Source organism: Anomaloglossus baeobatrachus, unplaced genomic scaffold (genome assembly GCF_048569485.1).
Source record: "Anomaloglossus baeobatrachus isolate aAnoBae1 unplaced genomic scaffold, aAnoBae1.hap1 Scaffold_3276, whole genome shotgun sequence".
Classification (NCBI taxonomy): domain Eukaryota; kingdom Metazoa; phylum Chordata; class Amphibia; order Anura; family Aromobatidae; genus Anomaloglossus; species Anomaloglossus baeobatrachus.
This window is the reverse complement of record NW_027442662.1, coordinates 1-72,089: the sequence shown is the minus strand read 5'-3', so window position 1 is coordinate 72,089 and position 72,089 is coordinate 1. Positions and strand designations below refer to the sequence as shown.

The window sequence follows — 72,089 nt, the reverse complement described above, 5'->3', positions numbered from 1 at the left end:
GCTTTAAAATAGTGAAATTGTTTCCGACAGAGTTTTCTGGAGAATTGAAGCTGGTTCTTGGGCAAACAATGTCACTGGTTTTCATCTGGGCCTTATTGTTTTTCTTTGTCCTCGTCACAGGACCAGGACACACACACATATATACATTATTATGTAGCCATCATGTGTGGTCACTGAACGTGTGTGGGGACAGAAAACAGACTCAACCCCTTCAATCTTCTAGTAGACAGCTCAGCCCTCTCCTGCTGGGATGGTGATTACTTTCACACATCCTATAAACACAAACTTCCTCCTTTTGGCTGCATTTAACCCTTTGGTTTGTTTACAGAGGATTCTCAAAGGAGAATGCACCAATACATCATCTGCTCATGAAAAAGTTTCCCTGTTATGTCTTTTTTACGCATTTTTTGGGGGTCAGTATTTATTGAACAATTTTCCTCCTAGTTACTAGTGTAAGGGGGTGGTAACATACGTCACACCCGGGTAGTAGATGCAGGAGGCACTATTAGGCTATGTGCGCACGTTGCTTTTTACCTGCTTTTTACCTGCTTTTTTGCTGCTTTTTCAACTGCAGCGTTTAATGCCAAAATGGATGTGTTCTGCTTTTCAAGCAAAGTCTATGGGAATTTGGGTTTCTTGTCCGCACTATGCAGTTTAAACTGCAGCCTTTTTGTGGCAGAAATTTGGTCAAAAAATCAGCTTTGCAGTTCAAAACCCAAATGGCAAAAACAATTGATATGTCAATTGTTTTTGCCATTTGGGTTTTGCACCCCAATTGAGCTCTTTGATTCCCTTTTCATTACACCCATAATGTATGATGCCAATAAAAGTGCCCCACAAACACTGCACAATGCCCCCACAGTGAATTCCTCCACACGCACAGTATGATGACTCTACTGTACCCGCCTTCAGCTACTTCATCAAAGTATGGTGACTGCAACACAGTATGATCCCCAACTGTGACCCCCACACAGCCCTCCATGGACCTACATACAGTATAATGTACTTACATATAGTATAATGGCCTCCAAAGCACAATGTATAATGGTCCCCATTAGCCATCCAAACAGTATAATGGCCCCCACATAGCCCTCCACATAGTATGACGGACCCCACAAATACCTTCACACTGCATAATTGCTTGCATACAGTATAATGGCCCTCAAATAGCCCTCCATAAAGTATAAAGGCTCCCTCATAGCCCTCAAAATATTATGATAGCCTCCACAAAGCCCTTCAAGTATTATAATGGCCCTGACATAGCCCACCATACAGTATAATACACTCCATAGCCCTCCATATAGTAATACAACCCCTATTGTCCTCAATATAGTAAAATGGACCCGCTATAGTCCTCCATATTGTATAATGCCCCCATAGTCCTCCATGTCATATAATGCCACCCCATAGTCCTCCATATAGTGTAATTCACCACATAGTCTTTCATATTGTATAATGCACCCCCAGTCCTCCATGTATTATAATACACACCCATAGTCCTCCATATATTATAACTCACCCCATAGACCTTCATGTATAATAATGCACACCCATTGCCCTCCATGGATTATAATGCATCCCCATACCCCTCCATATATTATAGTGCACCCCATATTCTTCTATGTATTATAATAGATCCCCCACACCCCTCCTTATATTATAGTGCATGCAACCCATAGTCCTATATGTATTATAATGCACCCCCATAGTCCTCCTTATTGGATAATGCATCCCCAATACCCCTACATATATTATAGTGCACCCCGTAGTCCTCCATGTATTCTAATGCACCCTCCATGTTCCTCCATATGATATAATGAATCCCACATACCGCTCTATGTATTATAGTTCACCCCATAGACCTCCATGTACAGGTTGGGCCATAAGTATCGATACACCCTGATAAGATGGAAGTGGTTGCTGATATCACCTTACCGTTTGTGGCATATTAGTACATGGGAGGGGCCAAGCATTTGAGGTCAGGTAACGCCCGTCTGCAAAGCCGCCATTTTGAATTCAACCTTACTTTTTTCAAAGGGCAGGGGGTCATGTGACACATCAAACACATAGAGAATTGCACAAGAAAAACAATGGTGTACTCATTTTTAACGTAACTTTATTCATTATCGAGTTATTGACACATTTGTGACATGGAACAACGACAGTAACCCACTACAGGATGTGCTCAAAGTGCTGCACATTATGTTGAGTTTTCAACGTTATTCTCTTCTCCCACTGTTGACACACCGAGAGCAAAACCGCAGAAGAAATGATACCACAGGCCTCCCATATCCGTTGTTTCAGGTCCCCACATCCTGGATCCTGGATCTGCGGTATTGCTCTCGGTGTGTCAAGAGTGGGAGAAGAGAATCGCGATGACAATTCAACACAATGGGCAGCACTTTGAGCACATCCTTTAGTGGCTTACTGTCGTTGATCCATGTCAGAAACGTGTCAATAACTCGATAATGAATAAAGCTATGTTAAAAATTAGCACACCATTGTTTTTCTTGTGCAATTCTCTATGTGTTTGATGTGTCATATGACAGACTTCCCATTGAAAAAAATTAAAGTCAAATTCAAAATGGCGGCTTTGCAGATGGCCGCCATGGGCGTCACCTGGCCTCAAATATTTGGCCCCTCCCATGTACTACTGGGAGGGTGATATCAGCAACCACTTCCATTTTATCAGGGTGTATCCATACTTATGCCCCCCTCTCTGTATTATAATGCACCCTTCATAGTCCTCTATGTATTATAATACACTCCATAGTCCTCCATGTATTACAGTACATTCCATAGTCATCCATATTGTATAATGCATCCCCTCTACAGCGTCACGTATTATAATTCACCCTATAGTCCTCGATGTATTATAATGCACCCATAGTCTTACATGTATTATAATGTACCCCATAGTCCTCCATGTATTATAATGCATCTGTTGCGGGCGGGGTGGACGCCACTGCGCTGCGCTCGCTAACGCTCGGGTCCGGCGCTGCTGCGATGGCTGCTCGGTGGCTCGAGTGGTGGGCCGGATCCGGGGACTCGAGCGGCGCTCCTCGCCCGTAAGTGAAAGGGGTGGTTGGTTTGGGGGATTTTAGTCCGTGACGCCACCCACGGGTTGTGGTGAGATTGGGCACCACCGCTGCTGGTGACGGGGATCCCGGGAGCGATGGTAGGGAGCAGCTGGGATGTTGTTTTCCCCCTCCGTGGGTAGGGTTGGTGGGCCCGGTGAGGTGACGGGGAGGCAGGGCTGGCAAGGTGCAGGGTCGCCTGGACTGCGCAGCGCGGTGCCGGATGGCACGGTTCTACTCACTCAGCCACAAATGTACGCAAAGTCTCAGGTAAACCAAACGGCTGGATGGATGGGTCCCGCAGCCGGCTGCTGTGGTTTCTCCCAGACGGTTGGTGGTGGCTACCTTTCCCTGCACCTTTGTGTATGTTCAGTCCCGATGGCTTCCCAACGGTAACCCGCTCCCCAGCGTGTATATGTGCCGGAGGAGCCCTTTTGCCCGCAGGCTCTGGCCCTTGGAACTCTAGCTGTGGCGGTAGCTGTATTTCCTTCTTCTGGTCGGACGGTTGCCTTCTATCGGGTCTTGGATGTTAGGAAACCCCTGGGGTTCTGGTCATTGATGGATTTGACCTCTTAACGGCGACTCCAAGCCTGGTCGGGGTCTGCAGGCCCTGCCGGTGTGTGCTGGCTTCACTTCGCTCCCCGGTTCGGTACCGGCGGGCCACCAACCGACCCCGGTCCTACAGTTCCGCGTTGATTCGCCTGTCCTGCAGACGGCCACAACCGTCTGCCAACCTTGCTCTTAGTGCCCGGGCCACACACCCGGACACGGTCAGTTTACTCCTCTTTACTCCTTCACCACTACTTCACTCCTCTCACTTGTACTTCCCTAACTGATCTGACTTCCTTTTCCCGCCTCCGGGACTGTGAACTCTTCAGTGGGTGGGGCCAACCGCCTGGCTTTACCGCACCTGGTGTGGACATCAGCCCCTGGAGGGAGGCAACAAGGATTTTGTGTCTGGCTGATGTGCCTGTCTCGGGGTGGGGGGGTGTGTTGTAGTACCTGTGACGACCTGGCTAGTCCAGGGCGCCACATTCCCCCTTGGTTAAATGCAGACCGTCCGCGGGCTGCCCGTCCATCACCGGTTTTATTTTTCTTTTCAACTGTAAAGATATAAAAACAACACAGTATGGATTTCAAACCTTCCCTTACGGGGGGCATGCCACTTAAACGTTGCAAAACACATATATATACATTTTTAATAATAACGGACGGACGGCTTCTGCTCTCCAACCCAAGCAACCTAGCCCTGATGCTGCCCCTAAGAAGTGGGCAGCACCCCTTGACCCCAGTCCAGATCCAGGCTGCCCGAGCGGGAACGGGTACGGTGCCTCGCACCCGGCTGTCACTTCAGGGGACCCCACGTCCATGGGGGACCCCTGACCCCCGGAGGATCGCCATCGGTTACGGTAGTGGCGGGCCTGGGCCATCACTTTCCTCCAGGCCCATCCTCCAAATCTGCCTCTCCGGAGGCGGCAATGGAAAACATGCCCCCAACTTATGTACAATCCCACCAGTTCGTGGGTGCCCTGCAAGTTCTCAGGCATGTCCATGAAGAGTTCCTCATGCCAACGGTAACAAAGGGTCCCTGCGGGGACATCTTGCCGGCAACGGCCGGGTCAATCACGGTGTCAATCAGGTTATTTGCTCGGTCTGATTCATTCATTTACTTAACAGGGTAACGGTACTGGTGGTCCCAACGGGGACAACGGGGACAACGGTGCAACGGAGGGACCGCTGCCTTACTTCAAGTCCACACCACAGGATGGAGGAGGGGGCTGGGCCGGTTCTTGGGCCTCCTGGCCTCCTCTCAGCTTGGCATCCAGGGCATACCAGCCCCTCTCTCCACAGTGCCGCGTGTATGTCACCAGATCACCTGGGAGCAAGTTACGGCCTGGGTGGCCCTCTGGTAGATGGGCATTGACATCCCGGCGGGCCACAAACACCTCGGCGTCCAGGCCCGGTTCGAAAATAAATCCATACCCCCGGCGGGGGTCGAATCTTCGTACCTGGCCCTCGTATATTGGGCCCCGTACCAGGAAGGTGGCTCTGCAGAGGTTTTCCTTCTCCTGGATCGTGCGGGCTATCATCTCAGCCTTCCGCTTCTCCCTCTCTGCGATTTCCCAGCCCAGTTGTCTCGGCTCCCTGTCCCAGTAAGGGGCGTCTGCCTGCCCCTACGCGCGGGTCGGGCCCCGCATGCCCTCCTACACACTGCCCACTACTGGCATCCTCTGTGGAAGGTCCCGCTGTGTCATGGCCTGGGGTGCTGCCTCACAGCGACGACCCGGCGCAGCCTCAGCCGAGACGTGGGGTATGGGTACAGGGGTCCTCACCTGCTGAGCCTCCTCCTGGACGGGACGGATCACCGAAGCCGGGACGGTACTGGGTGTGGTCACTTCCGATACCACCGGTGTGTCTTCGCAGACTGACGCTGCCCTCGGGAGCTTCCAAGGAAGCGGTTCGGGTCATCTGCGGACCTCTTCTGCAGGCTGGTCCGTTCGGGCGGACAGGCAGGGTTCCGCTACTGGTTGTAGGGGTAGCGGGCCTAGTGGCGGGGCGGTAGCAGCCAACACGGGTAGCGGGGGAGGCAGCAGGGTGAGCGGGCGCAGACCGGGCCCCTCAGCCGCAGCGACCGATCCTGTAGGGACACAGGGGCGTGGGTCACTTACTCGCTCCTCCAAGTTTTCCTCCACCTCGCGTCTCCGTATGGCCGCCACCACATCCGCCATGTCGGCCTCCCACTCCTTCAGGAGGAGCTGCACTTTCACCTGCAGACGGCTGCTCAGATGGACGGTCCGGATTTCTACCCACGCTGCGGTGCCGGGTGCGGGCTCGGGGACTGCGGGGCTATCGGACGGACGGTGCATGGTGGCAGCGGTATCTTCCAGGAACCAAATGGCGGCAGAGTCCTGGCGTCCTTGCTTTAATGGCCTCGGTTTATATGCGGCCGGACGCCATCCGTCCCCCCCTTGGTCTTTTCTCGGCACCTCCTCTTCAGGTGCGGGGCTTCAGCTTTCGCGCCTCCACTGCTCGAGAAGACGCTCAAGCGGGAAAATCTTTGCGCCCAAGATGGCGGATTCTGAAATTTTTCGCCTGGACACTGCCGGCGGAGCACAAGGCGCACTTCTACCAGCCGGTAGAACAGTAAGATCCTGTTCGTGACGCCAAGTTGTCGAGGGCGGGGAGGATGCCGCTGCGCTCGCTAACGCTCGGGTCCGGCGCTGCTGCGATGGCTGCTCGGTGGCTGGAGTGGTGGGCCGGATCCGGGGTCTCGAGCGGCGCTCCTCGCCCGTGAGTGAAAGGGGTGGTTGGTTTGGGGGATTTTAGTCCGTGACGCCACCCAGCCACCCACGGGTTGTGGTGAGGTTGGGCACCACCGCTGCTGCTGACGGGGATCCCGGGAGCGATGGTAGGGAGCAGCTGGGATGTTGTTTTCCCCCTCCATGTGTAGGGGTTGGTGGTCCCGGGGCCCGGTGAGGTGACGGGGAGGCAGGGCTGGCAAGGTGCAGGGTCGCCTGGACTGCGCAGCGCGGTGCCGGATGGCACGGTTGTACTCACTCAGCCACAAATGTACGCAAAGTATCTGGTAAACCAAACGGCTGGATGGACGGGTCCCGCAGCCGGCTGCTGTGGTTTCTCCCGGACGGTTGGTGGTGGCTGCCTTTCCCTGCACCTTTGTGTATGTTCGGTCCCGATGGCTTCCCAACGGTAACCCGCTCCCCAGCGTGTATATGTGCCGGAGGAGCCCTTTTGCCCGCAGGCTCTGGCCCTTGGAACTCTAGCTGTGGCGGTAGCTGTATTTCCTTCTTCTGGTAGGACGGTTGCCTTCTATCGGGTCTTGGATGTTAGGAAACCCCTGGGGTTCCGGTCACTGACATATTTGACCTCTTAACGGCGACTCCAAGCCTCATCGGGGTCCGCAGGCCCTGCCGGTGTGTGCTGGCTTCACTTCGCTCCCCGGTTCGGTACCGGCGGGCCACCGCCCGACCCCGGTCCTACGGTTCCGCGTTGATTCGCCTCTCCTGCAGACGGCCACCACCGTCTGCCAACCTTGCTCTTAGTGCCCGGGCCACACACCCGGACACGGTCAGTTTACTCCTCTTTACTCCTTCACCACTACTTCATTCCTCTCACTTGTACTTCCCTAACTGATCTGACGTCCTTTTCCCGCCTCCAGGACTGTGAACTCCTCAGTGGGTGGGGCCAACCGCCTGGCTCCACCCCACCTGGTGTGGACATCAGCCCCTGGAGGGAGGCAACAAGGATTTTGTGTCTGGCTGATGTGCCTGTCTCAGGGTGGGGGTGTGTGTTGTAGTACCTGTGACGACCTGGCTAGTCCAGGGCGCCACACATCCTCCATAGTCCACCATGTATTATTGTTGGGATGGGGCATACACCTTACTGATGGGGCATACACATTTTGAATTAAGAGTTAATCTTAATCTTAGCCAGTCCTGTAAGGGTTGAGCCTAGAATGTATGGGCTCCTTCCAGGTTAGTATGCGTTTACTCCGGTCTACTGTAATCATGTAAGAGGAGGGTTTGGCCCCCCCCAGCACCCCAGCTCTATTTGGGGGGGTGTCTTACCCCCAGACCCTCGCTTCTATTATAAACGACTCCGTGGACTTAGAAGAATAATGTTTGTTCCAGCTGGAAACATTGGGCTGCATTTAGAACATTTGAAATTATGTCATACCTGGAAGGAGCCCGTACACTTTAGCATCTACTCATGCCTCCCAACCGTCCTGAATTATGTCGGACTGTCCCAATTTGAAGGCTCTCTCCCATAGTCTCACGGCTCACAGCTGTTGTCCCGGCTCCTCCCCTCAGTGCAGTGAATAAATTAAATTAAATTCTCATCTGCTCTGGGTTTCCGGGACGGCCAGGACTCGAACTCATTGTCCATAAGCAGCAGATCTAACATTGAGCCACTGCCCGTATTGAAAGACATAGGAAGATTTGGTAATCTTGACCTCTGTATTGCAGTTGAGAAGCCAGAAGCAGATTATTCAGCTAGAAAGATAGATAGCTACATGATAGAGAGATAGCTAAATGATAGAAAGATAGATAGCTACATGATAGATAGATAGATAGATAGATAGATAGATAGAGGAATAGATAGATAGTTAGATAAATACTAGATAGATAAATAGATACATGCTAGATAATAGATAGACAGGTACATGATAGATAGATAGATGGAGGGATAGATATATACATGAAAGATACAAAGAGACATAGATACATAATTGATAGATGGATACATGATAGATAATAGATAGATACATGTTAGATGATAGATATAGAGATAGATACATGATAGATAGAAAGATAGAGAGATAGATAATAGATACATGATAAATAACAGATACATGATAGATAGATAGATAGATAGATAATAGATGGATACATGATAGATAATAGATAGATGATACATGATAGATACGTGATAGATAGATACATGATAAATATATAGATAATAGATACATGATAGAGAGATAGATAGATACATGATAGATACATGATAGACAGATAGATAGATACATGATAGATAGATATATAATAGATACATGATAGATAGAAAGATGGATAGATACATGATAGATAGATACATGATAGATATATAGAAGATACATGATAGATAGATAGATAGATACAAGATAGATAGATATATAATAGATACATGATAGAAAGATGGATAGATATATAATAGATACATGATAGATAGAAAGATGGATAGATATATAATAGATACATGATAGATAGAAAGATGGATAGATAGATATATAATAGATACATGATAGATAGAAAGATGGATAGATAGATATATAATAGATACATGATAGATAGAAAGATGGATAGATATATAATAGATACATGATAGATAGAAAGATGGATAGATATATAATAGATACATGATAGATAGAAAGATGGATAGATAGATATATAATAGATACATGATAGATAGAAAGATGGATAGATAGATATATAATAGATACATGATAGACAGAAAGATGGATAGATAGATAGATAGATAGATAGATACTGCATCTCTTTGTAGGCAAAGGAAGAAGTCAGATTCATTTGTTCCAATAAAACTACTATAAAGAAATGAGGGGCTCCTCTGTTCTCTTCCGGACAACAACAATGGCGGATACGGCGGAGCCCTCATCCCCGGTGACAGGCGGGTCCCCCCCGCTGTCCGGCAGCGATGGCTCCCAGAGGCTCCTCTTCTCACATGACCTGGTGTTCGGCATGTACAGTGGCCAGAACCGGTTCGGCCTGGTGAGGCTCATCCATGGGGAGGACTCTGAGAGCGAGGAAGAGGAGGATGTGGTGGAAGAGGGGGTATTGTATTATGTATTATAACGCATCTGTTGCGGGCGGGGTGGACGCCACTGCGCTGCGCTCGCTAACGCTCGGGTCCGGCGCTGCTGCGATGGCTGCTCGGTGGCTCGAGTGGTGGGCCGGATCCGGGGACTCGAGCGGCGCTCCTCGCCCGTAAGTGAAAGGGGTGGTTGGTTTGGGGGATTTTAGTCCGTGACGCCACCCACGGGTTGTGGTGAGATTGGGCACCACCGCTGCTGGTGACGGGGATCCCGGGAGCGATGGTAGGGAGCAGCTGGGATGTTGTTTTCCCCCTCCGTGGGTAGGGTTGGTGGGCCCGGTGAGGTGACGGGGAGGCAGGGCTGGCAAGGTGCAGGGTCGCCTGGACTGCGCAGCGCGGTGCCGGATGGCACGGTTCTACTCACTCAGCCACAAATGTACGCAAAGTCTCAGGTAAACCAAACGGCTGGATGGATGGGTCCCGCAGCCGGCTGCTGTGGTTTCTCCCGGACGGTTGGTGGTGGCTACCTTTCCCTGCACCTTTGTGTATGTTCAGTCCCGATGGCTTCCCAACGGTAACCCGCTCCCCAGCGTGTATATGTGCCGGAGGAGCCCTTTTGCCCGCAGGCTCTGGCCCTTGGAACTCTAGCTGTGGCGGTAGCTGTATTTCCTTCTTCTGGTCGGACGGTTGCCTTCTATCGGGTCTTGGATGTTAGGAAACCCCTGGGGTTCTGGTCATTGATGGATTTGACCTCTTAACGGCGACTCCAAGCCTGGTCGGGGTCTGCAGGCCCTGCCGGTGTGTGCTGGCTTCACTTCGCTCCCCGGTTCGGTACCGGCGGGCCACCAACCGACCCCGGTCCTACAGTTCCGCGTTGATTCGCCTGTCCTGCAGACGGCCACAACCGTCTGCCAACCTTGCTCTTAGTGCCCGGGCCACACACCCGGACACGGTCAGTTTACTCCTCTTTACTCCTTCACCACTACTTCACTCCTCTCACTTGTTCTTCCCTAACTGATCTGACTTCCTTTTCCCGCCTCCGGGACTGTGAACTCTTCAGTGGGTGGGGCCAACCGCCTGGCTTTACCGCACCTGGTGTGGACATCAGCCCCTGGAGGGAGGCAACAAGGATTTTGTGTCTGGCTGATGTGCCTGTCTCGGGGTGGGGGGGTGTGTTGTAGTACCTGTGACGACCTGGCTAGTCCAGGGCGCCACATTCCCCCTTGGTTAAATGCAGACCGTCCGCGGGCTGCCCGTCCATCACCGGTTTTATTTTTCTTTTCAACTGTAAAGATATAAAAACAACACAGTATGGATTTCAAACCTTCCCTTACGGGGGGCATGCCACTTAAACGTTGCAAAACACATATATATACATTTTTAATAATAACGGACGGACGGCTTCTGCTCTCCAACCCAAGCAACCTAGCCCTGATGCTGCCCCTAAGAAGTGGGCAGCACCCCTTGACCCCAGTCCAGATCCAGGCTGCCCGAGCGGGAACGGGTACGGTGCCTCGCACCCGGCTGTCACTTCAGGGGACCCCACGTCCATGGGGGACCCCTGACCCCCGGAGGATCGCCATCGGTTACGGTAGTGGCGGGCCTGGGCCATCACTTTCCTCCAGGCCCATCCTCCAAATCTGCCTCTCCGGAGGCGGCAATGGAAAACATGCCCCCAACTTATGTACAATCCCACCAGTTCGTGGGTGCCCTGCAAGTTCTCAGGCATGTCCATGAAGAGTTCCTCATGCCAACGGTAACAAAGGGTCCCTGCGGGGACATCTTGCCGGCAACGGCCGGGTCAATCACGGTGTCAATCAGGTTATTTGCTCGGTCTGATTCATTCATTTACTTAACAGGGTAACGGTACTGGTGGTCCCAACGGGGACAACGGGGACAACGGTGCAACGGAGGGACCGCTGCCTTACTTCAAGTCCACACCACAGGATGGAGGAGGGGGCTGGGCCGGTTCTTGGGCCTCCTGGCCTCCTCTCAGCTTGGCATCCAGGGCATACCAGCCCCTCTCTCCACAGTGCCGCGTGTATGTCACCAGATCACCTGGGAGCAAGTTACGGCCTGGGTGGCCCTCTGGTAGATGGGCATTGACATCCCGGCGGGCCACAAACACCTCGGCGTCCAGGCCCGGTTCGAAAATAAATCCATACCCCCGGCGGGGGTCGAATCTTCGTACCTGGCCCTCGTATATTGGGCCCCGTACCAGGAAGGTGGCTCTGCAGAGGTTTTCCTTCTCCTGGATCGTGCGGGCTATCATCTCAGCCTTCCGCTTCTCCCTCTCCGCGATTTCCCAGCCCAGTTGTCTCGGCTCCCTGTCCCAGTAAGGGGCGTCTGCCTGCCCCTACGCGCGGGTCGGGCCCCGCATGCCCTCCTACACACTGCCCACTACTGGCATCCTCTGTGGAAGGTCCCGCTGTGTCATGGCCTGGGGTGCTGCCTCACAGCGACGACCCGGCGCAGCCTCAGCCGAGACGTGGGGTATGGGTACAGGGGTCCTCACCTGCTGAGCCTCCTCCTGGACGGGACGGATCACCGAAGCCGGGACGGTACTGGGTGTGGTCACTTCCGATACCACCGGTGTGTCTTCGCAGACTGACGCTGCCCTCGGGAGCTTCCAAGGAAGCGGTTCGGGTCATCTGCGGACCTCTTCTGCAGGCTGGTCCGTTCGGGCGGACAGGCAGGGTTCCGCTACTGGTTGTAGGGGTAGCGGGCCTAGTGGCGGGGCGGTAGCAGCCAACACGGGTAGCGGGGGAGGCAGCAGGGTGAGCGGGCGCAGACCGGGCCCCTCAGCCGCAGCGACCGATCCTGTAGGGACACAGGGGCGTGGGTCACTTACTCGCTCCTCCAAGTTTTCCTCCACCTCGCGTCTCCGTATGGCCGCCACCACATCCGCCATGTCGGCCTCCCACTCCTTCAGGAGGAGCTGCACTTTCACCTGCAGACGGCTGCTCAGATGGACGGTCCGGATTTCTACCCACGCTGCGGTGCCGGGTGCGGGCTCGGGGACTGCGGGGCTATCGGACGGACGGTGCATGGTGGCAGCGGTATCTTCCAGGAACCAAATGGCGGCAGAGTCCTGGCGTCCTTGCTTTAATGGCCTCGGTTTATATGCGGCCGGACGCCATCCGTCCCCCCCTTGGTCTTTTCTCGGCACCTCCTCTTCAGGTGCGGGGCTTCAGCTTTCGCGCCTCCACTGCTCGAGAAGACGCTCAAGCGGGAAAATCTTTGCGCCCAAGATGGCGGATTCTGAAATTTTTCGCCTGGACACTGCCGGCGGAGCACAAGGCGCACTTCTACCAGCCGGTAGAACAGTAAGATCCTGTTTGTGACGCCAAGTTGTCGAGGGCGGGGAGGATGCCGCTGCGCTCGCTAACGCTCGGGTCCGGCGCTGCTGCGATGGCTGCTCGGTGGCTGGAGTGGTGGGCCGGATCCGGGGTCTCGAGCGGCGCTCCTCGCCCGTGAGTGAAAGGGGTGGTTGGTTTGGGGGATTTTAGTCCGTGACGCCACCCAGCCACCCACGGGTTGTGGTGAGGTTGGGCACCACCGCTGCTGCTGACGGGGATCCCGGGAGCGATGGTAGGGAGCAGCTGGGATGTTGTTTTCCCCCTCCATGTGTAGGGGTTGGTGGTCCCGGGGCCCGGTGAGGTGACGGGGAGGCAGGGCTGGCAAGGTGCAGGGTCGCCTGGACTGCGCAGCGCGGTGCCGGATGGCACGGTTGTACTCACTCAGCCACAAATGTACGCAAAGTATCTGGTAAACCAAACGGCTGGATGGACGGGTCCCGCAGCCGGCTGCTGTGGTTTCTCCCGGACGGTTGGTGGTGGCTGCCTTTCCCTGCACCTTTGTGTATGTTCGGTCCCGATGGCTTCCCAACGGTAACCCGCTCCCCAGCGTGTATATGTGCCGGAGGAGCCCTTTTGCCCGCAGGCTCTGGCCCTTGGAACTCTAGCTGTGGCGGTAGCTGTATTTCCTTCTTCTGGTAGGACGGTTGCCTTCTATCGGGTCTTGGATGTTAGGAAACCCCTGGGGTTCCGGTCACTGACATATTTGACCTCTTAACGGCGACTCCAAGCCTCATCGGGGTCCGCAGGCCCTGCCGGTGTGTGCTGGCTTCACTTCGCTCCCCGGTTCGGTACCGGCGGGCCACCGCCCGACCCCGGTCCTACGGTTCCGCGTTGATTCGCCTCTCCTGCAGACGGCCACCACCGTCTGCCAACCTTGCTCTTAGTGCCCGGGCCACACACCCGGACACGGTCAGTTTACTCCTCTTTACTCCTTCACCACTACTTCATTCCTCTCACTTGTACTTCCCTAACTGATCTGACGTCCTTTTCCCGCCTCCAGGACTGTGAACTCCTCAGTGGGTGGGGCCAACCGCCTGGCTCCACCCCACCTGGTGTGGACATCAGCCCCTGGAGGGAGGCAACAAGGATTTTGTGTCTGGCTGATGTGCCTGTCTCAGGGTGGGGGTGTGTGTTGTAGTACCTGTGACGACCTGGCTAGTCCAGGGCGCCACACATCCTCCATAGTCCACCATGTATTATTGTTGGGATGGGGCATACACCTTACTGATGGGGCATACACATTTTGAATTAAGAGTTAATCTTAATCTTAGCCAGTCCTGTAAGGGTTGAGCCTAGAATGTATGGGCTCCTTCCAGGTTAGTATGCGTTTACTCCGGTCTACTGTAATCATGTAAGAGGAGGGTTTGGCCCCCCCCAGCACCCCAGCTCTATTTGGGGGGGTGTCTTACCCCCAGACCCTCGCTTCTATTATAAACGACTCCGTGGACTTAGAAGAATAATGTTTGTTCCAGCTGGAAACATTGGGCTGCATTTAGAACATTTGAAATTATGTCATACCTGGAAGGAGCCCGTACACTTTAGCATCTACTCATGCCTCCCAACCGTCCTGAATTATGTCGGACTGTCCCAATTTGAAGGCTCTCTCCCATAGTCTCACGGCTCACAGCTGTTGTCCCGGCTCCTCCCCTCAGTGCAGTGAATAAATTAAATTAAATTCTCATCTGCTCTGGGTTTCCGGGACGGCCAGGACTCGAACTCATTGTCCATAAGCAGCAGATCTAACATTGAGCCACTGCCCGTATTGAAAGACATAGGAAGATTTGGTAATCTTGACCTGTGTATTGCAGTTGAGAAGCCAGAAGCAGATTATTCAGCTAGAAAGATAGATAGCTACATGATAGAGAGATAGCTAAATGATAGAAAGATAGATAGCTACATGATAGATAGATAGATAGATAGATAGATAGATAGATAGATAGAGGAATAGATAGATAGTTAGATAAATACTAGATAGATAAATAGATACATGCTAGATAATAGATAGACAGGTACATGATAGATAGATAGATGGAGGGATAGATATATACATGAAAGATACAAAGAGACATAGATACATAATTGATAGATGGATACATGATAGATAATAGATAGATACATGTTAGATGATAGATATAGAGATAGATACATGATAGATAGAAAGATAGAGAGATAGATAATAGATACATGATAAATAACAGATACATGATAGATAGATAGATAGATAGATAATAGATGGATACATGATAGATAATAGATAGATGATACATGATAGATACGTGATAGATAGATACATGATAAATATATAGATAATAGATACATGATAGAGAGATAGATAGATACATGATAGATACATGATAGACAGATAGATAGATACATGATAGATAGATATATAATAGATACATGATAGATAGAAAGATGGATAGATACATGATAGATAGATAGATACATGATAGATATATAGAAGATACATGATAGATAGATAGATACATGATAGATAGATATATAATAGATACATGATAGAAAGATGGATAGATATATAATAGATACATGATAGATAGAAAGATGGATAGATATATAATAGATACATGATAGATAGAAAGATGGATAGATAGATATATAATAGATACATGATAGATAGAAAGATGGATAGATAGATATATAATAGATACATGATAGATAGAAAGATGGATAGATATATAATAGATACATGATAGATAGAAAGATGGATAGATATATAATAGATACATGATAGATAGAAAGATGGATAGATAGATATATAATAGATACATGATAGATAGAAAGATGGATAGATAGATATATAATAGATACATGATAGATAGAAAGATGGATAGATAGATAGATAGATAGATACTGCATCTCTTTGTAGGCAAAGGAAGAAGTCAGATTCATTTGTTCCAATAAAACTACTATAAAGAAATGAGGGGCTCCTCTGTTCTCTTCCGGACAACAACAATGGCGGATACGGCGGAGCCCTCATCCCCGGTGACAGGCGGGTCCCCCCCGCTGTCCGGCAGCGATGGCTCCCAGAGGCTCCTCTTCTCACATGACCTGGTGTTCGGCACGTACAGTGGCCAGAACCGGTTCGGCCTGGTGAGGCTCATCCATGGGGAGGACTCTGAGAGCGAGGAAGAGGAGGATGTGGTGGAAGAGGGGGCCAGCGGGGGCCGAAGGAAGGGCGGCGTCGCCGGCGGGGGAGAGCAGGGGAGCCCGGCATCCGACCCTGTGGGGGAGGCCAGCAGGTTCGGGCCTCTGAAGAGGGGCTATGTGCGGGTGCAGTGGTACCCGGAGGGCATCAGGCAGGACGTGAAGGAGACCAAGCTAAAACTGGAGGACCGGTCTTTAGTGCCCAGGGATGCCGTGCGTCGCATGAGTTCAAAGGACGGTCAGTGCGGCACTGTCATTGATGTAAACATAGACTGTATGGTAAAAGTGGTGGGGACCAGCTGCTTCCTATATCCAGTCAACAGCAGGGACCTGCAGCACATATGGCCCATCATGTATGGAGATTACATTGTATATGACTGCTGGTTGGGAAAAGTCTATGACCTTAAAAACCAAGTTATTCTAAAGTTGTCTAATGGAGCGAGGTGCTCTATGAGTACAGAAGATGCCTCTAAACTGTATGATGTCTGTCCACACGCCAATGACACGGGCCTGTTTTTTGATGACTCCTATGGCTTCTACCCAGGCCAAGTGCTTATCGGTCCATCCAAAGTTTTCACAAACGTTCAGTGGCTTTCTGGCATGAAGCCAGTCCTGAGCGCCAAGAGCAAGTTCCGAGTTGGCGTTGAAGAGGTGCAAGTAACAGAGCTGAGAATAACCTGGATTACAAAAAGCTTTTGTCTTGGGGGTTCAGATTCTATGGACCCTCCATCGTCTGTTATAACGCAAGAAAACTTGCACAAGGTGAAGAGGCTCGGCTCCTTTGACCACACACAGCGGCAGCTGGGAGAGCGCTGTTTGTACATCTTCCCAACCATGGTAGAACCCACTAAACTCTTATGTGAGAGTCTGGAGAAGAATTGCCTGCTTGGAGAGATGACTAGCACTCGAAAGCAAGGAGAAAAGTTGCGGGAGAGGCAAATTGTGAAGATTATCTCATGCACGCAAGAGCATACCAACCCAGCAGAGCTACTGAAAAGACACGCTTTTAGCACTGAGATAATGGAGGAAGGCAGCCTACAAGATGACCCTGCCCCCGATAAGGAAATGAGGGAAGCCCCAAGGTGTGAGGAATGTTCTGTGCGGACTCAGGTACTGGGCAACGTCCAGGAGATGTTTCAGGACTTGCCTATACAGCCCAGTGAGCAGGATGCAGATGACGAGGCGGCAGAAGACACGGATGACACCAGTTCTGTAACTTCATCGGCGAGTTCTACAGCCTCCTCAAAAAGTGGCAGTGGGCCTGGGCGGAAGAAGAGTATCCCTCTGTCCATCCGAAATCTGAAGAGAAAGCACAAAAAGAAAAAGAAGAGCAAGGTGTACAGAGAGTTTAAAACGGGGGACAGGGTGGCTGTAGAAATAATCACCACGGTGTCAACAGCGGACGTCATGTGGCAAGATGGAAGTGTGGAAACCAGCATTCGGTCCAATGAGCTGATCCCTATTCATCACATGGACAACAATGAGTTCTGTCCAGGCGATTTTGTGGTGGATAAGAGAGGGCACACGTTGCAGGATCCTTGCATCTACGGTGTGGTGCAGTCCGGAGATCACACAGGGCGGACATGTGTTGTCAAATGGATCATGTTGAATTCTGGAGCCACTGATGTCGAGGTCGTTGGCGAAGAAGATGATGTCAGTGTCTATGACATTGCTGACCATCCAGACTTCCATTTCCGAGCCACAGATATTGTGATATATATCGGCAGCTCACATGCTGATGGCAGCCAGCCTTCAGTGGGACAAGTTGCCCGTGTAGATGTTAGTAGTAAAGTAGAAGTCATTTGGGCTGACCACTCCAGGACCATCACCCTTCCTCAGTGTCTGTATAATGTGGAGTCTGAGCTGGATGAGTCTTTCTATGACTCTGTGGAAAGTAGCACCAGTGGTGCCTCCTCTGATGAGTGGGAAGACGACAGTGACAGCTGGGAGACAGACAATGGCTTAACGGAGGACGAACACTCGCGTGTTGCTGCCGAAGCAGCAGAGGAAGCACCGAATCCAAGTGCTTCTGCAGAACAAGCTCCACAGACAGAGAATGATGACCCAGGGCAAGGAACGTCTGTGGCTACCGTAGTGGTCCCTGGGCTTGTAGGCAAAGTGAATGAGAAGGAGGGCATAGTAAAGAGCTTCAAGGAGCTGAAGGAGGCTATTAAGATCCTGGAAAGTTTGAAAAATATGACTGTAGAACAGTTGCTCACTGGTTCTCCAACCTCCCCCATTGCCGAGCCTGAGAAATTTACTAGGGAAAAAAAATTCCTGGATGATATCAAAAAGTTACAGGAAAATCTGAAGAAGACACTTGATAATGTGGCCATTGCAGAAGAGGAGAAGATGGAATCTGCACCAGAGGCGGAAAAAGACGATAAAGCAGAAGCGCAGACACCCGTCCGCTCTGAATGGCCTAGCGACACACCTGTCCTGTGCCAGCAGTGTGGGGGCAAACCTGGCGTCATATTCACAAGTGCTAAAGGAGAGGTGTTCTCCGTGCTGGAGACTGCGCCAGAGAGCCATGTCTTCAAGAAGCTGGAGTTCCAGGCGCCAGAAGCAAAGAAATTCTTCAGCACCGTACGCAAGGAAATGGCTCTGCTTGCCACATCCCTCCCCGATGGCATCATGGTGAAGACCTTTGAAGACAGGATGGACCTGTTTTCTGCCTTTATTAAAGGTCCCACCCGAACCCCATATGAGGATGGCCTGTTTTTATTTGACATTCAGCTGCCCAGCATCTATCCAGCCGTGCCGCCCCTCTTCCGCTATCTGTCCCAATGCAGTGGAAGGCTGAATCCAAACCTCTATGACAATGGGAAAGTGTGTGTTAGTCTGCTGGGCACCTGGATAGGAAAGGGTACGGAGAGATGGACGAGCAAGTCTAGTCTTCTTCAGGTCCTCATATCGATTCAAGGTCTGATTTTAGTAAATGAGCCGTACTATAATGAGGCTGGCTTTGACAGTGACCGTGGGCTACAAGAAGGCTATGAGAATAGTCGCTGCTACAATGAGATGGCTCTCATCAGAGTGGTGCAGTCGATGACATTGATGTTGAGGAGACCTGTAGAAGTCTTCCAGCAGGAGATCCTGGAGCACTTTCAAAGCAGCGGCTGGCGTTTGGCTCATAGGATAGAAACTTGGCTTGAAACCAATTCTGTAGTAGAAAAGAATGGTGAGATGTCGAATGGTCAGGAACACCCCTGTATAGTACCCTACAGCCCCACTGAACCTGAAAGCACGCCCGAGTCTACGTTAACTTCCAAGGACCTGGATGATTCTGGATGTGGAGCCTCTGTTTCTCCTGGAGAAGCCCCACGTTATTCTGACTTAGATAATTTTGGAAAGGGGGTTGTGGTGAGTAACACCAGCCCTGCAGAAGAGCCACGAGGAGCAACTGGAGGGGCACAGCCAAACGTGAAACCAAAGAAACGCAGAAAGAGCTACCGCAGTTTTCTGCCTGACAAGCGAGGCTACCCCGACATTGGCTTCCCATTGTTTCCTCTGTCCAAGGGCTTTATCAAAAGTATCCAGGGTGTTGTAGGGCAATACAAGGCGGCACTCTTGGAAGCTGGCATCCTGGAGCCCCGTGCAGGCCGACTGACAATACCATTGTAGAAGAGAGGGACTCGGTGGGCAGGATTTTTCCCCTGCCCCTCCACACACCTTCATCTTATACATTCTATCTTCCCCATCCTTTACACTGCCAAGTGAGGCCCAAGTAAAAGGTCTGGGGTAATGTAAGACTCCAAAACTTTAGGGTCTCCTATTGAGACCAAATAAATAAGATTGTAACCCTAATAATAATAATGGCTGAAATGTTGCTGTTTGCTCTGCTGTTCTGTTCATTTTCCTCTGTCCAGTTTATCTGCTCCTGGCGTAATGCCTTGGGCTGCCTTGCTGCTATGGGGCAGAGAATTGTACCATTATTGCTCATGGAAGAAGATCGTTCTCCACTGTATCACCCTCCTCGTCCGTCACCACCCTCCTTAAGGGTATTTCTTCTTGATAGTCCTATATGCTACTGAATGTGAGCCGTGAGGCATTGTTCTGGGATTCGGGGACCTTATCAGGAGTGGTGTCTGATCTAAAGGTGTAGATTAAGCCCTTCATTCTGCATCGCAGTATATAAAGGTAGTGGGCCTAGAAACAAGCACTATATAGAGAACAGGTAAAGATGGCTGGTCTTGTAAATTATAATTTGCATCCATAAAGGTAAATGCATATTTTTTTTTTCTCTATTGCTGCTTATTATTGTCCTGGAATGATGCCTCCGGCCACTTATGTATCCTAATGTGGTGGTCATGTGCCACATGGACCACCCAGCACTGAGATGACTGCCCTAAGCCGCAGAGGTTTCGGACTCCCATCTAATGCTAGTAAATGGTCTCCAGAAGTCCTTTGTGGTCTGTCATCCTTGTTCTTCTTGCTGGAAGCTAATTGATGGGGACAGGGCTGTTTAATATTTCAGGGGACGGAGCGTGTGCTTTATCACAGCGGGTCAGCGGGATCCATTGCCATGTCCTGATGACCGTTAATCAGTGTGAAGGATATACCGGGAGAATGGGGGGGGTTCGGACCGTAGCAACGATTGCTATAATAAACCACTGCCATGAAGATGAGACCATGCAGGCCAAATCGAGTCTCCTTAACCCTTGCCTGCCTTTAGGATGATCTGCCTTACATCTTGGCATGTTTACATTAACCCACCTTTCCCCAATGTAATATTTGGTTCTAGGGCCACCATCCTTCTAATTCTGGATTATACTCTGTGTGTATGTACTATATAAGAGTCTGAACGCAAAATAAAGCACTACTATCATGCATCGAGGAGAGCATGAGTGATATCTGGGCCTTGTAGACATACGCTGTGTGATATTATATAAAACATGTATAGACTGCTTTGTATTATGTTTTTCGGGGGTCTTTTTTTAGACATTTTATCCCCCTAAACCTCTGAGATCCTAATGAGACTTCTAATTTAACCCATTTAGCTTTCCGGTCTATGGTAATGTACACAAATGAATGTGGTGGGGGAGATATTATCTCTTACGCTATGAACCCACATGTTCTCATTTAGCTCCATAGAAATGGTGGAGTCTGATCTTGGAGCCGCAGGGGGTAAAAATGTAAGGAAGGAACATATATCCACCCTGCTTCTGACAGATGTACAGTATTTAATTACTGGCGGCGGATAATTCTGAACCAAATGCTGTAAAATTCTGAGTGCTGGTGCTTCTGACGTGTGTATAGTGCTGTGAGACGTTATCATTTCACTTTCTTTTTTTTTTTTTTTTTCTTTTTTTACAATTGTTTTGCTATTTAATGTTACGAAGTTTGAACAATTAAAGATGCCTCTGCTTAAAAAAAAAAAAAAAAAAAAAAAAAAAAAAAGAAATGAGGGAAAAAAATGCAAACTTATATATAATTTTTTTTTCTTATTTTCACCACCTTGGATTCAAAGCAGCAACTTTCAAACATGTGTCCAGCAGCCCTCCTAGCTTTTCTAGCTGTTCTAGCTGGTGAGTCACTAGGAACAATGATGTTAGAGGGAGGATTTTACATAGATGAAACTACAATGCAGCAGATTACACAGGACATAGAGCCCCATTGTACAGAGCAGCATCTCTATGTCCTGTGTTCTAAAGGGAAAAGAAAATAGTTTTTTTTTTCTTCTAATAAAATTACTAAAAATAATAAAAAAATAGAATGTAATCTTATTACACTTTTTTTTTATAAAATAATAAACATCACAAATCCGCAAATAATATGGACATATTTGGTGTCCCTGTATTTGTAACGACCCGAGCAATCAGATTATTTATGGGGATCGGTAAATGGCGTAAAAATGGCGCAATTTATTATTTCTCCTTATTAAAACCCATAAAAAATGTAATAAAAATGTATCGCTGAGGCCATGTTCACACGTAGTGTAAATGCTGTGGGTTTTTTTTTGCAGGTGTCCACACCACGAGCGCAATAACAATCTTCTCTGATTATTGCGTGTTTGCGGTATTTTTTATGCATTGTCCTCCTTATTTGATACATGTTTGGTGCAGATGTGAATCTTGAAGCTTATAAAGAAAAAAACCCTCAAATCCGCAGAGATCAGCAGCGTCTTTAGATGCAAAAGGGGCGGAAATTTCATGACGTCTCATCCACTTTGCTTGGACATTTAGTCCATGTTCACATGTAGTGTAAATGCTGCATTTTTTTCTGCATTTGTTTGCACATATATTCTGCTGTGTTTAATTTTCCAAGCAAAGTGGATGAAATTCCATGAAAAGATGCCGCTGAACTCTGCGGTTTTGGTGCTTTTTTTATCTCTAGAGGTTTCTATGTGGAGCTTAAAAAAACGTAATTACTTACCGGTGATGTGTTTTTTTCTGAACCCATGACGGCACCACGAGAGAGGGGATCCGCCCTTCAAGGACAGGAAACCTCCAGAATAAAAAGGGGCGGCACCTCTCCCCGCATCAGTTGATTACCGAGCATGACAGGACCTCCGAAAAAAGGATCATCGTTAAGACATACCCTGCCACCGTAACTGCCCAGTGGAGAGGAGCGAAAAGGAAGTAAACTATCATCACCTAAGTGCAGGGAGGGAATGTAAGGGTGCCGTCATGGGTTCAGAAAAAACACATTACCGGTAAGTAATTACGTATTTTTCCAGCACCCATGACGGCACCACGAGAGAATTACATAGAGGAAGACCTAGGGAGGGACAACAGTCTGCAGAACCCGTCTCCCAAAGGTGATGTCGGTGAATGACAAATCAAGGCGATAGTGATTAAAAAAGGTGGACAGAGAAGACCAGGTTGCCGCCTTACATATTTGCTCGATGGAGACCACTGATCACTTCACCCAGGAAGATGCCATCGCTCGTGTGGAGTGCGCCTTCAGACCAGGAGGTACGGCTTCACCCCTGGCTGTGTAAGCAAAAGAGATGGCATCCCTGATCCACCTGGCCAAGGTGGACTTGGAAGCCTTAAGCCCCTTCCTACAACCCTGGAAGACTACAAACAGAGACTTATCCCTCCTCCATTCCGAAGTGACCAACAGATACTGCTGAACACAACGCCTAACATCCAGGCAGTGCCATCCTATCTCCTCTGCAGTAGAAGGGTCGTCATAAAAAGAGGGGAGCACTATCTCTTGTGACCTATGGAAGTGAGAATGCACCTTTGGCAAATAGGTGGAGTCAGTTCTTAAAACCACTCTGTCGTCAAAGAACTGGGTATACGGAGGAGAAATGGATAAGGCCTGAAGGTCACTAACCCTACGGGCTGAAGTGAGGGCGACCAGGAAAATCGTTTTCAGGGACATATGTTTGAGTGAGATGGAATCTAAGGGCTCAAACGGGGGCTGTGTCAAGGCTGAGAGAACTAAGTTAAGGTCCCAGGACGGTAGGGGCATGCTGCACCGAGGTTTAGACCTAGCACAGCCTCTAATGAACCTAGACACCCAGGGATCTCCAGCCAGGGCATGGTTATACAAGGCACTCAACGCGGAAACTTGCACTTTAAGGGTACTAACCGACAGACTCAGTTCCAAACCACTTTGGAGGAATTCTAAGATAACTGGGACAGGGGCTGGCTTAGCAGGATCTGCACCCGTGGAGGCCAAGAATTTGTTCCAAATGCGCCCATAGATACGTGTAGTGACAGGCTTCCGACACTGCATCAAGGTGGAGATGAGACCTGGAGAAAACCCCTTGCCGCCTAACAGTGACCACTCAAGCACCACGCCGTCAGATGTAATCTGGTGTTCTGTGGGTGGAAGGCTGGACCCTGGGACAGGAGATCCGGTAGGTCCGGAAGAACCCATGGATCGGTTATGGACAGGTTGGTCAGCCAATAAAACCAAGGTCTCTTTGGGCAAAAGGGGGCTATGAGAATCACTGCCGCTTGATCCTCCCGTATCTTCCTGAGTACCACAGGAAGGAGGGCGATCGGAGGGAAGGCATATGCGAGGTGGAAGTCCCATCCGAGCAATAGGGCATCTACTGAGTGGGGACGATCCCTCGGATCCAGGGAACAGAATTGGGGAACCTTCCTGTTGGTTCTGGTCGCAAATAAATCTATCTCGGGTACCCCCCACATCTCCGTTATCCTGATGAAAACAGACTGATTTAATGACCATTCGCCCTGGTGAAACTGGTTGCGACTGAGAAAATCCGCCATAATGTTCTCCTTCCCTCGGATGTGCACTGCCGATAGGGAGTCTAGGTGAGCCTCTGCCAGAGACATGATTCTGCTTGTGATGGACATAAGATGCCTGGAGCGAGTACCCCCCTGGTGGTTGAGATATGCCACTGTCGCCTGGTTGTCTGTCAGGATTTTTACAGGGCGACCCATCAATGACGGGAAGAAACGACTAACGCATTTTCCACCGCCAGCAATTCCCTTGTATTCGAGGAACTTCGAGCTTCTCCTCCAGACCATCGCCCCTGAATGAACTGAGTGTCCAAATGTGCACCCCAACCATAGAGGCTGGCGTCGGTGGTCACCAACACGGGCTCTCGTGCCAGCCAAGGCACCCCCCTTTCTAAGTTGATGGGATCCAACCACCAATAGAGGTACTGGAGCATGTGAGGGATGAGAACTATGAGACTGTCCAGACGATCTCCGTGAGCAGTCTGATGCTGCAAGACGTTCCACTGCAGGACCCTGGTGTGCGACTGAGCCCATCGGACAGCCAGGATGACCGCAGTCAGGGAGCCCAGAAGAGACATCCCTGAGAGACAAGTGCTTGCGCCGCAGAGTCCGGTCTATCTGGGACTGGAGGGCTTCTACCTTGGAGTGTGGTAGATAACACATCTGAGTGTTTGAGTCCCAAGTGAGTCCCAGAAACAGCTGAACCTTGGATGGGATTAACCTGGACCTGTCACAGAAGGGCTGCACAATGGCTGGCTGAGGTGCCCAAAATCAAGAAGTCGTCCAGATAAGGAATTAGAAGGACTTCCCTCTGACGCAGATATGCGTATACTTCTGCTATTAGCTTTGTAAATATTCTCGGGGCGACGGCTAGACCGAAGGGGAGGGCTCTTTATTGAAAATGGCAGACCCAACCGCCCATGTGTATGGCTACTCTGAGGAAGCATTGGAAGAGAGAGTGGATCGGGACATGATAGTATGCATCGCTTAAGTCTATGACCGCCATGTGACATTGGGGATACAGATATTTCACGATGGACCTCACGAACTCCATCTTGAAGCTGTCGATGCGAAGGAACTGGTTGAGGGCTTTCAGGTTGATGATGGTGCGATAGCACCCGTCGGGCTTCCTCACCAGAAAGAGGGTGGAGTAGAATCGGTCCCCTTGTTCTCGTGTGGGAACTTTTATCAGAACCCCCTTGAAAAGGAGGTGTTGGATCTCTGCTTCCAAAGCCAGCTGTTCCGCAGGAGAACGACGGAGAGGGGTAACCAGGAATCGTTGAGGAGGAGGTTGATGGAAGGGGAGCCGGAGGCCTGATTTTATTAGGCCCAGGATCCATGAACTGGATTAAATCCTTTCCCAAGCCGGAAGGAACTGAGAGAGTCTCCCTCCGACCTGGGAAAGCGAGTCACTTGGATGACTTATGCTGATCTTTTGAGGGCCCCTTGAACATGAACCCCTTTCCCGGTGTCTTTCTATCGGACCGGGTATTCCGATCCCTTGGCTGGGTGTTCCGTTGAACTGGCTTCTTCCAAAAGGACCTCCTTGACGACGGAAAGGACGGAAAGGGAAAGCCACTTTTCTTGTCGCTAGCCTTCTCCAGGATGTCATCCAGGACCGGTCCAAACAGATATTCCCCTTGACAAGGGATATTGCAAAGTTTAGACTAAGGGCGGCTTTGCACGTTGCGACATCGCACGTGCGATGTTGGTGGGGTCAAATCGAAAGTGACGCATATCCGGTGTCAATTTCGACATCGTACTGTGTAAATGCTAGATGATACGATGAACGAGCGCAAAAACGTCGTTATCGTATCATCGTTGCATTCACCGACATTTCCATAATGCCGGTGCCGCGACAGGTACGATGTTGTTCCTCGTTCCTGCGGCAGCACACATCGCTGTGTATGAAGCCGCAGGAGCGAGGAACATCTCCTTACCTGCCGCCGGCGGCTATGCGGAAGGACGGAGGTGGGCGGGATGTTTACATCCTGCTCATCTCAGCCCCTCCGCCGCTATTGGCCGCCTGCCGCGTGACGTCGCTATGACGCCGCACGACCCGCCCCCTTGGGAAGGAGGCGGGTCGCCGGCCAGAGCGACGGTCACACGATATCGTACCTGCGACGGGGGCGGGGACTATCGCGTGCGACATCGCAGCATCGGCTTGCGATGTCGCAACGTGCAAAGCCCGCCTAAAGGCCGCTTTACACGCTGCGACATCGCTCAAGCGATCTCGTTGGGGTCTCGGAATTTGTGACGCACATCCGGTCGCTTTAGCGATGCCGTTGCGTGTGACACCTATGAGCGATTTTGCATCGTTGCAAAAACGTGCAAAATCGCTCATCACTGACATTGGGGTCCATTCTCTAATATCGTTGCTGCAGCAGTAACAAAATTGTTCCTCGTTCCTGCGGCAGCACACCTCGGTACGTGTGACACCGCAGGAACGAGGAACCTCTCCTTACCTGCCTCCCGCCCGCAATGCGGAAGGAAGGAGGTGGGCGGGATGTTCGTCACGCTCATCTCCGCCCCTCCGCTGCTAGTGGGCGGTGGTTCAGTGACGCAGCTGTGATGTCGCTGTGACGCTGAACGAACTGCCCCCTTAGAAAGGAGGCGTTTCGCCGGTCACAGCGACGTCACAGGGCAGGTAAGTAGTGTGACGGGTCTGGGCGATGTTGTGCGCCACGGGCAGCGATTTGCCCATGTCGCACAACCGATGTGGGCGGGTACCCACGCTAGCGATATCGGTACCGATATCGCAGCGTGTAAAGTGACCTTTAGTTTGCATATCCCCTGGCCAGCATTTCAACCAAAGAGCTCTTCTAGCTGCATTGGAGAGGGACGCCGACTTTGCAGCCAACTTAGTGGAGTCCGCTGACGTGTCTGCAAGAAAGGCCGCCGCTCCTCGCAACTTGGAGAGGGAGGAAGCAATCTCTTCCTTAGGTGCCCTTGATCTAAACTGGTCTTCCAGTTCATCGATCCATATAGTCATGGATCTAGCTGTGCACGTAGCAGCAATGGCGGGTCTCAGTCCACCAGCAGAAGCTTCCCAGGCAATCTCCAGGAAGTGATCCGCCTTCTTTCCAACCGGTCTTTCAATGAACCCATGTCCTCAAATGGTAAGGAAAACTTTCTAGATGCCTTGGCGACCGCAACATCAAATTTTGGAGCCTTATCCCAGGTGGAGCAGGAGGCCTCCTCAAATAGATATTTCCTCTTAAAGGCGCCTGGAAGGGAACGCTTCTTATCAGGTTTCTTCCATTCCCTGGAAATCAAAGCTTGAACTCTATCCAGCACCGGGAAGGAGCGCCGTTTTTTCTGCTCCATGCCCCCGAACATCCGATCCTGAATAGATTTTTCAGGTTTCTCATCTGGGATGCCCATAGTGGTTCGCACCGCCTTAACCAATTTCTTCATATTCTCGATTGGGAAGCACTGGCGACCTCCTGAGTCGCTATCTGAAGAGGAGCGGGAAGTAGAGCCAGAGGAATCACATTACCCATCAGACCTATCAGAGTCCTTGTGGGTAGGCAAAGGGGGTTTAGAAGCCCCAGCGCTCTGCGCCACAGACAGGGATCGGAGGGAATCCCTGACCTCTTCCCGTATGATGGAACGGAGATTGGAGGTAAATCCCGGTTGTTCCTCTGACAAAGTCTGCTGAATGCAGCCCCTGCACAGCCTCTTAGTCCAGGAACCGGATAATTCCTTACTGTACAAGGCACATTCTTTATGCCTAGACTTGGATTGACATTTCTTAAATCTACTATGATCCTAGGAAAAACACAGACAAGACGACTGTCGTTTAGAAGCGGGAATCACGAGCCATCATTCACCCACAGATGCAAGAGGCTATACCGGGTCAGCAGGGACATCATCTGACTTCCCTCCCTTAGAGGGTCTTTTTCTGTCAGGGGTGCCAGGGTCCTTCTGCTTGCAGGACCTATCCTCAGTCATCCCATGCTTGGCTCCGGAGCCGGTGACACTGCCATCCTGGCTACCTCTCTACTGCCGCTTCTGGGAGGCAGTATCTTGATCAGAGGGAGGCTTTGGAGAGGAGGGAGGCGAAGGAGACACAGCCGACCGCTTGTCAGCCATGGAACTGAGCACAGACACCATTGAGGAAAATTGCCGCTCTTTTTTTAAAAAACTGGCGACCCTTCCCTTCTATTTCCGGGACATGACGTCCCACCTCGCGTCTGCGCATGCGCACTGCCCGGACACCCCCGCCTTCCACACACAACATGGCGCTCCGATACCCGGAAGCGCCACAGTGCCTGCAGCTGCGAGGACGCCACCGCAGGGAAGCGCAGCAGCAGCCACCTCCATCCCGACACCTGGCGCCCGGTGACCTGGTAAGGAGGGGGAGAGTGGGGGGGGCGGAGCCCATGCGCAGACGGGACCCCCGTGGGTTTGCTGCGGCGGGAGAGCACTGCGGACGACCGGCCCTTACCTGGTCCTCGCAGGCTCCACACCACGTCCCCGCGCCTGGAATCCGTCCTGGCGTCACCGGAGTATGGTGTGACGCACGCAGGCCTGACCCCCGTGGGTCCGCTGCGGCAGCTCCACAGCACCTCGGCCGACCGCAGCAGGACCCGTGCCGCTGCCAGAGTCGGCCGGCTGGGCACCGGATTTAAATCTTCGGCCCATCAGGACCATCCTGGATCCAGTGGATACCTGGAGGCTCCCTGTTCAAGGACAGGAAACCCTCTGTTTGTATTTCAAAGAAAAGATTTAAAGGGATAAACTCGCTGTTTAGGGACCTGGTGTGGGGTAAAAAGCAGCCTAGGGTGCGATTAGAGACTTTACAAAGGCCGAAAGATGAGGGGGGTCTAGCAATCCCAAATACGGAATTGTATTATATGGCGGCGCAATGTCAACACCTCAGGGGTTGGTCTGATCGAGAGAAAGATGGGGGCATTAAAGAAGTACTGGAATACATAGTGGGTAGAAGTCCATTGGTAATGGGACTAGAGGATGGTGCGGTGGGGCTCCTGGGTAGAACATCTCCTACAATGGCACTTATAAATAAGACCTGGGATAGGCTGAAAAGGGTGAGAGGGGTGACCCGGTTAACTAAGTTTACACCTATCTGGGATAACAGTAATCTCCCGGAGATTCAGAAAATGGGGAATATTGAGGAGTGGAGACGCAAGGGTGTAATATACATGCATCAGATATTGGACGGGGGAATTCTGAAATCGTTCCCGCAGTTACAGAGTGAGTTTCAGTTACCGGCGTCCGGCTGGCTCCACTACAGTCAATTAAAACATGCGATTGCAGCCCAAACGGCTAAAAAAAGTGTGGACATACAGACTGACCTTGTACTGGAGTATGTGTGTAAGGGCGGAGGAAGCACTAAAGGGATCATTTCTGGCACGTATAAAGATATACTACATACCTTTCTTTTAGACTACCCAATTAAAACTAAATCTAAATGGGAGGAGGAAGTTGGGACGATAACGGAGGAGGTGTGGGAGAGTATCCTGGAATATGTACCTAAACTTTCCATGAGCGAACCGGCCAGACTATCTCACCTATACGTGATTCACCGGGTATATAGGTCTCCTTTACTGATGTTTAAAATGGGGTTGAAAAGGAATTCGGAATGTCCAAGGTGTCAGGGATCTGACGCAGGTATTTTTCATATGATGTGGTTTTGTCCGAGACTGGTCTCCTTTTGGACTAAGGTTATCCACAAGATAGGAAGAACATATGGGTGTGTCCTCCCCAGGGAACCAGTGATATGCCTATTGGGATATGTTGAGGAGCTTGGGGTGGAAAATACTATGAAAATTGCCATTGCTAGGCTGCTGTATACGGCAAGAAAGCTGATCGCCAGGTCCTGGATTTAAAAAGGCCCCCCGACCAGGGGAGAGTACATTAAAGGGGTGAAATGTATTCTTCAGCTGGAACAGGGAGTGTATGAAAGAAGGGGGAATGTTAAAATGTTTGAGAAGCTATGGTCTCCTTGGCTGCAATGTGAATAGGACGAGTGATGGACCAGTAAACTGATATGGGACGGGGATAGCCGTCGGAGGCCTCTGATGTGTGTGTTTTGTTTTTTTGTTACTAGTTGTTCCTCAGGCACAACGGGATGGTTGCTATACTGCAGTTGGAGGGTATTCTAAGTGTGTACTAAATGGGATGTAGTATCGGGGAGAAGTGTTGCTGCCGGGGTGGGGGAGGGGGGCGGGAGGGGGAGTTAAAGGGGTAATAGATGTGATAATCTTAATTTGGATGCCGATTTGTAATTCTGTTGTATGTATTCTGTTTTAATAAAAAAGTATCTGATTTAAAAAAAAAAGGACAGGAAACCAACTGATGTGGGGAGAGGTGTCGCCCCTTTTTATTCTGGAGGTTTCCTGTCCTTGAAGGGCGGATCCCCTCTCTCGTGGTGCCGTCATGGGTGCTGGAAAAAGCTCTGTACAATAAAAACGCAGATTCACACGGCTTTATAGGCACAAATAAGCAACATGTCATATAGTGACACATATAAATCTAAAAATATTCTGGCTGCTATGACTATGAATGAACAGTCTTGGGCATCTGCTGAATGACTGTTACTGCCAAATGGGTGTGGCTATGGGTGTGGTTAGGGGCATGGTCAAAATTTGCTGCGGCGCACTAATGTCCAGTAAGTAAATTAATACCACCTCTGGGCCCGTGTCACTGTCTCCAAAGGCAGTGCTCCTGTTTTGTGCCTGTACCTGCCTGACTCCCTGCTGAGTGTCAATGCCATGCAGAGCAACCCACAAGCAGTAGCAACCCCCAATAGCTGCTGCTCGCTTGTCTACCAGTGAGACAAAAGCTCCTCTCTTCTGGCTGGAAAACTACATCAGCAAGGTGGCGTGTCATGAGTATGCAATTCAGCCAGACAAATGAGAAACAGAGCAGGAGCAGCTCCTCCTAGGACATTAAGAGTCTGACACTCAGCCTGAGATCAAAGACAAAGCGCATATACCGTGGGCAGCCACTGCAGGGCCCCGCCAGCTCACGCGCCCCATAGCAGTGGTATGGCCTGCCTCTATTGGCAGTGCGCCACTGACACTGGTGGTTCACATCTTCTGGAGCATGTAGCAGCGACACTGGATTTCCATACAGGCTTTTGTTGGTTGGTAACTAGACTGGTGCTCTGCTATTAGAAATCTTTCACTGCGGTTTGGCATTGCTGCGATGGCTCTGAAAAGACTGTCTGGAGAGGTACAGAACATCAGCCGCCCTTGTAACCTGCTCAACACTTCCAGCCCGGCTTGTCTCAACTGCCAACTCTCCCTGGTTACCATAGTGACCAGGCGATGGAGGATGTCTGATCAATATCCTCTAACACAGTCCCTTGCCAACATATATCACCACTTACTGGTCTCCAGTGGTATTACAGAGCAACAACTTGCAGCAAATTTGACAGAATGATACCATGCAATACATCAAACCATAAATTATTCTACAGACTCCTATGAAGATAAAAATAGCAACAAAAAGAGGACAATGTCCTCCAAAAATTAAGTATTACTCACAGCAAGTTGGGCTGTAGTGTGTACATCGCCCAGGCCAAAAGCTAATGCTCTACCAGGATACAGCTAAACCCCCACTAATGTGGAAGCGTCACAGGTGCAGGAGAAGCAGATCACACACACACCTCCATGGAATGGAGGGGAGGCGAATGCTAGATGATAAAACTGCACACAAGTGGCTTGCATAGAGCGCTGTTCACATGCAGATGGCACAGTCACAAACCCGCAGCCTATTAGGTGACGCCCTTCTATTAGATCAGGCGGGCTGCCAAGCCGTACCCCACTGTGTATCATGCACGGACAGACACTCTACAATGCAAGGCCCAACAGAAAGGGGCCTGGCTGTATCCTGTACAAACAAAAAAATATGAGGTTTTTGTTGGTATTTATGGCCATAAAACGTAAGCCTACACCCTCGTCACGGGACCTCATGTCTGTAGGTCCCTACACTAAATATAAAAATAGCAACAAAAAGAGGACAATGTCCTCCAAAAATTAAATTTTATTTAGTGTAGGGACCTACAGACATGAGGTCCCGTGACGAGGGTGTAGGCTTACGTTTTATGGCCATAAATACCAACAAAAACCTCATATTTTTTTGTTTGTACAGGATACAGCCAGGCCCCTTTCTGTTGGGCCTTGCATTGTAGAGTGTCTGTCCGTGCATGATACACAGTGGGGTACGGCTTGGCAGTCCGCCTGATCTAATAGAAGGGCGTCACCTAATAGGCTGCGGGTTTGTGACTGTGCCATCTGCATGTGAACAGCGCTCTATGCAAGCCACTTGTGTGCAGTTTTATCATCTAGCATTCGCCTCCCCTCCATTCCATGGAGGTGTGTGTGTGATCTGCTTCTCCTGCACCTGTGACGCTTCCACATTAGTGGGGGTTTAGCTGTATCCTGGTAGAGCATTAGCTTTTGGCCTGGGCGATGTACACACTACAGCCCAACTTGCTGTGAGTAAGACTCCTATGAAGGTAGAAATGTGACGCCCTGGACTATCCAGGTCGTCCCAGGTAGACACAACAACACTACACACCCCCCCTTCCCAGTTAGGTAACAGCAGTCAAACTAAAAGCCTTGTCACCACCCTCCAGGTTTGATGTCCACACCAGTGGGGGTGGAGCCAGGTGGTTGGTTCCACCCACCGAGGAGTTCACAGGCCTGGAGGTGGGAACCTAGTAGTCAAGTTCAAGTTAGTGGAGAGAGTGGTTTTGACAGTGAAGAAGGGAGCTTGTGTCCGGAAGCAGACCTGTGCTCAGGCCTGCCAAAGACTACTCTGGTGGCTGGGTCGGAGCAAAGCCACCATTGGCAAGGAGGCAGACGGTAGTGGCCGCCTGCAGGAGACCGGGAAGACGACCGGTGGAACCGTAAGGGACCGGGACAGGGTAGTGGCCCGCCGGAACCGAACCAGAAAGCCAACTGGATACCGGAGCACCAGGCAGGGTACTCAGACCCCGAACTAGGCTATAAGCCACCACCATAGTCAAATTAAGTGATTGCGGTCTGGACCCCAGGGGTTCAGTCCCACCTAAGTCCCGATTGAAGGCAACAGCCCAACCATTCCGGATAAGTGCCACCGCCAAGGGCCAGAGATCCAAAGGGCCAGCGTCTGCGGGCAAACGGGCTCCTACGACAGATACACGCCGGGGAGCGGACTACCGGTGCCTAGGCACAGGAGTCAAGATTCACATATAGTGGTGCAGGAGAAAAGCGGACATTACCAACCCAACAATTCATCACTCCGTTTGGTTTACCAGTGACTCCAGTGTCTTGTGTCAGAGTGAGTACAGCAGTGCCACCAGGCACCGCGCCGCGCTGCACCGCAACACTACACCCTGCACCCGGGCCCCGGTCCACCGGACCCCGGGACCAACATCCCCTACCCACGGAGGGGTCAACACCTAGCTGCGCTACTACACCGCCCTACACCTTCACCGCATCGGTGGTGTCTACAATCACCACAACCCGTGGGTGGCGTCACGAACTATCACCTCAAATACAAACACCCCAAATCCCCGCGTGTAGCGCCAACTCCCTTGCAGAGCGACGTGACCCCCGGGTCCGTGAGAGGCTCGAGCCACCACCCGCAGTATGAGCACGGATCTGAGTGGCTCGGCGGTCGCAGCTGAGCCCGCGGGGCGGTACAGAAACATTTGTAATAGCCCCTTCTTGGTCACTACAGGAGGACCCTATGACAATTTTGTAATTTATTTTTATACCAAGACGCAGACAGTGTGTGTGATTGCAAACAGTCAGACACACTGTTACACATGGTGGGGGTGCATCTGACCGCAACCAATCAGAGACATGATGACTGCTGGTGGGTGGGGCTAGCAGGGCATATGCATATAGGATAATGAGCGGCCCCGGAAGTAGAGTCAGCGGCCCCGGAACCAATGTACAGTCATGCAGAGACCGGTAAGTATGAAGCTCCAATCCCCCTATCCCTTCTACCACTATTTTTAAGCACCTGATTCGGGTCCCCATAGACTTATATGGGGACTGTCGTCCAGCCAGATATCCAGAATCATTCTGGGCTCTAACCGTTTTTTTGTTTTGTTTTTTTTAAACAAGTTGGATCCGCTGATCCCGGGTATCTGCAGGTCCACCCATCACTAGTGATATACCAACACAAAGTAGCAAGTACTTTTGTAGTGTAAAGGAAATGATAAACAGTTTTCTAAATATTTTAAAAATGTAAATCGGAAAATTGTGAGGTGCATTTTTATTCAGCCCCCTGTAGTCTGATACCCCTAAATAAAATCCTGAGTAACCAATTGCATCTAGAATTCACCTGATTAGTAAATTAAGTCCACCCATGTGTACATATTATAATTTATTCTCAGTATAACTGCAGCCCAGGAGGTAAGGATCAATTTTTTATTATTTTTTTTTAATCTTCCCGGGCCCATCAGTAAGGGATTGTCTAGTATGCACAACCCTATTAAGCCTAGGTACTTTGCTTACTGTACAAAAGTCAAAAACTGCATATTAGATATGAAAAGATACACACTGAATGATGATGGAGTAAAAACAAATATCAGAAATGGTTTATTTAATCCCTGACCAGTGCATTCTTTAGTTAAGTTGTACATATCATCTTTTAAAGAGTAACTAAACTTTTTTTGTGCCACATTTGTCATTTCAAGACATACTGTATTATAGTTACTTATGTGATCTTGCGTCTGTGTGTACGAAAACTGATGCAGAATTGCTGTCTAAAGTGAGCGTTGCTGGGGAAAGTCTACGTAAGCAGTGTACGGACCGCTAAACACTGAGCAATAGAGGTGCGGAGTGCCGCCTAGACATCATGAATGCCCTTTATCTAGGACGCTAATGTCCACACCAGGCTAAGGGTACCTTCACACTTTAGCGATGCAGCAGCGATCCGACCAGCGATCTGACCTGGTCAGGATCGCTGCTGCATCGCTACATGGTCGCTGGTGAGCTGTCAGATCTCACAGGCAGATCTCACAAGCGACCAGTGACCAGCCCCCAAGCCAGCAGCGACGTGCAAGCGACGCTGCGCTTGCACGGAGCCGGCATCTGGAAGCTGCGGACACTGGTAACTAAGGTAAACATCGGGTATGGTTACCCGATGTTTACATTAGTTACCAGCGCACACCGCTTAGCTGTGTGTGCAGGGAGCAGGGAGCCGCGCACATTGAGCGCTGGCTCCTTGCTCTCCTAGCTACAGTACACATCGGGTTAATTAACCCGATGTGTAATGCAGCTACATGTGCAGAGAGCAGGGAGCCGCGCACACTTCTTAGCGCTGGCTCCTTGCTCTCCTAGCTACAGTACACATCGGGTTAATTAACCCGATGTGTACAGCAGCTACATGTGCAGAGAGCCGGAGCTGGCAGCACAGGCAGCGTGAGAGCGGCGGAGGCTGGTAACTAAGGTAAATATCGGGTAACCACCTTGGTTACCCGATGTTTATCTTGGTTACAGCTTACCGCAGCTGCCAGACGCTGGCTCCTGCTCCCTGCTCGTTTCATTTGTCGCTCTCTCGCTGTCACACACAGCGATGTGTGCTTATCAGCGGGAGAGCGCCTTTGAAGAAAACGAACCAGGGCTGTGTGTAACGAGCAGCGATCTCGCAGCAGGGGCCAGATCGCTGCTCAGTGTCACACACAGCGAGATCGCTAATGAGGTCACTGCTGCGTCACAAAAAGCGTGACTCAGCAGCGATCTCGGCAGCGAGCTCGCTGTGTGTGAAGCACCCCTAAGCTCCTAGGACTTCAGCAGGCTCACTGCTCACTATAAAAGTTTAGTTACTCTTTAATAAAAGAGCACTGTGCCCCACTTGTGGATGTCATGACTAGATCCACTATCTTCGTGGTGGTATGTGTGGCAGATTCTACAAAACAATCACCAGTGATAGCCCTGCATTGCCTGGAGTCGGAGCGGTCTGCTGGGACCCTTCCTGCACACTTTCAGATAAGTCAGTGAAGAGATACTCCTTTCCACCCTCTGGAGGCGTCGTTGTTATCTCCTGGTCAGGATCCATTGACTGTCCTGTGTGATCTTCTTTACAACTGGCTTCAGCTTGACATGCATCATTCATTGAGGAAACGATACATGGAGCGGGGTCTTTTGGATCTATCTCTCGAGGGGCCGGGTGCTTCCGACTCTTGTGAGCAGCAAGGTTATCCCTCTTCTCAAACCTCTGACCACAAATATCACAAGGAAACTTATAGAAAGAATCAGCGTCGTGTTTCTTCATGTGCCAGTTAAGTGATGCCTTCTGCCTGCAGGTAAAGCCACAGAACTCACACCTAGACAAGGAAGAGCGCCAATAAGCAGAATTAATAAGAAAAAAAAAACAAGGAATACAGGCTCAAGAGGAAGGTGGCATCTAAAAGACAACTGGCAGGGTTTTGCAAAAGTATTCAACCCTATAGAAAGTGAATAGATTTCTTTTCATTACATGTGGCAATTACACAAATGGTCCCAATCAATATTTTTATAGAAAACTTGTATCTTATTGGAGTTATTGCACTCAAAATTCATTATGTGTCAGCAGTTATATTCAATAAAATAAAACACTGAGAAAGTCTGTAACTCAGTGATCATTGTCCTGCTAAATAGATATTTCCTCCCAAAGTTTTAGGTTTTTAGCAGATGGAAGTAGATTATTTCTTTACCACTAGTGATGGGTGAACCTGGACTGTAAAGGTCCGGATTTGTGCAGGATACCTAGTGTGAAAAATAGCTTAGTAGTGAACCCCCCTGAGGAAACTAAACGGGTCCACGAAAGAGCTCAGAATATGTTAAAGAGGTGGTTCACTACTTAGATTTCCAAGCCACATCGATAAAGAAGGGAATTTTGTTTACTTACCGTAAATTCCTTTTCTTCTAGCTCCTATTGGGAGACCCAGACAATTGGGTGTATAGCTTCTGCCTCTGGAGGCCACACAAAGTATTACACTGAAAAGTGTAACCCCTCCCCTCTGCCTATACACCCTCCCGTGGATCACGGGCTCCTCAGTTTTGGTGCAAAAGCAAGAAGGAGGAAACTTATAAATTGGTCTAGGGTAAATTCAATCCGAAGGATGTTCGGAGAACTGAAACCATAACCAAAAGAACAATTCAACATGAACAACATGTGTACACAAAAGAACAACCAGCCCGAAGGGAACAGGGGCGGGTGCTGGGTCTCCCAATAGGAGCTAGAAGAAAAGGAATTTACGGTAAGTAAACAAAATTCCCTTCTTCTTTGTCGCTCCATTGGGAGACCCAGACAATTGGGACGTCCAAAAGCAGTCCCTGGGTGGGTAAAAGAATACCTCAATAAAAGAGAGCCGAAAACGGCCCCTTCCTACAGGTGGGCAATCGCCGCCTGAAGGACTCGCCTACCTAGACTGGCATCTGCCGAAGCATAGGTATGCACTTGATAGTGTTTTGTGAAGGTGTGCAGACTAGACCAGGTAGCTGCCTGACACACCTGCTGAGCCGTAGCCCGGTGTCGCAATGCCCAGGACGCACCCACGGCTCTGGTAGAATGGGCTTTCAGCCCCGAAGGAAGAGGAAGCCCCGAAGAACGGTAGGCTTCAAGAATCGGTTCCTTGATCCACCGAGCCAGAGTTGACTTGGAAGCCTGCGAACCCTTACGCTGGCTAGCGACCAGGACAAAGAGCGCATCTGAACGGCGCAGGGGCGCCGTGCGAGACACGTAGAGCCGGAGTGCTCTCACTAGATCTAATGAATGCAAATCCTTTTCACATTGGTGAACTGGATGAGGGCAAAATGACGGTAAGGAGATATCCTGATTGAGATGAAAAGGAGATACCACCTTAGGGAGAAATTCCGGGACAGGACGCAGAACCACCTTATCCTGGTGAAAAACCAGGCAGGGGGATTTGCATGACAGCGCTGCAAGCTCCGACACTCTTCGGAGTGAGGTAATTGCCACAAGAAATGCCACCTTCTGCGAAAGACGTGATAAAGAGACATCCCTCAGCGGCTCGAAAGGTGGTTTTTGAAGAGCCATTAGCACCCTGTTAAGGTCCCAAGGTTCCAGCGGACGCTTGTAGGGTGTAACTATGTGGCAAACTCCCTGCAGGAACGTGCGGACCTGCGGAAACCTTGCCAGGCGCTTTTGAAAAAATACTGAGAGCGCCGATACTTGTCCCTTGAGAGAGCCGAGTGACAAACCCTTGTCCATTCCGGATTGAAGGAATGAAAGAAAAATGGGTAAGGCAAAAGGCCAGGGAGTAAAACCCTTATCAGAGCACCAGGACAAAAAGATCCGCCACGACCTGTAATAGATCTTGGCGGACGTTGGTTTCCTGGCCTGTCTCATAGTGGCAATGACATCCTGAGATACCCCCGACGACGCTAGGAGCCAGGACTCAATGGCCACACAGTCAGGTTGAGGGCCGCAGAATTCAGATGGAAAAACGGCCCTTGTGACAGCAGGTCTGTGCGGTCTGGAAGCGCCCACGGCTGACCCACCGTGAGATGCCACAGATCCGGGTACCACGACCGCCTCGGCCAATCTGGAGCGACGAGAATGGCGCGACGACAGTCGGATCTCATCTTGCGTAACACTCTGGGCAACATCGCCAGAGGAGGAAACACATAAGGGAGTCGAAACTGCGACCAATCCTGAACTAACGCGTCCGCCGCCAGAGCTCTGTGATCTTGAGACCGTGCCATGAAGGCCGGGACCTTGTGGTTGTGCCGTGACGCCATGAGATCGACGTCCGGCGTTCCCCAGCGGCGACAGATCTCTTGAAACACGTCTGGGTGAAGGGACCATTCCCCCGCATCCATGCCCTGACGACTGAGAAAATCTGCTTCCCAGTTTTCTACGCCCGGGATGTGAACTGCGGAGATGGTGGAGGCTGTGGCTTCCACCCACAGCAGAATCCGCCGGACTTCCTGGAAGGCTTGACGGCTGCGCGTGCCGCCCTGGTGGTTGATGTACGCGACCGCCGTGGCGTTGTCCGACTGTATGCGGATCTGCCTGCCCTCCAGCCACCGATGGAACGCCAATAGGGCTAGATACACTGCCCTTATCTCCAGAACATTGATCTGAAGGGAAGACTCTATCGGAGTCCAGGTTCCCTGAGCCCTGTGGTGGAGAAAAACCGCTCCCCACCCTGACAGGCTCGCGTCCGTCGTGACCACAGCCCAGGATGGGGGCAGGAAGGATTTTCCCTGCGATAGAGAAGTGGGAAGAAGCCACCACTGAAGAGAGGTTTTGGCTGCAAGGGAAAGAGAGACGTTCCTGTCGAGGGACGTCGACCTCCTGTCCCATTTGCGGAGAATGTCCCATTGGAGTGGGCGCAGATGGAACTGCGCGAAGGGCACTGCCTCCATTGCTGCCACCATCTTCCCCAGGAAGTGCATGAGGCGCCTCAAGGGGTGTGACTGACCCCGAAGAAGAGTTTGCACCCCTGTCTGCAGCGAAAGCTGTTTGTCCAGCGGTAGCTTGACTAACGCTGACTGTGTATGAAACTCCATCCCGAGGTAAGTCAGTGATTGGGTCGGTGTCAACTTGGACTTTGGGAAGTTGATGAGCCATCCGAACTGCTGGAGAGTCGCCAGAGCGACGGTCAGGCTGTGTTGACACGCCACCCGGGAGGGTGCCCTGACTAGGAGATCGTCTAAGCAAGGGATCACCGAGTGGCCCTGAGAGTGTAGGACCGCCACAACAGATGCCATGACTTTGGTGAAGACCCGTGGGGCTGTCGCCAGGCCGAAAGGCAGTGCCACGAACTGAAGGTGTTCGTCCCCGATGGCGAAACGCAGGAAGCGTTGATGTTCGGGTGCGATCGGCACATGGAGATAAGCATCCTTGATGTCGATTGATGCTAGGAAGTCTCCTTGTGACATCGAAGCGATGACCGAGCGGAGAGATTCCATCCGAAACCTTCTGGTGCTCACATGCCTGTTGAGCAGTTTGAGGTCCAGAACGGGACGGAATGATCCGTCCTTCTTTGGCACCACGAACAAGTTGGAGTAGAAGCCGTGACCATGTTCCTGAGGGGGAACGGGAATCACCACTCCTTCTGTCTTCAGAACGCCCACAGCCTGAAAAAGTGCGCCGGCCCGAGACGGGGGCGGAGATGTTCTGAAGAAGCGAGTCGGAGGACGAGAGCTGAACTCTATCCTGTAACCGTGAGACACAAGAACATTGAACCAAGGCACATCTCGCATCAAAAAATCAACGCCACTCCATATGGCACATAAACATAGAAAGAAAGATGGAGCTTGCAAGGCAGTTAGTGTAAAAATATCCAAAATTTTATTATACAAATTTCTTATTATATTAAAATAGTTTCAATCCATATAGAAAAAGTACATATGCAGTGCTAATAGAGAACAAGGTGAATTACCACACATAAGTGGGAAAGCAGAAGTGATAACACCCCAAGTAGACATAAATAACTAGCAAGGGCAAAGGGTCATAAATAAGCGTAAGTGGCTGGCTAATACCTATGGCGTCTCTGTCCTGGCGGGAAACGTAATTATATATAGCCAAATCAGCATAGATCCCTAAGGCAGGACAGAGATTCCAAGAATCAAGCCAATCATGAAAAAAGTCACAAAACAATGACTAAAAAATGTGGCGCCTCCACCCTGACCGGGCACATGAAGTTGTGCAGCCAATTCGGCACAAGTCCGTTTAAACAGGGCAGGGGTCACCAGTAACAAGCCAGTCACATACAAAAGACCCTAAGAACCCATAACTTACACATAGTTAAGAAGGGGGGTGAACACCAGAGCGTCCCACGACAGTGCAAGGAGCCTTCCTACGCGCGTTTCGCACGGATTACATCTGCTGGCTTCATCAGGGAAGGTATACGGCAATTGCCGTTCAAGGACCTTATATCGGAAGTCGCGAGACTTCATTGGACTGACCAGGACCTGGAAAATGTGTCCCAGCCAATCAAATCCCCGCCGACGCACACGCGCACCGCGCGCCCAACGTCACACGCCCCTCAGCCGTCCAATGGGAGAGGGAGCCCGGAGCACAGCACACGTGCTCCAAGGCCACCCCCACCCAGTAAGGACGGCCAAGGGGCGGGCAAGGAAGGCGAGCGGCGCGCACGGGTCACGGAGATCAGAGGGCGGGACACAGCTCCCAGCTAGAGTCCGTCAATCAGCCATCGGGTTGCCATGGCGGCGCGTACGCCAAAGCACGGCAAAAGTCCGCACCACGTCCCCGGCAATCCAGTGAGGGGGGACGCGGCGGACCCCCGGGCCCAGGGGTCCGCAACATCCACCCCCACCAAAGAGGACGCCGGGCAAGCAGCGGGGACAGGATACCGCGCGATGGGAACGCGCACAGCAACCAGAGGGCGGGACAGGCTAATAGCAGGAAATGAAAAATGTGAGCAATCAATAAGTATCCTTGCCATCCCATAAATACGACCACAGAAATGAGATAACAATGGCATCAGTCATATTACATAAAAACAAGAAACAGGAGAATTATTATGCAGAGATCTTCTTAAAGTGACAGTACGTCCATGTCCTAAGGGAATCATGTGCGGACAATTTTTCCAAAAATCGATGTCAGGTCCAAGTCCGACATGTAGATCCCAATGGATAATAACTAGACAAGGTCCTATGAAGGCAAGAGAATTAAATTAGGAACACTGAAAATTAATAATGGGGCCAAAAAGAAACCTGATAAAAAAAATAATTAAAAATATCCCTTAAATTAAAAAGGAAGGGAATGGTGCAGTACATGACAAGAGCCACTCAGAAACGGGGCAAAGTTTAGAGCCTCATTAAGGCCCTTTGGTGTGACTGTGTCCAAAATGGTAATCCATTTCAGTTCACGTTGGGCCAAAAGCTTTTTGACATTTCCCCCCCTAATCCCACAGTGAATCACGTCAACACCCCTGACCATAAAAGATCTAGGGTTGCATCCATGAACCAATTTGAAGTGGCGCGGTATAGTTTTTAATTCTGCCACATTGGTCGCTGTGGTTGCCGCCCGAATGTCCCTCACATGCTCCCTTACTCTTACTCTTAATTCCCTTGATGTCATACCTATATAGATCTTATTACAATCACATGTTGCATAGTAGAGGACGTTGATGGTAGTACAAGAGATATGTTCTCTTATAGGGAAGCTTTTTCTCCCATCACTAGTATGGAAAGAGGAGCAGCGAGAGACATTCGGGCAGGAAACACAGCGACCACAGGGAAAGCAACCTTTGATGGGTCCAGACGAGCCAAAAGGACTACTGGTCACTGGTGGTATATAATGGCTTTTGACCAAGTAGTCCTTAAGATTTTTACATCGCCTGGCGGTCATCAAAGGTACAGGGGGCAGACGTGATTTCAAAGTGGGATCTGATTGAAGGATCGGCCAGAATTTAGTTAGAATTTCTCTCATCTCCTGCCATTTAACATTAAATGTTGAGATGAACCTTATATTTTCCACAGGCCTGATTTCACCTCTCCTCCCATGAAGCAGATCATCCCTAGACACCGATCTTGCTCTCTGATAAGCTTGTTTCAGAGTGCGGTTCCCATAACCTCTGTTTTTGAACCTCATCCTCAAATCATCTGCCTGTTGTTTAAAAACGTTGTCCTGAGAGCAGAGTCGTCTCATCCTGAGATATTGACCAATTGGGATGGCACGTACAGTGGAGTTGGTGTGAGCAGAGGTGGCATAGAGTAGGGAGTTTACAGACGTCGGTTTTCTGTACACATCCGTCTGCAAAGCCCCAAACTCATCTGCAGTAATTTTAATATCCAAAAACTCAACTCCACTGTCACTAAAACTATATGTCAATTTGATGTTGTAATTATTTGTGTTGAGCTGGTCCATGAAACATCTGAGTTGAGAGATGGTACCCTGCCAGATGATCAATAGATCATCAATGTATCTCACCCACATTGACACCATGGGGGCGGCCCATGCACCTCCGTCAACAAACAAACCCCTCTCCCAAAAACCGAGGAAGAGGTTTGCGTACGAAGGCGCACAGGCCGCGCCCATAGCGGTCCCCCGCCTCTGCAGATAGAATCTATCCTTAAAGACGAAGAAATTGTGGGTGAGTACATAGTCAAGAAGTTCCAGGACCAGCTCACAAGTGCGTCCATCCCAATTACTCATACCCAAGAAAAAACGAGCTGCTCTCAGGCCGTTTTTATCAGGTTTCTTTTTGGCCCCATTATTAATTTTCAGTGTTCCTAATTTAATTCTCTTGCCTTCATAGGACCTTGTCTAGTTATTATCCATTGGGATCTACATGTCGGACTTGGACCTGACATCGATTTTTGGAAAAATTGTCCGCACATGATTCCCTTAGGACATGGACGTACTGTCACTTTAAGAAGATCTCTGCATAATAATTCTCCTGTTTCTTGTTTTTATGTAATATGACTGATGCCATTGTTATCTCATTTCTGTGGTCGTATTTATGGGATGGCAAGGATACTTATTGATTGCTCACATTTTTCATTTCCAGCTATTAGCCTGTCCCGCCCTCTGGTTGCTGTGCACGTTCCCATCGCGCGGTATCCTGTCCCCGCTGCTTGCCCGGCGTCCTCTTTGGTGGGGGTGGATGTTGCGGACCCCTGGGCCCGGGGGTCCGCCGCGTCCCCCCTCACTGGATTGCCGGGGACGTGGTGCGGACTTTTGCCGTGCTTTGGCGTACGCGCCGCCATGGCAACCCGATGGCTGATTGACGGACTCTAGCTGGGAGCTGTGTCCCGCCCTCTGATCTCCGTGACCCGTGCGCGCCGCTCGCCTTCCTTGCCCGCCCCTTGGCCGTCCTTACTGGGTGGGGGTGGCCTTGGAGCACGTGTGCTGTGCTCCGGGCTCCCTCTCCCATTGGACGGCTGAGGGGCGTGTGACGTTGGGCGCGCGGTGCGCGTGTGCGTCGGCGGGGATCCGATTGGCTGGGACACATTTTCCAGGTCCTGGTCAGTCCAATGAAGTCTCGCGACTTCCGATATAAGGTCCTTGAACGGCAATTGCCGTATACCTTCCCTGATGAAGCCAGCAGATGTAATCCGTGCGAAACGCGCGTAGGAAGGCTCCTTGCACTGTCGTGGGATGCTCTGGTGTTCACCCCCCTTCTTTACTATGTGTAAGTTATGGGTTCTTAGGGTCTTTTGTATGTGACTGGCTTGTTACTGGTGACCCCTGCCCTGTTTAAACGGACTTGTGCCGAATTGGCTGCACAACTTCATGTGCCCGGTCAGGGTGGAGGCGCCACATTTTTTAGTCATTGTTTTGTGACTTTTTTCATGATTGGCTTGATTCTTGGAATCTCTGTCCTGCCTTAGGGATCTATGCTGATTTGGCTATATATAATTACGTTTCCCGCCAGGACAGAGACGCCATAGGTATTAGCCAGCCACTTACGCTTATTTATGACCCTTTGCCCTTGCTAGTTATTTATGTCTACTTGGGGTGTTATCACTTCTGCTTTCCCACTTATGTGTGGTAATTCACCTTGTTCTCTATTAGCACTGCATATGTACTTTTTCTATATGGATTGAAACTATTTTAATATAATAAGAAATTTGTATAATAAAATTTTGGATATTTTTACACTAACTGCCTTGCAAGCTCCATCTTTCTTTCTATGTTCCTGTAACCGTGAGACAGAATGTCTCTCACCCATCGGTCTTGGACATGTGGCCACCAGGCGTCGCAAAAGCGGGAGAGCTTGCCACCGACCGAGGATGCGGTTCGGGGAGGCCGAAAGTCATGAGGAGGCCGCCTTGGAGGCAGTGCCTCCGGCGGTTTTTTGGGGGCGTGACTTAGACCGCCACGCATAGGAGTTCCTCTGGCCTTTCTCTGGCCTGTTGGACGAAGAGGATTGGGACTTGGCTGAGGGCCGAAAGGACCGAAACCTCGGTTGTATTTTCCGTTGCTGAGGTCTCTTCGGTTTGGACTGGGGTAAGGACGAGTCCTTTCCCTTGGATTCCTTAATAATCTCATCCAATTGTTCGCCAAACAATCGGTCGCCAGAAAACGGCAAACCGGTTAAGAACTTCTTGGAAGCAGAGTCTGCCTTCCATTCGCGTAGCCACATGGCCCTGCGGACTGCCACAGAATTAGCGGATGCCACCGCTGTACGGCTAGCAGAGTCCAGGACGGCGTTCATGGCGTAGGACGAAAAAGCCGACGCCTGAGAAGTCAAGGACGCAACTTGCGGAGCAGAGGTACGTGTGACCGCATTAATCTCAGACAGACAAGCTGAGATAGCTTGGAGTGCCCACACGGCTGCAAAGGCCGGGGCAAAGGACGCGCCTGTGGCTTCATAGATGGATTTCACCAGGAGCTCTATCTGCCTGTCAGTAGCATCCTTGAGCGATGAACCGTCAGCCACTGCTACTACGGATCTAGCCGCCAGTCTAGAGACTGGAGGATCCACCTTGGGACATTGAGCCCAACCCTTAACTACGTCAGAGGGGAAGGGGTAACGTGTGTCATTAAGGCGCTTAGTAAAGCGCTTGTCCGGAAATGCTCTGTGCTTCTGGACAGCATCTCTGAAGTTAGAGTGATCGAAAAACGCACTGCGTGTACGTTTGGGAAACCTAAACTGGTGTTTCTCCTGCTGCGAAGCCGACTCCTCTATAGGTGGAGGTGGGGGAGAAAGATCTAGCACCTGGTTGATGGACGATATAAGATCATTTACTAAGGCGTCCCCCTCAGGTGTATCAAGATTGAGGGCAACGTCAGGGTCAGAGCCCTGAGCTGCGACGTCCGACTCGTCCTCCAGAGAGTCCTCAAGCTGAGACCCCGAGCAGCGTGAGGAAGTTGGGGAAGATTCCCAGCGAGCCCGCTTAGCCGGTCTGGGACTGTGGTCCGTGCAGGAGCCCTCCACGTGAGACCTAGGGGCCACCCCGGGAGCGCGCTGCGGCGCAGACCGAGAGGGGCCTGGAGGCGATGATCCAACAGTGCCCGGGGCCTGTGTAAGGACCGGTCTGGACTGCAAGGCTTCTAGTAGCTTGGCAGACCATTTGTCCATAGACTGAGCCATGGATTGTGAAAGTGACTCAGAGAGTTTCTCAGCAAAAACTGCAAACTCTGTCCCTGCCGCCTGGACAGTGGAAGCAGGAGGGTCTGCCTGAGCCGAGGGGCCCACTAGTGACCGAGGCTCCGGCTGAGCAAGTGCAACAGGGGTCGAGCATTGCTCACAGTGAGGGTAGGTGGAACCCGCAGGTAACATAGCCCCACAAGAGGTACAAGTTGCAAAAAAACCCTTTGCCTTAGCGCCCTTGCTCCTTGTGGACGACATGCTGTTGTCTCCTAGGAGAGAGATCACTGAGGGTATATAGCCAAAGGTAAACAACCCGGCCGAACAGAAAGAAATATATACCTATATATATATATTCCGGCACCCTAGGGGGACCAGCACCGGGTGACCGGTGTGGCTTACCGACCGCCCAAAGCGGAGTGTGTGTCCACCAGATTCCCTGCCTTAGGTCTCCCAGAGCTGCAGAGCTCGTTCCTGAAAATCCTCCACCGGCAGAATGTGTGTAAAAATGGCTGCCGGAGCTCTCAGGGGAGGAGGGAGCCGTGGGCGGCGACTAGAAAAGTGCGGGAATATGGGGCCCCACAGTGATCAGTGAGGGGGGGGGAGGAAACATAAAGTATGCTCCAGCCCTCACTGCCGACGTCAGGCCGGCCGTCCCGCCCTTACCCCTGACTGGCAGGCCCGGGGGCGGGACTTATGGTACTAGGCCGCAATGAAGCCGGGGACTAAATTTAATACCGCGGCCGACAAACAGGCTCGGTCGGCGCGGAAGTCCCGGTCTTCACAAACCAGCAGCTGCTGCAGCGTCCGTGAAACAAGCGCTCCATGCACAGTCCCCATGGGGACACAGAGTACCTTATAGATGCAGGGCCCTCTCCCTGAGGATACATAGACTCCTGTCCGGCAGATTCCCACAGGGGCTGCGGAGGGAGCCCGGTCCCAGTAAATGGATGACCGGTCAGGATCCCACTTCTCCCAGAGCCTCTAAGGGATGGTGAAGGAAAACGGCATGTGGTTCCAGCCTCTGTACCCGCAATGGGTACCTCAACCTTAACAGCACCGCCGACGTAGTGGGGTGAGAAGGGAGCATGCCGGGGGCCCTGTGGGGGCCCTCTTTTCTTCCAACCGATAAAATCAGCAGCTGCTGCTGACTAAAATGGGAATGCATGAGTGGATGTGTGCCTCCTTCCACACTAAGCATAAAACTGAGGAGCCCGTGATCCACGGGAGGGTGTATAGGCAGAGGGGAGGGGTTACACTTTTCAGTGTAATACTTTGTGTGGCCTCCGGAGGCAGAAGCTATACACCCAATTGTCTGGGTCTCCCAATGGAGCGACAAAGAAAGGTGAGAAACAAGACTTCTCTCAAATACCTTGTGTTGGCAATTCTGCCTGTGAGCGGCGCTATTGTGATCTGCTCATACCCATCACGTGACCCCCAGGCTCCGCAACCTCTGATGTCCGGTGATGTTAGGTCAACTTCCAGTTAACCTGACATCACCGCAGGCGGCTCCAGAGTGACTGGGCTGTGGGCGGTGTTTCACCGCACGTCACAACCCAGCATCGCTCCTGCTTGCGGCACTCTGCAGTGAAGGAGCGAGGAGGGAGATGCTGGGCTGTGACGCTGGGCTGTGCTGAGCGGTGGCATTCCACTTACAGCCCAGTCACTCACGGAGACTGGGGCCGACCTTGGTGATGTCAGGTCAACTGGAAGTTGAAGTTACATCACTGGACACCAGAGGTCACGGAGCCCGGGGGGGGGGGGGGGGGGGGTCATTCGATGGGGATTAGTGGACCGCGATAGCGCCACTCACAGGCACTATTGGCAACACAAGGTATTTGAGAGCAGCCTTGTTTCTCAACATTATATCGATGTGGCCAGTAATGTTAACTAGTGAACCACGCTCCATGCACAGTCCCCATGGGGACACAGAGTACCTTATAGATGCAGGGCCCTGTCCCTGAGGATACATAGACTCCTGTCCGGCAGATTCCCACAGGGGCTGCGGAGGGAGCCCGGTCCCAGTAAATGGATGACCGGTCAGGATCCCACTTCTCCCAGAGCCTCTAAGGGATGGTGAAGGAAAACGGCATGTGGTTCCAGCCTCTGTACCCGCAATGGGTACCTCAACCTTAACAGCACCGCCGACGTAGTGGGGTGAGAAGGGAGCATGCCGGGGGCCCTGTGGGGGCCCTCTTTTCTTCCAACCGATAAAATCAGCAGCTGCTGCTGACTAAAATGGGAATGCATGAGTGGATGTGTGCCTCCTTCCACACTAAGCATAAAACTGAGGAGCCCGTGATCCACGGGAGGGTGTATAGGCAGAGGGGAGGGGTTACACTTTTCAGTGTAATACTTTGTGTGGCCTCCGGAGGCAGAAGCTATACACCCAATTGTCTGGGTCTCCCAATGGAGCGACAAAGAAAGGTGAGAAACAAGACTTCTCTCAAATACCTTGTGTTGGCAATTCTGCCTGTGAGCGGCGCTATTGTGATCTGCTCATACCCATCACGTGACCCCCAGGCTCCGCAACCTCTGATGTCCGGTGATGTTAGGTCAACTTCCAGTTAACCTGACATCACCGCAGGCGGCTCCAGAGTGACTGGGCTGTGGGCGGTGTTTCACCGCACGTCACAACCCAGCATCGCTCCTGCTTGCGGCACTCTGCAGTGAAGGAGCGAGGAGGGAGATGCTGGGCTGTGACGCTGGGCTGTGCTGAGCGGTGGCATTCCACTTACAGCCCAGTCACTCACGGAGACTGGGGCCGACCTTGGTGATGTCAGGTCAACTGGAAGTTGAAGTTACATCACTGGACACCAGAGGTCACGGAGCCCGGGGGGGGGGGGGGGGGGTCATTCGATGGGGATTAGTGGACCGCGATAGCGCCACTCACAGGCACTATTGGCAACACAAGGTATTTGAGAGCAGCCTTGTTTCTCAACATTATATCGATGTGGCCAGTAATGTTAACTAGTGAACCACCCCTTTAAAATAACCTTTAATAATAACCTTAGCCTGTAATAAATGTTTTTTTTACTAAGCAGAGGTTCTTCATGGAGGGAGAAGGTGTGGGGCACCTCTTAGCTACAATAACCAAGGTGCAGGAGGGACTGTGTTATATCACTGGCCTGAAGTTTGATAAGGGGAAGTTGATACGGGATAATGGGAAATCGCAAAAGCTTCATGCAATTATTACACTCAACTACATTCTTCTAAATTTGGTTTTCGGAACGTGGAAGTGGCTGAGTTCTTAGCGGATATTCCCCTCTCTGGGCTGATGGAGGGGGTGAGAGAGAGTCTCAGAGTGGAGAGACAGCCTTGGAGGGGGAGGGACTAGAGGAGGCGCTTAAGGCCCCTGGAGTGAATGCTTTGCCGGGAGAAATTTTCTAAATGTATGCCCCCCCTGCTGTAACCTAATCTTTTAACTGTGATTCAGGAAGATGGAAAATGGGGATCCCTTCCGTCATCTATTAGAGAGGCAATTATGCAATTAACCCGAAAAAGACCCGACGTTGCCAGAGTCACATCGCCCTATATCGCTCCTTTCAGCAGATGTAAAATCGATTGCATAAGTACTGGCCAGTAGACTACCTTGGGTGATTAAGTCCATGATTCCTGGAGATCAGACCGGGCTCATATTGCATAAATCTACGTCCATTAATCTTGGATGGCTGTTTTTGGGCTTACAGCTTAGCTCTGCGGGGTATGGAGAAAGGATGATCCTGCCACTGGATGCAAATAAGGCCATTGACAGTATTGAATGGAACTTTTTATGGGCAGTCTTGGCGAGGACTGGTCTTAGTTCTATATTTATAAACTGGGCTAAATATTAGATGCTTCGCCGAGGGCAAAAATCCAGGTCAATGGCAAGGGGCACAACTCAGGCTTGCCTTCTCGCCATTGCTGTTCACGGCGGCAATTGAGCCGCTAGCGGTTACTGAAATGAAAGGTTGTAGGATTGGGTCTCTGGAGCAAAACGTATCTCTTTATGCTGATGACTTACTGTCAAATCTGAGAGAAGTAAAGACCTCTATAGTACTAGCATTGAACATTATTAACACCTTCACTACTGTGTGATTCAGTTTTTCATTTTTTCCTCCCCGTCTTCCAAGAGCCATAACTTTTTTATTCTTCCATCAATATTGCTTTATAAAAACTTGTTTTTGACTTCCGGTTCCGGTCCTGGCCACGGTGGAGGCATAAAGGAGAAGCTCCTGCCCCCCCCGAGAAAAGCAGTCAGACAGCAGCCCCCCCGCATCGGAGTCCGGGACGGGAGGGACCCAGCCTGTAAGCGGAGATCTGCAGCTATGGACAGATACCTGCTGAGGAGCGCCAGCGGCGGTGAAGGGCCCGGGAGAGGCGGCGACGCTGTGGACATGAGGGGAATGGAGGAGAGGAACATGGCGCCGATGAGTGGGCCGGGGGCGGAGCCAGAGGTGCGGGGAAGAGACGCGATGGAGCCGGGTCGGAGCGGGGGATTAGCAGAGGACACGGCTGCAGAGGCAGAGGACTGTGGAGCTGGAGACAGGTGGCTGCAGGGGTCGGAGGAGGGCAGCTCACAGTGGGAGGATGAGGGGGAGGTGGGGGGAGAGACTGGAGAGGAGGACGCTGGCGTTATGGAGGGGAGCTATGGAGGAGTAGGAGGGCTGGAGGAAAATGAAACCCAGCGAAGTAGAGGGCCCAGAGGGAGACAGCCGCAATACAGGAGGAGATCAACCTCAGGCACCCCCTGTAAAGGAGGAAAAAAAAAACAACAGCAGGATCCAATGACATCTCAATTTTACAAGACATCTGAGGGAGGCAGAGATTCAATGCAAATAAGCAGATCTAAGAAAACAGCACCACCTGCTGACCAAAACAAGCAAGTGCAAGAGTTTCATATGGATTATAAAAAACTGGCAGTAGAAGTAGCATCTCACTTGTCCAAAGACATAAAAATAGCCATTGAAGTAGCCGTACAAACTTCACTAGCCGCCATGCAGAAGCAATTGACTGATCATTCAAAGAGACTCACAGAAGCAGAGCAAAGAATCTCTAACTCTGAGGAGACAATCTTGACCATGCAAGCACAGATAGCAACTCTTGTAAAATCTAATGATTACCTGAGAGACAAGGCAGAGGACCTAGAAAACAGATCGAGACGAAACAATCTTCGCATTGTGGGGCTGCCAGAATCGGTAACACTGGGACAGCTGGACAATATTTGTGAGGCGGAACTACCACAGGCGCTGGGCATAAAGGCGAAATTTAGAGTGGAGAGAGCCCACAGAGTGGGACCATTGAGGCAGCAAGAGGCGAAGGAGGGAGAAGGGCAAAATTCAAGCAATAAACCGCCCACAAGAGCCAGACAGGTGATAGTCAAATACCTTGACTACAAGCACAAAGAGGAAATTCTGAAAGCCTTTAGAGAACGAAAGCGACCTTTACAATACCAAGGAAATAGACTGCTGATCTTTGGGGATTATTCCGTTGATGTGTCCAAACGGAGGAAGGACTTCAGTAAACTGTGCACATTTCTGTACAATAAAAGAATAAAATGCCAACTACTCTACCCGGCAGTGCTGAAGGTCAGGAACTCCAATGGTTCGTTCTCATACTATAAAGATCACAAGGAGGCGGAGAATATTCTCATGTCAGAACATAAAGGGAACCGGACGGAGGGGCAGGAGAGGAGACCCAGTGGAGGAGAAAACTTCAGAAAAGGTTCCCCAGCGGGTTCGAGAGGAGAAGGTGGACAACGCGGAAGGCAAACACAACCCGAGGCCAGTGGAGAGGGGAGACGCAGTCCAGCCCAGCAGTTTAGCCCAGGGATGGGACCCAGGGAGCAGCGTTCTTGAAAGACACCAAGACACAAGATGACTCTTGAACTGATCTCTACTGGCCCTTATCAATCTACCCCCCTGAGTGAGGAAGGTGGCCGAGCCGAGGGGGACGAGCCAGCGTGAAGGGGACAGAGGGGAGACTGAACAAGTCACCTACTCTCCCTCCCCTCCTCCCCCTTTTTTTTTTTTTTTTTCTCTCCTTTTTCTTCTCTCCCCCTCTCTTCTTCCTCTCCCTCTCTCTTTTCTTCCCTACCTCCTCCCTTCTCTCCCCTAATTTGTCTCTGGTGTGTTCTCCCTTCTTTTCTCTTTCTCCCTTCCCCTCTTTTCCCCCCTCTCTCTCTCTATGCCCTCCCCGGTTCTACCTCTCTTGCCTTTTTTCCAATACTACTCCTCGCTTCTTTCTTCTCTTCTCCTCTGCGCTGTTTCTTTCCCTCTCGTGCTTCTTGGCTATGATATCCTTTATCTATTTCTATGCTGGGCTCTTTTATCTCTTTGTCTCTGCTCCGTTGTTCTTCTCTCTTTGTGGATTGCTTTGCAGGTCCAAATACAGTGGGCACGAATGGGTCGGCAGGAAGGTCCCACGAAACTAGGACTAACCCAGTAGATGAACTCTCTTTAAGGTCCTACCACTTATAACATAATGTTTTAATCTATGTATATTACTTCAGATCGTTATGTTTTACGCGGGGGATAGAGCTCTGAATCTGTCTATTGGGGGGGGGACTAGGGAGACTCATATTTTGGCCAGGAAAAAGGGAAGCCACTAGCATGGCAAAAAGTGCCGAAAGTCCCACCAAAGGGACAACTTGTTATACTGTTGTAGGATTTATACTTTGCATATGTTGTTTAAGAGTTTACACACAAGTTGGGGAAAAGAAATGCCATTCTGGGGAAACCACGTGTGAAGGATATAATGATAGTCGTGTCTCTCCTACAGCTGGGGACCTGGGGGGTGGTATTGATAAGAGCAAATTACCCAGACAAACATGGTGCAACTAACGACATGGAATGTTAAGGGCCTAAGATCACCTAACAAACGAGCAATGGTACTAAGACACTTGAAAAGATTAAAAACAGACATTGCTCTATTACAAGAAACTCACTTGGGGAGGGAAGATTTCTTTCGCATGAAAAAGTACTGGGTGGGCTCAGTATATGGGGCAGCGGCGCAAGGAAGGAAGGCGGGCACAATGATTTTGATAAACAAGCAACTTAGACATGAAATAGTGGCTCAGGAAGAGGATGACCAGGGAAGATGGCAGCACATAATAATTAATAGCCCAGCGGGGACACTCAGCATATATAATATTTATGGCCCAAACTCGAAGCAGAATCAGTTTCACGACACCATAAAAGCCATAATTCTCTTGGACAAGGAGCCTAACATCATAGTGGCGGGGGATTTCAATGCAGTGCCAGACTCGGTGGAGGATAGAAGCAAGGGAGAGGGGGAGCCAGGATCCGGGGATAAGGGAACAAATCACAGAGATGTATCACTGGAGGATGTAGGCCTAAAAGACATCTGGAGACTAACTCACCCGCACGATAGAGAATATACGCACTTCTCTCACCCACACAACAGTTGGTCTCGCATAGACCAGATCTGGTTATCTATGGAACTTGCGAATGGTGTGCAAAACTGTATGATTGAGAATATGGTAATCTCAGACCACAGCCCGGTGAGAGTGGACCTTAGAGAAAAATTCAAAAGGGGATCAGATATTATTTGGAGATTCCCGATGTTTCTCCTTAGACAGGACAATTTTCGCAGGATAATAAAAGAATGGTGGGAGGAGTTCTCAGAGGATAACAAGGATCACAGGGTGACCCCGATTTTGTTCTGGGAAACTGCAAAGGCGGTCTTGAGAGGACGCTTGATGGGGTATGCTGCCATGGTCAAACGGAAGACGAATGCGAATTACAACTTGCACAGTGAGGCAGTACGTCTAGCGTATACTAATTATCTGTCAGACAGGTCTAGCAGGGCAAGGGAGAGGTGGCTGGCAACCAAGAGAGATTTTGACGAGTGGGCAAAAAAAAAGGAGCAATTATTTTGGTCACATAAAGAGGCAGATCTTCATAGATTTGGTAACAAGGCGGGGAGGATGTTGGCAAATCTAGCAAGAGGCAACAGAAAAATGACAGTAATCTCTTCATTGAAAACGAAGGATGGGGGGATGACTTCGGATCCTAAAGAAATTAACAAGGTGCTAGGAGAATATTATAGAAAGTTGTACGGGCCAGGACAGAATGACATGACTGACGAATCGGAGTGGCTACGACAAGCCCAACTACCTAGCTTAACGGAGGAGGAAAGGGAGGCCCTAAATACAAACATCACGGAGGAGGAGGTCTCAAGAACAATTGGGGAACTTAGCACCAACAAGGCGCCAGGGCCCGATGGTTTTAATAGTGAATTTTATAAAGCCCTCAAGGACCAGATTTCGCCGGATTTAACCTCAGTCTTTAATGCGATACTGGGAGGAGCAGAAATCCCTAAAAATGCAAATATAGCGTACATTAAATTAATTCCTAAGGGAGCCAAGGACCTGGACGACCCCTCGAGTTATAGACCCATTTCGCTCATCAACCAGGACTTAAAAATAATGTCTAAAATCATGGCTGACAGATTGGCAGCAGTCTTACCTAGATTAATTTCAGAACACCAGGTAGGGTTTATAAAAGGAAGAAATGCAGTGACCAATATTAGAAAGACGATTTTAGTGGTTGATGCGGTTAGACTGGGGCGTACAGAGGGAAAGGCAAGCCCTGCTTTAGTCACGCTTGATGCTGAGAAAGCGTTCGACAATGTTAACTGGAACTGGTTGGACAAGGTGATGGAGGCCGCAGGGATAGTGGGTAGGATGAGACTTTACATTAACAATTTGTATGCCAACTCGGGAGCAAGGATCCACACACCGGGATTTTTGTCTGACGTGTTCCCCCTGATGAAAGGGACGAGACAGGGATGCCCGCTATCCCCCCTACTTTTTAACCTTGCAATAGAACCCCTATCAAGAGTGCTGCAGGGTCACAATAGTTTTAAAGGGATCAAAATAAGGGGAAAAGAGATGAAGTTAGCGCTGTTCGCCGATGACGTGATTTTGTATATGGGGGACCCTGTTGCGGACCTACCCTGGACACTTGATATGATTGGAAAATTTGGTGCCTTTTCAGGCTTTAAGTTAAACAAAAAAAAATGCGAGCTCTTATTCCTGAGCGGAGGCAAAGGACCAACTGTGGGAAACCCAAGTGAGGGTCATGTGAATGGGATCCCTATAGCGCACTCATCAGTAAAGTACCTGGGAGTACATATAGGGAGGACGACGGAATTAATTTATAAATTGAATTATGGTCCATTGATTAGAAAAATCATTAACCAGTTGAGGGGCTGGAAGGGGCTGCCCCTGCCACTATTGGCACGATGTCACCTCATAAAAATGATGAGCTTCCCTAGGCTGCTGTACCCCTTTCAGACGATCCCGCTATTGATAACACTGAAAGACGTCAACAGACTTAATTCAGCGTATGCAGACTTTGTTTGGAGGGGAAGGAAACCCAGAATAAAGCTGCGCACGCTGATGAAGTCAGTGGAGGAGGGTGGGATAAATTTTCCGGATGTCAGAGGGTATAACATTGTATGCATTATGAGACATGTGATTGACTGGCTGAGAGGAACGAGCAGGCACTCAGATTATGGAACGGAACTCAAGTATGCAGAACCATGGGACCTGACGTCCATTTTACACTCCCCAATGTCTAAGGTTGAAGGTCATATAAGAAACTCGGTTATATTTCGAGACACCATGTTGGCCTGGAGATTGGTTAGACGGAAATTGGGACTCTCCTGGAAGGTATCAAAATACCTAAATCCTTGGGCGTCACCAAACTTTCCCCAGGGGAGAGAGAATAAATTATTCCTCAAATGGAAAGAGAGAGGCATTAGGAGTCTGATAGATGTCATGAATGTGGAAGAGAGAAGATGGATGACAGGTCGGGAGGTGCTTGATAAGTACAATCTCAACGGCCCCCACATTATGCAGTACGAACAATTGAAACATGGAGTACTGAAAGAGCTTGGTGAGATTGGAAGGGAATTGAACAAGAGCATGATTGATGAGCTCATGGGATGTAGCGTAACAAATGTAAATGTTTCCCGAATATACCAAACATTTAGAGGTGTGCTAATATCCAGGGAAGATAGTCGAACACTTCTAGCATGGGAAAAACAACTGAAAGGACAGGAAGTAGTGGAGGTCATACTGAAAGGATGGGTTCAGATGAGGAAACAAGTCATTAACGAGAGCTGGAGGGACACCCAATTTAGGATATTACACAGGGCTGTTTTGGGCTTCAACATTCCGGGCAGGGAGGCACGGTGTCCTAAGTGCCACAAAGAAAAAACAGACATGCTGCACGGTTTGTGGGAATGCAGTCCAATAAAGAGGTTTTGGAACCAAGTCAGAGCGTTAGTTCAAACAACATGGAAAATTTCCTGCAAACTAGAACTAATGGTGTGGATCTTCCACTTTTTGGAGGGTGGAGTTAGAGGGGGATTGAACGCTCAGGACAAAAAAACATTTGTAATCATACATGACATAGCCATGATAGCTAAAAGATGCATCCTAAGGCACTGGATACAGGAGGAGGCCCCAGCCATAGGGGAAGTCATCAGTGAACTGCACAACCTTTTGAGGCTGGAGAAATTAGAAGCAGAAAGGGACAAGGATAATTTGACAACCAAGTTTTTTAGGAGGTGGAAAACTTTTATAGAAGTTCATTACAAACAGGAGGACATAAGCCATTTAGTGACACCCTTCAGACATACGGAGTGGTACCTCATAAATGAAATCCAGGATAGTCTGGGAAAGCTGAGGACTAATTAGCAGGGACCCAGGTGAGGGACAAAGGCGAGACAACATGACGTCATCAAGACATGACATTGGCACTAGAACTATTAGAGAATGGCACAGGGGTTCAGGGGTTTGTTTCATTTATGTTATGTTTGGATTTTTTAACTCTGATTCATTATCTGTCAATGCAATCTGAAGCGGGATTGGAGATAGAGAGGGGATTCTACCCCTTCCAATGATACTTATCGACAGCTGCAATCTTGTCTTTTGTAAATCATACTACTTTTGATACGATATTGAAATCAATAAAAATTGTTTTGAAAAAACTTGTTTTATGCGAGACAAGTTGTACTTTTGAATGACACCATTCAGTCTGCCCCATATATTACTGGAAAACGTGGAAAAAATTCCAAGTGTGGTGAAATTGCAAAAATAGTGCAATTCCCCAATTGTTTTTTGTTTTTTGTTATTTACCATATTCACTATATGGAAAAACTGACCTGGCAGTTTGATTCTCCAGGTCTGTATGAGTTCGTAGATACCAAACATGTACAGTATAATTTTACTTTTATGTAAATGGTGAAAAAAAATTCAGAGGTTTGTAAAAAAAAAAAATAAATAAAAAAAATTGCGCTTTAGTCTCCAATTCCCGACACCCGTAGCATTCTCATTTTGCATGACTGGGGGGGCTCAATAATTTATTTTTTGTGTATGGAGCTGGTGTTGTAGTTATACAATTTTTGGGTAGATGCGATGTTTTGATCTTCCGTTACTGCATTGTAATGCAATGTTGTGACAACTAAAAAATATAATTTTGGCATTTTTGGGGTTTTTTTTCGCTATGCCCTTTACCAATCAGATTAATTGATTTTATATTTTGATAGATCGGGCATTTCTGAACACAGCGATAGCAAATGTGTATTTTTTTAAAGTTTTATTTTCAAGGGGCAAAAGGGGGTTGATTTGAACTTTTAGTTTTTTGTTTTTTTTTCATATTTTGAACTTATTTTTTTTTTTTTTTACATTTTTTATTAAGTTTACTAGTCCACTTAGGAGACTTGAGGCCTGCCTTGTCTGATCGTCTCTGCTGTTCTTTATTGTTTGGTTATTTGTTTGTTTAATACAAAATTAACCTAATTAAAAAAAAATACTATGAGAACATTCAGATAGTGGAGAGTAGAAAGAGAGAGGAGATCCCTTTTTTTTCATTTGGGCAGGGGGATGGTAATTGGATTTGTGGGCAGTGGGTGATATTTTGCGTGCTGTAATTTTTTTACTATGTACAATGTACATACTAGATGAAAAGTCAATAAAAAGCAATAACAAACAATAAAAACATTCTGCCATATGTGACATTGCTGTAAAGATGTAGGGGGATCAGTGTGGAAGTGTAATGACTAGATGAAAATTATTCAGTCTTCGAAAAGTGTATGCCATAACTTACTGAAGCGGCTTCTCCCCCGTGTGAATACGCCGGTGTATGATGAGGTTGCTGCTGCTCCGGAAGGCACGGGCGCAAAATTCACAGATAAAGTCCCTCTGGTCTGACAAAAACAGTGAACAATTAGAGAAAATTTCCCCCCGTCCAAAAATGAAGCCCTTGAATCAAATTGCTAAACATCCAGAGATTTCCTAAGAAGTACCTGGCTGGCTGAAACCGGGATGACAACCAATATGGATACTAAGCCATGTCTCATTGGAGTAGCCACCGCCAGCCATATTAATGGTCACTCAAAAAAACAGTTGAAAATAATATTTCACAAATCGATCAAAAAGTGTTAGCAATGAACTGAAAGGCAGCTATTATACGTGAAAGGGCTCATTCAGACATCAGTGATTTTCTTGTTTTCAAAAAACTGTCAGGTTTTTTTATTAGATTTTTATCAGTGTTTGGTCCATGGATCAGTTTTTCCCATCAGAGATTGGTCCGGGGGTCAGTTTTTACCATCAGTGATTGGTCCGTGGATCAGTTTTTACCATAAGTGATTGGTCCGTGGGTCAGTTTTTACCATCAGTGATTGGTCCGTGGGTCAGTTTTTACCATCAGTGATTGGTCCGGGGGTCACTTTTTACCATCAGTGTTTGGTCTGTGGGTCAGGTTTTACCATCAGTGTTTGGTCCGTGGGTCAGTTTTTACCATCAGTGTTTGGTCTGCGGGTCAGTTTTTATTATCAGTGTTTGGTCCGTGGGTCAGTTTTACCATCAGTGTTTGGTCTGTGGGTCAGGTTTTACCATCAGTGTTTGGTCTGTGGGTCAGGTTTTACCATCAGCGTTTGGTCTGTGGGTCAGGTTTTACCATCAGTGTTTAGTCCGGGGGTCAGTTTTTACCATCAGTGTTTGGCCTGTGAAATAGTTTTTATCATTGGTGTTTGGTCTATTGGTCGGTGTTTGCCATCACAGTTTAGTTTGTGATCCAGTCTCCACCATCGGTGTTTGGTGCATGTCAAATCTTTATCGTCAATGTTTGGTTGATGCCTCAATTTTTACCATCAGTGTTTGGTCCTGTGTAGGATTTTACCATCAGCATTTGGTCAGTGTGTCACTTTTTACTGTTATGCCGGCGTCACACGGGACGAGCGATCGCACCCTCCCCTGTCGTTTGTGCGTCACGAGCAATTAGTTGCCCGTGGCGCACAAAGTCGTTAACCCCTGTCACACGCACTAAACTCCTGGACGACCTCGCTGTGGGCGGCGAACATCCTCTTCCTGAAGGGGGAGGGACGTTCAGCGTCACAGTGACGTCACACAGCGGCCAGCCAATAGAAGCGGAGGGGCGGAGATGAGCAGGATGTAAACATCCCACCCACCTTCTTCCTTCCGCATTGCCGGCAGGACGCAGGTAAGCTGTGTTCGTCGTTCCCGGGGTGTCACATGGAGCGATGTGTGCTGCCACGGGAACGATGAACAACCGGAGCACAGAAGGAGGACCGACATTTTGAAAATGAACGACGTGTCAATGAGCAACGATAAGGTGAGTATTTTTGCTCATTCACATCACAGTCGTTCGGAGGTGTCCCATGGTGCGATATATCAAACGATGCCGGATGTGCGACACTAACGACGTGACCCCGACGGCATATCACCCTATATATTGTACCGTGTGACGCCGGCATTAGTGCTTGGTCTGTGTGTCCATTTTTAACATCAGTATTTGGTCTGTGTCAGATTTTACAGTCAGTTTATGGTCTGTGTGTTACAATTTACAGTCAGTGTATGGTCTGTGTGTCAGTTCATACAATCAGTGTTTCATCAGTGATTTTTTTTAGCGTGCAGCAAGTTTTATCAAACATGAAAATGCGACAGCATATTGTAGGCATCTGAATGCGATCCGATTTTTTTCACAGACGCACGGACTTCCATTGCGAGACTGATCTGTGATTCGGATGAAAATTGTACGTCACCACATTTTTGTGCAGACCACTCAGACAGCAAAAATACACGGACATGTGAAAGCCCCATAGACTATAACAGGTAAGAGTTCTCTTAAAGGGAATCTGTTCTTCCAGGCTATGGGGCGGATGCTGCCTGGACGATAACTGCACCTCCAGCGATTATTTTAAATGAAAGGTGTATTACCAGTGTGACGTGTGATGGCCGATCTCACCATAGAGCTATGTGTGATTATAACTGACACATCTGCAGGTTCCTCTCAGCTTCAGCCTCCATCTCACAGACAGACAGTGTTGCAATATTGTTGCTGCAAAGCAGAGCTCAGGGAGCTGCAAAAAATGTGTTTGTAAGATGACAAATTTTATTTCTCCTGTTCTGTGTCAGTTACTTGTCACACACTGCTAACGCCCCTTTTATTTAAAATAAGCTCTGGAGGCGGAGTTATCTTTCAGGCAGCATCCGCCCCATAGCCTGGAAGAGCTCATTTACATAAAGTGATAAAAGATGATTTATCCACAACAAGGCATCTGATATGAGATAGACAGGTATGATCTTTTTCAGCATTCCATAACCTGTCTGCCCATATTAATAGGTTAGATAGGCAAAATGTGGTGACAAATTCCCTTTAAATGAAAAAAGAAAAAAAAAATAGTCTCAGACTTACCACTGTGTCTTTTCTCATGTTCTTTAAGATGCTTCTTAAAGTTGAAAGTCTTCCCACACTCGGTCACTGAACAGCGGAAGGTACGTTGGTTCATGTGCTGATATTTCTGATGATACTAAAAGTAGATGGAAAGATTAAAAGGAGACCTAAAGGAGACCTTTAATATAGTACCTAGTAATCTACGAGCCAGGGGTTATTTTTTTGTCAACAATGTATGACCATAAAGTGATCGAGCACTTCTTCAAAAGAAAGAGAAATGCCTCAAAAGAGCCATCGATAGAAGAAGCAGCGGCTTGTGGTTAGGGCCCATTTTGAAAACAGCAGAACCAGTGCACATGCAGAGAGAATTTTGCATGGTTATCTTGAAAAGAACATATCCCAAAAATAAAGTGAAAAAAATATGTTTTTGTCTTCTTAGCTTTTATTATCAGTTATATCTGCAAAGCTGAGTGAAAATCAATTGGCTGCCATTGCTCCTCTTTAACCCATTGGTGTGGAAGCCAGTTTTGGCATTCCTGGACAGGCCCAGTCTTTCAAATCTGCCCTGTGTCACGTAATGTGGTAAAAACTCTGGAATAATTCAACATATCCGACTAATTCTGAAATTGCTCTTTGGGGACACATTGATTCATTTTATGTATAAAGTACAATCACCAGGATTTTCCTATATAACCTAAAGCCAGTGCTATACTGGCACTATCAGGCCGAGTCTATACATACCTGTAGTGGTCAGCTCGGATGTACTGTATAGATTTTAAAATCCATGGAAGTAAAGTTTATAAAATCAGCAGCTTCTTGAGTGACAGCAGCTGAGGAGCAGAGAATAGCTTGGGGGGGTGTTCAGAGTTATCCCCTCCCCCTGTTACTTATGCTAATCTATTATAGCAATTACTTACAGCAAATGGAGGGCAGCAGTTATAACCTGTCCAGGCCAAGGAACTAATGCACCAGCAGGATGCAGCAAGACCCCCAATAAAGTGGAGGCTACACAGGTGCAAAAGAAGCAAATCACTCACACACTTCCAATCCATGGAGGGGGCGATTGCTGAATGATAAAATTGCACACAGATGGCTTGTATAGGGCGCCGTTCACACATGTAGGTGCACAGTAAGGCTATGTGCCCACGGGAGCTCGTACCTGCGGATATATCCGCAGGTACGGCCGCAGGTTTACCGCAGCTGCCCGCCGGCATCCGCAGCTATTTTTAGCTGCGGTAGTACAGCGGAATAGCTGCAGTAAACCTGCGGACTTTCATGCGATTTACCTTCGGACGTCCCGGCCTCTATCTCCATAGTGGAGGGCCAGGATTTCCGCAGGAATAATTGACATGCAGTTATGTACGGCTGCGGGACATCCGCAGCATATTCCGCAGCATGGACACAGACACTCCCCATGTCCCATAGGATAACATGGGGAGTGTCTGTACTTGCTGAAACCTGCGGATTTATCTGGAAAATCCAGATAAATCTGCAGGTTTTCCGTGGCAAAATCCGCAGAAGCAAGCTTCCGTGGGCACATAGCCTTAGGGCTTATGCGTACGTTGCATATTTGCATGCAGTTACGCTGCGTATTGCACTGCAGCGTAAATGCATGTGTCCTGCGTCCCCTGCACAATCTGTGTAGATTGTGCATGATACGTGTGCACGTTGCTTTTATGAACGCAGCGATTTGGGTGCTAACATTTTGACACAAATCCGTGCGTTCATAAAGAAGGGAATTTTGTTTACTTACCGTAAATTCCTTTTCTTCTAGCTCCAATTGGGAGACCCAGACAGTGGGTGTATAGCTACTGCCCTCTGGAGGCCGCACAAAGAACTACACTTAAAAGTGTAAGGCCCCTCCCCTTCTGGCTATACACCCTCCCGTAGGAGTACAGATTCCTCAGTTTTAGTACCAAAGCAAGAAGGAGGAAAGCCAATAACAGTTTCAAAAACAAATTCAATCCGATAACATGATCGGAGAACTTAAGAAACAACATGAACAACATGTGCACCCGAAAAACGAAACCCTAAGAACAAATAGGGCGGGTGCTGGGTCTCCCAATTGGAGCTAGAAGAAAAGGAATTTACGGTAAGTAAACAAAATTCCCTTCTTCTTTTTCGCTCCTAATTGGGAGACCCAGACAGTGGGACGTCCAAAAGCAGTCCCTGGGTGGGTAAAAAGATACCACATGAACGGGCTGTCAGACAGCCTCTTCCTACAGGTGGGCCACCGCCGCCTGAAGGACCTGTCTACCTAGGCTGGCATCTGCCGAAGCGTAGGTATGCACTTGATAGTGTTTGGTAAACGTGTGCAGACTCGACCAGGTAGCCGCCTGGCACACTTGCTGAGCCGTAGCCTGATGCCGCAATGCCCAGGACGCACCCACGGCTCTGGTAGAATGGGCCTTCAGTCCAGATGGAATCGGAAGCCCAGCAGAACGGTATGTGTGAAGAATTGGTTCCTTGATCCACCGCGCTAGGGTGGATTTGGAAGCTTGCGATCCCTTATGCTGACCAGCGACTAGGACAAAGAGCGCATCAGAACGGCGTAGAGCCGCCGTGCGAGAAATGTAAATCCTGAGTGCTCTCACCAGGTCCAACAGATGTAAACCCTTTTCAAATTGGTGAACTGGATGCGGACACAAAGATGGTAAAGTGATATCCTGATTGAGATGAAAGGAAGAAACCACCTTGGGAGAAAACTCTGGAATTGGACGCAGTACTACCTTGTCTTGGTGAAACACCAGGAAGGGAGATTTGCAAGATAACGCCGCTAGCTCGGACACTCTTCGAAGAGACGTGACCGCCACAAGAAAAACTACCTTTTGTGAAAGCCGAGAAAGGGGAACCTCTTTCAAAGGCTCGAAAGGCGGCTTCTGGAGAGCAATGAGAACCTTGTTCAGATCCCAGGGTTCCAATGGCCGTCTGTAAGGAGGAACGATATGACAAACTCCTTGGAGAAAAGTGCGTACTTTAGAAAGCTGTGCCAAGCGCTTCTGAAAGAACACGGATAGCGCGGAGACTTGACCCTTAAGAGAGCTAAGCGACAAGCCTTTTTCCAACCCAGACTGCAGGAAGGAAAGAAAAGTTGGCAATGCAAATGGCCAGGGAGAAAACCCTTGAGCCACGCACCACGCTAAGAATATCTTCCACGTTCTGTGATAGATCTTAGCTGAGGATGGTTTTCTAGCCTGTCTCATTGTGGCAACAACTTCATGAGATAAACCTGAGGCCGCTAGGATCCAGGACTCAATGGCCACACAGTCAGGTTCAGGGCCGCAGAATTCAGATGGAAAAACGGCCCTTGAGACAGCAAATCTGGACGGTCTGGTAGTGTCCACGGTTGGCCTACCGTGAGATGCCACAGATCCGGGTACCACGACCTTCTTGGCCAATCTGGAGCGACGAGTATGGCTCGATGGCAGTCGGACCTGATTTTCCGGAGAACTCTGGGTAACAATGCTAGAGGTGGGAACACATAGGGGAGTCGGAATTGCGACCAATCCTGAACCAAGGCGTCTGCCGCCAGTGCTCGGTGATCGTGAGACCGTGCCATGAAAACTGGGACCTTGTTGTTGTGTCGTGACGCCATCAGATCGACGTCCGGCGTCCCCCAGCGGCAACAGATCTGCTGAAACACGTCCGGGTGAAGGGACCATTCTCCTGCGTCCATGCCCTGGCGACTGAGAAAGTCTGCTTCCCAGTTTTCCACGCCTGGGATGTGAACTGCGGATATGGTGGACGCTCTGCTTTCCACCCACGTCAAAATCCGTTGGACTTCTTGAAAGGCTTGGCGACTGCGTGTTCCCCCTTGGTGGTTGATGTACGCCACCGCCGTGGAATTGTCCGACTGAATCCGAATCTGTTTGCCTTCCAGCCATTGTTGGAAGGCTCGCAGGGCAAGATAGATTGCTCTGATTTCCAGAACATTGATCTGCAGGGTGGACTCTTCCAGAGTCCACATCCCCTGAGCCCTGTGGTGGAGATACACCGCTCCCCACCCTGATAGGCTCGCATCCGTCGTGACCACTGCCCAGGACGGGGGAAGGAACGACTTTCCCTGTGACAATGAGGTGGGGAGAAGCCACCAACGCAGAGAGTCCTTGGCAGTCTGAGAGAGGGAGACAGTCCTGTCGAGGGACGTCGATTTCCCGTCCCATTGGCGTAGAATGTCCCATTGTAGAGGGCGCAGATGAAACTGCGCGAACGGGACTGCCTCCATTGCTGCTACCATCTTTCCTAGGAAATGCATGAGGCGCCTCAGTGAGTGCGACTGGCTCTGAAGGAGAGATTGCACTCCAGTCCGCAGCGAGCACTGCTTGTCCAGTGGAAGCTTCACTATCGCTGAGAGAGTATGAAACTCCATGCCAAGATAAGTCAGAGATTGGGTCGGGGTTAGATGAGACTTTGGAAAGTTGATAATCCACCCGAAACTCTGGAGAGTGTCTAGTGCCACTTTCAGACTGTGTTGGCATGCCTCTTGAGAGGGTGCCTTTATAAGCAGGTCGTCTAGATACGGGATGACCGAGTGACCCTGCGAGTGCAGAACAGCTACTACTGCTGCCATGACCTTGGTGAAGACCCGGGGGGCTGTTGCCAGACCGAAAGGTAACGCTACGAACTGCAGGTGTTCGTCGTGTATGACGAAGCGTAGGAAACGCTGATGCTCTGGTGCGATCGGCACGTGGAGATACGCATCTTTGATATCTATTGATGCTAGAAAATCTCCTTGAGACATTGAGGCTATGACGGAGCGTAGGGATTCCATCCGGAACCTCCTGACTTTTACGTGTCTGTTGAGCAACTTTAGATCCAGGACGGGCCGATACGATCCGTCCTTTTTTGGGACCACAAACAGATTGGAGTAAAAACCGTGACCTTGTTCCTGAAGAGGGACGGAGGTCACCACTCCTTCCGCTTTTAGAGCGGCCACCGCCTGCAACAGAGCATCGGCTCGGTCTGGTGGGGGAGAAGTTCTGAAGAAACGAGTTGGCGGACGAGAACTGAACTCTATCCTGTACCCGTGAGACAGAATATCCCTCACCCAACGGGGGTCGGGGGGGGGGGGGGGGGGGGGGGGGGGGTGTGGGGGGGGGTGCTGGGGGGTGGGGGGGGGGGTATGGGGGGGGGGTGGGGGGGGGGGGGGGGGATGGCTGATTGACGTGTGACAGCCAGATGTCGCCAAAGTGGGAAAGCCTCCCACCGACCGCGGTGTGGGAATCGGAGACCTCAAGTCAGGAGGACGCCGTTTTGGCAACGGTTCCTCCGGCTGCCCTTTTTGGGCGTGACTGAGACCTCCAAGAATCTGAGCGTCTCTGGTCTTTTTGAGTCTTTTTTGACGATGCGAATTGGGACCTGCCCGGTCCTCGAAAGGACCGATAACCAGACTGACCCTTCCTCTGTTGGGGTCTGTTTTGTCTGTGTTGCGGTAAGGATGAGTCCTTACCCTTGGAGTGTTTGATGATTTCATCCAAACGCTCTCCAAACAATCGGTCACGAGAAAAAGGCAAATTGGTTAAGCACTTCTTGGAATGAGAATCTGCTTTCCAATGTCTCAACCACAGGGCCCTACGCAAAACAACGGAGTTGGCTGACGCCACTGCCGTGCGGCTTGTAGCGTCAAGAACAGCATTAATCGCGTACGACGCGAATGCCGCCATTTGCGAGGTCAATGGTGCTACTTGCGGGGCAAATGCACGTGTGACGGAGTCAACTCGCGCAAGCCCGGCTGAGATAGCTTGGAGTGCCCATACGGCTGCAAAAGAAGGCGCTAATGACGCTCCAATCGCTTCATAGATGGATTTCAGCCAGAGCTCCATCTGCCTGTCAGTGGCATCTTTAAGTGCCGCTCCATCTTCAACTGCAACCAAGGATCTAGCTGCAAGCCTGGAAATTGGAGGATCCACTTTTGGACACTGGGTCCAACCTTTGACCACCTCAGGGGGAAAAGGATAGCGTGTATCTTTAAGCCGTTTAGGAAAACGCCTTTCAGGATAAGCGTGGGGTTTCTGGATTGCGTCTCTAAAGTCAGCGTGGTCCAGAAAAGTGCTTAAAGTACGCTTAGGGTATCTGAAATGGATTCTCTCGTGCTGCGAAGCTGACTCCTCCACAAGAGGAGCTGGTGGGGAAATATTTAACATCTTATTGATGTTAAATATAAGATCATTAACTATGGCGTCACCATCTGGTATATCTAGATTGAGAGCGGTTCCAGGATCAGAATCCTGATCAGTTACGTCCGCCTCATCACCCATAGATTCATCTCGCTGGGATCCTGACCATTGAGATGAATGTGAAGGCCCGTCATAGCGAGCCCGCTTAGGCTGCCCGGGGCCATCGTCCGAGTCAGAGTCTTCACCCTGAGGTGTATATGCCCGTCCCGGAGCTTGGAGCTGAGGGGGACCAGGGGGCAATGATTGCACAGTGTCCGTGGCCTGAAGTACAGGCCTAGCTCGCAATGTGTCAAGAATTTGTGACATAGTGAGAGACATTCTGTCAGCAAAAGCTGCAAACTCAGTGCCTGTCACCTGGACAGCATTCACAGGTGGTACACCCTGGGTCACGTCCAGCAGAGGCCCCGGCTGTGCAAGCGCCGCAGGGGCCGAGCACTGCACACAATGGGGGTCCGTGGAGCCTGCCGGTAGAAAAGTCCCACATGCGGTGCAGGAAGCATATAATGTCTGTGCTTTGGCACCCTTGCGTTTTGCGGACGACATGCTGCTGGCTCTCTGAATGTGAGAGAGTCTATAGCCAAAGGGCGACCAGCGCTATGTAATACCAAGTATTTGTAGCAACAAAATACTAAGAATACTACTGGCACAAGAGGGGTGAGCCCTGAGGGCTGCTTACCGCCCGCTGAATAGCGGGTAAGAGGCTGCAGAATTCCTTGTCTGGGTCTCCCCGGCTCCCCTCTGCAGCTCAGCGTGTCAGCAGGAATGGCTGCCGGCGTCTGTGGAGAGGGGCGGTCCGTGGGAGTTCCCAAACAAAAGTGCGGGAAACAGTGTCCCCTCTGTGCCGATTGTGAGGGCTGGAGTATGTAAAAACGACTCCAGCCCTCAGCGCTGATGCACTGGCCAGCGTCCCGCCCCTCTCCTGACTGGCAGGTCTGGGGGCGGGAACGAACGGGAGCAGGCCGCAAAAGCCGGGGACTCGAGTTATCAGCGCGGCCGCCGTAAAAGCGCGGGCCGCGCTGAAGTCCCCGGCGCACCACAAGTGCCAGCCGCGCCGCAGTCCCAGCGGCCGGCATGACCGATTTCTAGATGTGGCCAGCGTCCCGCCCCTCTCCTGACTGGCAGGTCCGGGGGCGGGAACGAACGGAAGCAGGCCGCAAAAGCCGGGGACTCGAGTTATCAGCGCGGCCGCCGTAAAAGCGCGGGCCGCGCTGAAGTCCCCGGCGCACCACAAGTGCCAGCCGCGCCGCAGTCCCAGCGGCCGGCGCGACCGATTCCTGGAAGTGTGCCTGCTTCAGCTAAGCTGAATGAGGCCATGGCACAAGCGCCGTAGCGCTGATGTCCCCCGGCGCACTACAACACCCAGCATGCTGCGGTGTGAGCGCCTGCACGGGGACACAGAGTACCTTGAGGATGCAGGGCCATGTCCCTGATGTACTCCGCTCCATCCAGCATCTTGTCCAGGGGCTGTAGATGGAGCCCGGTCTCAGTGCCTGGAGACCAGTAAATCCCACTTCACCCAGAGCCCTGTAAAAAGGGATGGGGAAGGAATCAGCATGTGGGCTCCTGCCGCCGTACCCGCAATGGGTACCTCAACCTTACAAACACCTCCGACATACAGTGGGGTGAGAAGGGAGCATGCTGGGAGCCCTGTTTATGGGCCCTCTTTTCTTCCATCCGACATAGTCAGCAGCTGCTGCTGACTAAAAACAATGGAGCTATGCGTGCGTGTCTGACCTCCTTGCGCACAAAGCTAAAACTGGGGAATCTGTACTCCTACGGGAGGGTGTATAGCCAGAAGGGGAGGGGCCTTACACTTTTAAGTGTAGTTCTTTGTGCGGCCTCCAGAGGGCAGTAGCTATACACCCACTGTCTGGGTCTCCCAATTAGGAGCGAAAAAGAAAGCAGCATGTCAATTATTCCATGCGCTATGGATGCAGCTCCCACTATGGTGGGGACAGCAGCCAGAGCGCATGAAATCAGCTTTTTTTGTACAGAAAAACTGCATTCATTATGCAGTGTTTCTGCAGCGATTTGGAGCGCACGTGTGCTGTCAAATTGCTGCTGAATATTCAACAGGTACGTGCGCATGAGCCCTATCAGGTTAGCAACCTATTAGTTATGCCCGTACTATTCGACCAGGCAGGCTGCCCAGTGCTATCTACGTGCACCATACAGGGACGGGGACTCCAGTATATAAGGCCTATATTAAAGGTATACCCCCAATCACCTCCCTGCCCCAAAAGTAACCTCATGATACAAACTACATTTCGCCAAATAGATCTAGCACATGATCGGTTTCTAGTTCCAGCTATACAAGGCGAGCGGACAGGTTTTTCTTATACCAAATTTTTGTTTTCAGCATGACCTAATCTTTAAGTTCAACCTCTGTCCCATGAATTTCTTAGAATCCAAGATACAATCTGGCTCTGTTGAGGCACCTTAGACTGGGGTACTACTGTTACCATGTATTGAGGTGAAGATAAGGAATCCCTTACTGGGGCTACAGACTGCCGAATCATGTCAGTGTGCAATACGTGCACTGTTAGGATTCACCTATACGTCTGGTGTGAGTCAGCGCTCATCAGACTGCCTGTATAGGATTTGCATACTTGTGATCGCATCTCATCCGATTTTTCTAAATAGAATAGAATTGAGGCAAGTGCAGAAGTCTAGTCAGCATGTGCTTTCAAGTATGTAAATCACATAAAGGGGAATCGTGACTTCTGCGCATGGCACATTGGCACAATTCAGCAGTCTGCACAGACATAGAGAGACAACAGGCTTTGCTTCTTAGACCGGACAAAGTCTTTAAAGGGAATTTGTCACCAGGTTTTTGCTATTCCCTCTGAGAGCAGCAAGATATGGTAGCAGAAACACTGATTCCAGCATTAGATGCTGTTCAGACTACAGACTCCACATGATGCTTTCTCTGGTGCTTCTGAGTTGCACAGGCAGACTCTGGTGTCAACCACCTGTATGCTCATTAGTCATTGGACTAGCAGGAGTTAACTTATGCAAGCCTGCTGGTTACCTTTTGGATCACATGTTGTGGGAGACCTATCACAGGTACTCCTTGCTTTATTAAGATATAGGAATTTGTCTTCCCATGCCGACTATAGCTTTTGCTAACCCGGGCTGTGTGCTGTTGTGTTCCTGTTGCGGGTGATTTAATGCATGCTGCTTGGTGTGCTGTGGAAATTCTCTCATCGTCTAGTTATTTCCTCCCTGCTCTTTATTTCCTCCTGATCACATATGGTGATCCCAATAGTCGGACCCCTAGGGCAATGGTGATTCCAACAGTCTGACCCCCTAGGGCAATGGTGATCCTAGCAGTCGGACCCCTATGGCAATGGTGATCCCAATAGTCGGACCCCTAGGGCAATGGTGATTCCAACAGTCTGACCCCCTAGGGCAATGGTGATCCTAGCAGTCGGACCCCTAGGGCAATAGTAATCCCAGCAGTCAGACCCATAAGGCAATGGTGATTCCAACAGTCTGACCCCCTAGGGCAATGGTGATCCTAACAGTTGGACCCTTGGGGGGGGGTGTTTAGATTTGCGAGATGTTGCACAGAACCTTGCAGGAGCTTCAGGGTCATCTCCCTAATTTCATTGCTGGGTAGGATAGTGAAAGACAAGTTCAAACATTCCTGGACACAATAGGATATCCCATCACCGAGGAAGTCAGCTTTGAATCTTTATGAATGAGGCTGCACGTTCTCCACATTATTCCTTGCCCACCCCCCCTCATGGACCTGATTAATGCTAGCTCATTGTTATCAGCAGCACTAAACAGACATCTAGGTGGGCCCATTGGGAATAATATAGAAGGATGCAATTAGTTTGTGACCTTTATCTGCTGCTAATCTCTAAAGCTGGGTTTACACACTGCAACATCGCAAAGGACATCGCTGTAACGTCACCGGTTTGGTGACGCAATAGCGACTTCCCTAAGTCTCTGCTAAGTTTCTGGTGAGCGTTCAAACAGGCAAACCTGGCCAACAACGCAACAGCGATCCGGACCTGCAGAGCGACCTAGCTGGTTGTTGGGGACGTTGATAAGCAGCCTTTTGAAAGGGAAGTTGCTAACAAAGTCGCTGCAAAGTCTTCACACACTGAAACTTCATGCTGCACAGCGGGAAACAAAGGACCTAGGAATGGTCCTGATCGATTTGTAACGATTACAACTTCACAGCAGGGGCCAGGTCGCTGATAGGTTTCACACACTGCAACATCGCAAACAACATTGCTATTGCGTCACAAAACCGGTGACGTTACAGCGATGTCGTTTGAGATGTTGCAGTGTGTAAACCCAGCTTTACCCTGTTCCCCCCCATGCAGCGGAGCCGCACTGAGCCTGTTTATTGCACTCACATTCAGGTATTGTCTCTTAGAAAAGATCTTCCCGCAGTCGTCATATTCACACATTAACAGCTCCTGTGGTGTTGCTTTCCTGCAGAAAATACAGTTGTCCATTAAGACCCTCATATTGGTTACATTATATTGCCGGTTCAACAATCATTTAACAAACGATAATAATGACAACGCAGTCATACACACATTGTGGTCACTCCGTGCACACACGCCCCATACATACATTCCATGCATGCTCACTGAGTCCGGAAAACGAGTGAACAAACTTTTGGGAGATATTTTTTGGTGAGATAGAGTTTTGGTTTCCCCTGATTGTCTATCTCTGTTGGTTTTATCACACTCCTGTCCCGACCATTCCCTGGGAAACTAAAGGAGGGGGTATAAGATCAGGGCTGTTCCGGAGCAGGGTCAGGAAGGCGGCTCAGACATCCTCACCTTCAGAGGTAACTCCTAATCAGGGATAGCTAGGACCCCCTGGTCTGACAGCCATTCTAGGAGCCCGGACACCTGCTCTCCCTATTCACTGTGACACCATTTCACTAAACCTAATTTTTTCCTCCTTTTCACTGTACATTATATGTTAAAATGAGTGGGGCTAATCAAAACCAAAACTCATTCTGCTAAAAACAAGCCCTCGTATGGCTATTTCGCCAAAAATAAACAAAAAAAAAGTACCAAGCAAAAAAGTGGTTACTGCTGATGCGCCATTGACATTTCAATGCTCCCTTGGTATGTGAATAATTCCTGTAAGAGCGAC

The 72,089-nt window shown here is 49.9% G+C and overlaps 2 protein-coding genes across 2 annotated transcripts; one reads left to right on the top strand and one right to left on the bottom strand.

The window, feature by feature from the left end:
- Positions 1-15,714: 15,714 nt before the first annotated feature.
- On the top strand, positions 15,715-21,292 carry LOC142270453 ((E3-independent) E2 ubiquitin-conjugating enzyme UBE2O-like). The gene has a single exon (XM_075332430.1). The coding sequence runs from the start codon at positions 15,737-15,739 to the stop codon at positions 19,550-19,552; it is 3,816 nt and encodes a 1,271-aa protein (XP_075188545.1). The 5' UTR covers positions 15,715-15,736; the 3' UTR covers positions 19,553-21,292.
- A 13,340-nt stretch (positions 21,293-34,632) lies between these two features.
- Positions 34,633-71,473, bottom strand: LOC142270452 (zinc finger protein 692-like). The gene is made up of 4 exons (XM_075332429.1): positions 71,333-71,473; positions 60,805-60,919; positions 58,195-58,294; positions 34,633-36,385 (listed from the first exon to the last, which is right to left on the bottom strand). The coding sequence occupies exons 1-4, from the start codon at positions 71,444-71,446 to the stop codon at positions 35,968-35,970; spliced, it is 747 nt and encodes a 248-aa protein (XP_075188544.1). The 5' UTR covers positions 71,447-71,473; the 3' UTR covers positions 34,633-35,967.
- Positions 71,474-72,089: the final 616 nt, after the last annotated feature.

What these genes read in the sequence shown, in the direction of transcription:
- LOC142270453 (XM_075332430.1), top strand. Translation starts at nt 15,737, where the DNA reads ATGGCGGATACGGCGGAGCCCTCATCCCCGGTGACAGGCGGGTCCCCC.
- LOC142270452 (XM_075332429.1), bottom strand. Translation starts at nt 71,446, where the DNA reads ATGAGGGTCTTAATGGACAACTGTATTTTCTGCAGGAAAGCAACACCA. An exon ending in ACATGAGAAAAGACACAGTG is followed by an intron (nt 58,295 to 60,804) that starts GTAAGTCTGAGA and finishes TGTTTTTGTCAG; the next exon opens with ACCAGAGGGACTTTATCTGT. An exon ending in ACGGGGGAGAAGCCGCTTCA is followed by an intron (nt 36,386 to 58,194) that starts GTAAGTTATGGC and finishes TTCCTTGTCTAG; the next exon opens with GTGTGAGTTCTGTGGCTTTA.